We start from the raw sequence: 60,948 nt of genomic DNA, 5'->3' as shown, positions 1-60,948 counted from the left end.
GCACTCACAAGCACTTTCGTTAGTAATCACCACCACCAACTAACCCATATATATATAGAACATAAGATTAATTAGTATTTTATTTGAATTTATATTTGTTAATTTTTAAATAAAGATAAATGATATATCTTCATATGTTTAAAAAACAAACAGTTTTCATCGTTTAGTATTCAGATCTTAAAACACATGTTAATATCAGATGTGTATTCAAATTCAGATTCCTTAATCTTAATACATATCCTGATATTCAGATATGTATTAAGATTTAAACGTTTTAATCTAAAAAAAAACAACAAATGAGGCCATAGACAACTTAACTTATTTCTAACTTATTATAAGAGGTAAAATTTATTTTTCTAGCAAATTAGTATCTCTTTTATTGTTCCTTTCAGTAAGTCTTCGTCCCCTGGTACACGGTGCAATCTTTCAACGTACCCAAAGAAGCTTTACGTGTGATTTCGTCAAACTCGGAATTAAAACTGACGGTGCAATCTTCTCTGCAGAACGTACAATATGTCTATTTGCAATTTACCAAATAATCTCTCTTTATTCACTTTCCTAATACTCCCCGAAATATCAAATTTACACTTACCTAAAAAATCAGTTAAAAAAACCAAACTACAAAATCCTCCATTTCAGTTCAGATATCTGCGGAAAACGCAATACCCATCTCGAGAAAATCTTGCAAAAAAAGATGGCTTCGGCAATGAGAATTGTTTTCGGGCTTCTTACACTTGTCACATGTGGAATGATTCTCGGTAAAACATTTCTTCAATCTTTTTTATCTACCCAATTTTTGTTATATGTATGTATGTGTTGAATTTGTGGCTGTTTTTGTAATTCTTGAATTTTCTCCTCCTGCATTTGCGGTTTTGATCATCATAATTATCATCACTGCTGGTTTTTAGCTTTGGTTTGGCATTTAATTTGGACTAACCAAACACCCTATTTGGAAATAGAAGAAGAAAAAGGAAAAAAAAATGGTGATTTTTATGTAGATATTTTATTTGGAAATGGAGATTTTAAAAAATTGAACTTTTGGGGTTGGAGTGGAGTGGATGCTTGGTTTTGATCCTTGATCGTCATTCTTGATTGTGATATCACCTATGTTGCTCAAAGTTTTCAAAATTGACGGTGAGTGTGTGTCGGATCCTCAAATGTAGCTATTTTATGAGAATCTGACAAGGGTGTGACAACTATTTTGGAGAGTCTGAGCAAAAAACGAAAAAATTATGATGATCTTTTTTCTTTTCTTTTGAAATTAAAACTTTACAGTGGATTGATGGTGAGATAATTGGATTCTTTACTACAGTGTTGATTAATGAGGTGGGTGGGTTTTATACTTGATCGTCATGCTTTTCGTGATCTCGAGGCTTATGGAAAAAGAGAAAAAAGAAAATGGCCAATGTTTATTTAATGGTTGATTTTAATGTGAACTTTTGTGCTGGTGTGGGGGGACGGTTGAGTTCTTTATCACATTGTTGATTGTTGAGTTTGGTTGAGGTTATGGTATTATGAGGATGTTATTGAATGAACTCACTTCACTTAAGCTAGGAAAATCAGTAGTTGTTCTCTAAAGCAAAAAAGGAAAAAAAAAAAGAAAAAAGAAAAAAAAGGTTACGTTCTTATTTTACAAAACTATGAATTTACAGAATTTTTATTGGGTTTTTTTTTTTTTGGGGGGGGGGGTGAGTTTAGTCTTGATTAGCTTTGTTGCTTTCTGATTTGGTTTAGGTTATGGCATAATCGGGATAAGGCAATTAGTATTATTTCCCTTGTGAAGCTAAAATGTCTTACAGTTAGTTCAGGGGATTCGTTTAAGCTTTGATCATCTAAAGTGAAAGTTTCATAATTACACTAAATTAATTCTCTAATATAATCACCAGCACTTGTTGTGTTTATGAACACCCGTCGAGTAATATAATGTTCTTACTAAATAGGGTGAAGTAATGCAAACTAAACCGGTGCTTTTGTGAGATGAATATCATCACTATCTCGTCTAGTACTATTTAGAGATACTTCCGGAGCTTACATGATGATCATAATTTCATTCTTTTCTTTTCTTGGATTAATGACTCAGCATAACAAACTTTTCTATCATTAATCATTAATTTGATACAGAAAATGAGAGTCCTAGACAAAAAAATAAGCGCAACAGAGAAAATTAAAAAGGAAGTACTTTAAGAAACTTGTAGACATGAACCATGAGATATTGGATAGTGTTTGGAAAAGATACCTGCTGTTTTCTTTTGTTTCGTTTTTCGGGTGGACGGACATAAATGTCTCTGATTTGCTGTTCCTCTAAAAATGCTGGAAGAAGTAAAAGTTGTCTTTCTAGATCAGATGACTTTATATTAAAAGACCTAGTGGGACCACACATTTTCTACAGAAGCATCCGAAGTGTTTACTATAAGATCCTGATCCTTGACCATCCCGTCGTAGTCTTATCCTTCAAAAGAATTTGTGTTTTTTCTTAAACTTTGGATTTTCTCTGTTTTCCGTCTTGTATTCTGATCAAAGAATACATATTTTGTAGTGGGTTCGAACCTTGCTGCAGACAAAAACCTAGTATTTAAGTGGAGAAGGGTAGAGGGGTAGGTCCATTATCCACTGAGTTCTATACCGTGTGCCACTGGCCCTCGGGGATTTCTTGGTTATAAAAAAAAATCGAATACATAATTTGAATTTTACTGATATGGACTTTTGGTTTTCCTGGTTGGATTTGTTGCTGAATGGAAACTGATTAGTTTCTGTCGTGTGATGTGCAGGAGCTTTGATTCAACTAGCATTTATTCATAGGATGGAGGACTCACTTGGTAACTTTTCTTGGTTTATAGTAGATATCTTAAAATGATTGTTTTTTCTTTTATCTTATTTGGAGGGCTTAATACTTGCTCCATCATTCTTCTCATTCGTAGTTGCTGTGGTATCAAATAATCAAACCAGTATTCCATGTTCCACTGCATGCAATACCAAATAGTAATTATTATCAATGATCTTATTATATAAGGGTTACTATTGGCGGATCCTTTAACTAACTATTTGAACATTTTTGGCAGTTCAGCTTAGTGAAAGTAGGAAATACTCGCTCTAATTATTCCTTTCTTTTGTAGTTGTGGTTTCTCCTTTTCAATCAGACTCCAGTGGATTCAATATAAAAGAATGTTTACTTAAGGTTCACTTTTGGGGGATTTAGTTCATATAGTAGCTATTTGGAAAATTTTGACATGTCATTTTGTGCTTAAGCGTGGTAAATTAGGGAAGACTTTTATGAATTTGAGAGAAAACAAGTACTTTGTTGTTAATAGAATGAGGAAAAATTGGATTCACATGTTATATAAGATCTTTTTTTGCTTTCATTTTTTCCTTGTAATAAATTCCTTAAAATTATGAACCAAGGTGGTGTCAGAAGCATTTACAATATGTATATGACATATTCTTCTCTTTCTACTGGTCCTACCCAATTATCCATGCACAAAGGTATTTTCTCCCTCACTTGCTGTTCTATGCTACCAATTGATCTTCTGTTCCTCTAATTCCATATTGTGTAAAAGACGCGCAGTGGTGCTAAGCTTATAACTGCTCTCCTTCCCTTCTAATTTTTGGCCTCCTGCCCTCCTCTAGCATCCTACAAACTCACCGAGTGTTCTTGATAGCAATCCAACTAGTATTAACTATTAAATGCTGAGGAGATGAGATCCACTGATGGATAGCCAACGTGCAATGCAACAAGAGAGGGTTATTGACTTAATTGTCCTCTCAGCAATCTTGCACATATACCAACTCACCATAGTCCTTTCTCCTCCTTATATTATCAGCAATGAAATTCTCAACAAGAAATATTTGCAACAAGAAATATTCTCGACGAAGCGGTGTCGCGTGACACTACTTCGCTAAGTGTGAATTCGCCCCTGGCTGTATGAGTTGCGTTTCATGACACACACCATGTGAAGAATGTAACATTTTTGGTGCCTTCATACTCCATAGTGCTTTCTATTCTTCAGTGTTACTGCCCCAACTTTTTTCGGTGAAAATCCTTGTAGCAAACCCTCATCAAACCTTCCTATTGTCCTTCCCCTCTATTTTTACTATAAACTTTGAGAAGGAATTCCTGGGCCTTCTTCCACTTCCAATCCTGGATAACCTTTCTGAATCTTATGTCCCATGAAATTTTCTTTCCTGATCAACTAATGTTGTGCATCTCTCATACGCTATAGCATGCAACAACAACAACAAATTTAGTGAAATCCCACAAGTGGGGTCTGGGGAGGGTAGTGTGTACGCAGACCTTACCCCTACCCTGGGAGGGTAGAAACGCTGTTTCCGATAAACCTTCGGCTCAAGAAAGATTGAAAGATACAGTAGAAACAAACAATATCAACAACAAGGGCCAGAACGATAGTAAAGCAAACTAAGAGCCAGAAAATAGACGGAATGAAGCGGTAGCATCAAGCATTGACCACAACAAGATACTAAGAAACCGACGTAGAAGGTAATTGGAAGAAAACATGTAAAATTAGCAATCTAAGAACAAGAAAAACTACCAAACTAGCCGTAATATAGGACACATGTTTTTTCCATTTCCCAAAAAAAAAGAAGAAAAAGAAACAATACCAGACTAGCCCTAATACCACTGGTACGGATCATAAATACGCTCGACTACCTACTAACCTTCTACACTAGTTCTCGACCTTCACACCCTCCTATCAAGAGCCATGTCCTCGATAAGCTGAAGCCACGCCATGTCCTGCCTAATCACCTTTTCCTAATACTTCCTTGGTCTCCCTCTACCTCTTCTCATACCCACCAAAACCAACAACTCACACCTCTTTATTGGGGCATCTGAGCTTCTCCTCTTCACATGCCTGAACCATCTAAGCCTCGCTTCCCGCATCTTGTCCTCCACGGGGGAGACGCCCACCTTTACCCGTATATCTATACACCATAGCATGCATCTGTTGAAATCATCCGTCTCCCCACACTATACGCCTCCCAAAATGTGCTCTATTGCCATTCTGGATGATGCAACCGATAAACCTTGTGAACTCATTCCTTCTTCATGTTCCCGTTCCATAAACCTTCTAAACTCACGAAAATGCTTTCTTTTGGTTTTATAAATATCAAATTTACCAGATTCAAGGAAATAACCATTCCTTTTTTTACCTTGGATCAGGAGCAGAGGTAGTTGTCTTCTCGCGTCGTTACTGCTTTGCTTGTCCACCTACACTAAGCAGGAATGGTGTTACTTACTTTCTTTGGCTTATTCTGCTTCCATTAAAGCTTCTGATGTTATGTTTTTCTTTGAAAGTACTTTATAAAAAACAATAGCTTTCAACACAGTAAGATCTTTGAGTCTAAGCACTTCATATTCTGCTTCAATCCAGCTGTTAATTGTGATCACTGCTTGAGATGTTGTTAGTATTCCATTGAAACTTTCCTCTTTACCTAATGGAATTTTGTGTAAGTGACTTCCTGTACCGGGCTGCCCTTTTTGACTTCCTGCAGACAGAGAATCGTCTTTTGGTGGAAAGCATGCAAGTTTAGCTGGCAACAAACATCCGTTAGCAAGAGGTTTGTGTTGTTCTTTGACTGTTTTTAGCTCTGCAATATACTTTATGTTGTTCAACATGAGTTGGGCGCTTCGCTCGCGTAGGCGCTGCTTCAGACTAGGCACTGAGAATCTAAGGCATACTTCCCCCAGTCTTTTTCTTGAAGAGCGTGGTACTAAACAATAAGTATAGTTGGCAAAATGATCTAATTAGGAAAATATTATGATTAAATGTGTTTAAAAATTAGAATAGGAGCTTTCCAATTTAATATAAGAAAAGTAGTTACCAAACTTAAATTAGAAACTTAAAACTGCATCGTTGCATCTGAATAAAAAATTTAAAATAATTTTTGAACTTGATTTATACTATTTACTTCTTACATTTCAAATATTTTCTCTTCAATTCCTTTATCGAATTTTTGAGTTAAAATTCTCTCTCTGTGTGTGTTTATGTTAGGATATATGTCTTTTCATTTGCCTTTTCACTAAAAGCTCGCACTCAATTGCACTTTGGGTTAATGCTCCCACAAGCTCAACTTTTTTGCACTTCCGCCTTTGGCAACATTGCGTTTAGATTTTACATTTGACCATGACCTAAGTTTTTGTCTCGCAAACTCATATACATGCCTACATTGGTAGAGTTATATAATTGAGTTCTTTTTTTTTTTTTGATGAAGTAATTTATTTCATTGCTGGCATCAAGAAGATGCATAATAGTTACAAAAGAGTTATAGCAAAAAGGAATAATGTCAGCTCCAATACAGATGTTCATGCTAATACTAAGGAGCTAACAAAATTCAAATAACTATCAGGGGAATCTATGGGGATAAATAAACCCAAGTGAATAAAAACATAATACAATTAGCTTTGAGAGATTGGAAAGTAGTTGATAGTCCATCAAAACATCTGCTATTCCTTTCCTTCCAGATACTCCAAAAGATAGCAGCAGGAACCATCTCCCAGACTTTCTTGATGGTGCTGTCAACTTTCCAAAAGCTCCAACTCTCAAAAGCCTCCCTGATGTTATGTGGCATGACCCATCTGAGTCCAAAAAGAGAAATAAACATATCCCATAGATCTGCTGCAACTGGACAGTGTAGGAAGAGATGGCTATGTGATTCTGCCTCCCTCTGGCACATGTAGCATCTATTGACAATCTGAAAATTTCTTCTGAGTTCTTTATGATGCTGATCTTGCATGCAACTGCTGTGTTTGAGAAGAAAAAGGAAAACAGTTGTCCTTCATTCCACCTGTAACTAAATACCACTTCTACTTTGATACAAAAGTCTTCAGAAGACTTTACACTAACTTATCCTTGATTGGTTGATCCCCCTCAAAAGAGAGAGCGTGACAGAATAGTAATCATGTCAAACATGAGTTAGTTTCTGGATGTCCACATATCTTCTTTTATAGTGTCTGGAGACGTAATAATAGCCTAAGCAGTAGTATAGTGTTGGTTGGCTTGGGTAAGGAGTATGTTGGACTGTTGATTACTTGGGCATTAACAGTAATCAATTGGTAATTTCCAGGAAATCGTCTTGATTTCATTACTTTAGTGATGGTAGGGTCATGTAAGGAGTATGTTGGACTGTTGATTGTCTTAGGCAGTAATACTAACCAATTGGTAATTCAAGGGAGAGTTAGCATCTTAATTTCTTTAATATCTGAACAACTATCATTACAGCAAAATCTTTTTGTCCCATTTTCCTCTGAGATTTAGCATGAGCACATGGTGTACTTCCCTGATATCCTGACTTTTCTGCCCTTTTTTCTCAGGAATCTCTCATTGGGGTTATGACAAAGAAGCTGTAGCACTACGTATAGGATATGTAAGTCCAAAGTTATGTTTCATTTTGAAAAATTAACTTAAATAGCCCCTACCCAAGCGCTTAATCTTAAAATAGCCGGTGGATGTATAATATATGTATAATTCATGTATAATATGTGTATAATCATGTATAATCATTGAATAATCTTTGTGTGCTGGCTAGAAAAAGTAAATAGTGAATTCAACCGGCTATTTGTGTAAAGATCCCTTTCATGTTTTAGAAAAACCTCTCTTTCTCAACTCCAGGCCATCCACTGTATGCTTTATAGTAGAAGGTACTGGTAAATTCGGCTGGTAGACATGTCTTTCCTACCAGTGCGGTTTCCACATACTATACATATAGCAAGAGGAAGAACTACCAGTGCTACTTGTTGAGATAGCTCATAGATGTGAAGTTGAAATCTTAGACTGTAGATATCAATCAGTTGAAAGATCCGAACTTTATAGATGTATGTGGTGAAACTAATATTGTGCTGTATTATATCTAACTTTTCAAGAGTAAACCATATTTCTCTACGCAGTTAGACGATGAAAGTAATATAGTGTTCCAATGAGTTCTCCTTGTGCTAGTAGACAATATACTTGTCTACCTTCCGGTCTTCCTAGTATCCATGCTAGTCAAGCAGGTTCTTATTTTGGCACTGGAGAGGAGTTTTGTGTATGTAAATGTACAAGTAGTAGATCTTATGGTGGAATGTTGATCAGGTAAGCCCTTAGGGAAATGGAAAAAGTGTAGTTTTCTGATCTCCAACAATACCTGTTATCGGAAACGACCAACCCATTTTCTCATGGAACTGATTTCTTATTCTATCTTATGTTCTGACAAATAAAGCCTACTTGGTTCGGAAGTGCCAGACGGGGACCCGCTAGAATCACTTCCGGGCAACGAGAAAGTCATGTTCATTTATATCCGTGGCCCCCTTTTTTTTGAGCAAATGAATGGTTTTCGCTGAAATAAATAAATAAATAAATAAAGAGAGAATCTCTCTTGTTATTCTTGTAGACTTACATAAAAAAGTCAAGTTTTCTTCAGTTGAGAACTAGGAGATCACGCCTTAACCAAAATCCATGCATTTCTGGACTATGTTATCATGTAACTTAAACTGAGCAGCTGCATGAATGCCATTACTGCTAGCTTCTGCTTTGCTATTTTAATTATGTCAATTTCTCATACCGCTCGTGCAGGTGAAGCCTGAAATTATTAGCTGGAAACCAAGAATTATATTATTTCACAACTTCTTAAGTGCAGAGGTATGCCAGTTTTATATTTTTCATCTTCATTTCTACCATTGCATATCTCTGTCTGTTAATTTGGCTTCTTTGTGTAATAGGGCTACTATATCTTTGATGAGATTAAAGTTTTTGTTGGTAATATATTGGATTGTAAAATGTTTAACGGTTCTTCTGTGGTCTCTGCTCCAATTTCACCATGAAATGTACATACATACATACATACATATTGTGTATGTGTATATATATATATACATATTTATACATACGGAGGTCACAGGTTCGAGTTGTGGAAATAGCCTCTTGCAGAAATGCAGGGTAATGCTGCGTACAATAGACTCTTGTGGTTTGGCCCTTCCTCGGACCCCGCGCATAGCGGTAGCTTAGTGCACCGGGCTGCCCTTTTATATATATAAAGAGAGAGAGAGAGAGAGAACTGCTACCGACTTATCTTTTTAAGGAAATTGGTCTTCAAACTAATATTTGCTTGAGGTTTGATCCCCTATTTACTAAATACTGTCAAAGCCATTAATACCTAAAAAGTGAAATTTTTAAAGTCAATTTAGGGTTAGTGTAATGTGTGACAAATTTCGTTATGCTTAAATTGCTCTTGCGCATGATTTTCTTCCTGCTACAGTGTCAAGTTTCATGCTCGAATGCGAAATAAAAGAAAAAATGTGTAAAACGTAAATTAGAGTGCTTGATACGAATTTGAATGGACGCCAGGGAGGGTGGTTGAAGACTGGAAGAGAACAGTAACTCTTAAATCTTGATATTTTGGACATGATCAAATTTACAGATGGTATTAGTAAATCGTTTGCAAAATCGTGTTAGATTTGTTAATTTTAAAAGCATCATGTGTTCGTGATGATAATTTGGGAATTTAATATTCTATTGCCTTCACAGGAATGTGATTATCTTAGATCGGTTGCCATGCCCCGTCTTCATGTTTCAACTGTTGTAGATGCTAAAACTGGAAAGGTATGCACACTATGCAAATGATTATTTGACATTCGGCATTTACTACTATTTTTCTTCTGATGAGTAAATTTTTTCCACACCCTGTTGTGCTCATCTATTGTTGAAATGTGCTTGTGAGTTACCACTAGTTCTTAATAGCAAATTAGTTTTGCCTATACAAGTACTTCTGGTTAAAGTTCAAGTTACAGCTACTGCTTTGAAGTTTGCCTCTAGAAGAGCACTGACTTTCAAATGCCACCTCACCTTTTAGTTCGTCTGACAGTTCTACTCATATTCTTCATTTGACATGGAGAGATCACATACAAAACAGCCTGGAGGTTACAGAGGGTTGTTTCTTATACATTAATCTCATACCAACGAGGACATAATTTCTAGCTAAGCCTCACATTTTAATTTCCAGCTTAATTAAGTTAGTCTTTCTACTGGGAAAGTTGATATATGTGCTAAAATATATGCAAATTTTATCAATTCTGTATGCTTGAGAGGTTTTCGTATAAATCTGGGTATGCGTTATTCTTTCATTAAGCAAATAGCAAAGTCTTACGTAGATTTAGGCCTCATTTGTTTGCACTTAATGAAGGTTTGAATCTTAATCATTCATATCTCAGTCATTAAGTCTGTTTGTTTTTTCAATTTTACAACCACTTAATGGGTCTGAATAGATTAAGATCTATAACAAAGTATTAATATCGTTAAGATGTTATACATTCAAGAATTTATGTAAAGATGATATTTCACTATATCACCACCAATCACCGCTATCAACCACCACTATATATTACTCATCATTGTTATCGGTCACCACCACCATCAACCACCATCGTTAATTACTACTGTCATCCACCATCTACTACCCATAATTACCACTAACCAATATCACCACCAACCACTACCCAGTCAACACCCACAACCATTGTTTTTAGCCATCATCACTACCAACCGCCGTAATTTTTTTATTTTTTTTTTAATATAGTATTAGATTTATTAGTACTCTTTGATTTGAATTTATACTTATTAATTTTTAATAAAGACAAGTTCTACGCATTCAGATGTAAAGAAAATAAACAGTCTTAATTATTCAGTATTCAATCTTAATACAACATCTTAACATTCAGATGTGACGTTTTAATCTTAATACATATATTAATATTCAAATATGTATTCAGATTCAGACATTTTAATCTTAATAAAAACAAATGAGGCCTTAGTCTCACAATGGTCGTTTGGTTACCAGCTTAAGGATACTAATTCAGGGATAGAATATGAGATTGTATTTATTCCATGTTTGGTTATGAGTATTAGCTAATGGTGAGATAAATTTTATGTCAAAAATGGTGGGATTAGCTATCCCATATAGAAGGTGGGATAGCTAATCCCATGGGATATCCCCGCCCATGGGATATCCTTTTCTATCCCACCTTGTAACCAAACAACCCCTAAGTATTAAGATTCATTCTCAAGGTTTCTAATATTATGATGTTGTTTTCTAAAATCTCTTGTGATCTCTAAAGAGTGGAGACAAAAATAAACCCAATTGTTTAGAAAAGAGCCGACAAACATTTAGAAACCTATAAACAAATAACTTGGCATGCATTTGGGTGATATTTGATTTGAACTTGAAAAAAGATTTACTTGAAGCTAAAGTTAAGTGAAAGTTTGTAGAGGATGAAGTTGTTTTTGGACAAGAACTTCACCTGGAAAAAGAGTTTGTGAAAATTGAAGATTTGTGAGTGAAAATTGAAGATTTGTTTGTCAAAATCTTCACTTGAAGATGAAAAGTTATCATGATATTAAAAAAATACACCGGCATACTACTATTTCAAGTGAAGTTATGGCCGCAAATGAGAAATTAATCCTTTTTATACTATTTTTGGCGTTCAAAAAATTGAAGAGCAACATAAACCTAAGTGGAAGTGTGTATGACAGGGAATAAAGTTAAAACATTTTTTATTGGTGAAAGAATAGGGCTCATACGGGACACGTAAGACTATTTCTCAATAAAGGGGCTTGATTAGTGTTTTCTTCTTCTTTTGATTGTTAAGCTTGATTAGTAAACTATGATGGAAAAATTGGGCACCCAAGAGTGTGGTCTAGAGGTCAAGCTGGGTGCATACCTAGGAGACCAAAATTCAAATTCTAGTAGAGACAAAAAACGCTAGGCGATCTCTTTCCATCTATGCTGGTGAGAGGTAGCTGATACCCAGTGAAATAGTAGAGGTGCGTGTAAGTTGGCCTAGAAACAACCATTATATAAAAAGGGAAAAAAAAATGGAGGTATAGTGTGGCTTCATGCTGAGGTATAGTAGTATAATGATGCATACTGGAAGAAGGTAATCAAAGAAAAATATGGTGCATTGGGAGTAAAATGTGGGAGGACTCGAGCTCAAATATGTGGTTCCACAGTAGGGAATGGCGAACACATCATTTTTTCGCATGATAAATGGTTATGAAGCTGCACCTTGAAAGGAATACCTGAATTATTTCAGTTTGTAAGACATCCTCAGGCTACACATGCAATTTAGAGATGCAACTCATGGAACATTGTATTTAGGAGAAGCTGCTAAGACTAGGAAATAAACAGCATGATCGAGTTATTTACTAAGCTGGAGAATGTAAGAATTCATCTCAGGTGAAGGACAGGTTGAAATGGGGCAATAGTGAAAATGGATAGTTCACTGTGAAAGCATGTTATAGCAATCATTATAGGAACAACAAGATTGTTGAACATTGGCTCCATAATTTGGAAAACAAGTCCCAAAAAAGGTAGCTTGTTTCAGTCAGATAGCATTTCTTGAAGCCTGCCTTACAGTGGACAATCTTAAGAAGAGAGGAGTCATCTTGTTCTACAGATGCTATATGTGTAGTGGTGGCAAAATGGATAAAAAATAATAATTATCCAGCCATATTATCCATAAAAAATGGGTTGGATAACGAACGTTTTAAAAATGGTCAAATATGTATAAGAACCATATTATCCACTTAGAAAATGGATAACCAATGGATAACTAATGAGTTTAACTTTTATATTTGAAAACCTCAAATTGGGGGGGTTCCTCAAGTTTGAGAGACTAGGAATTCTCCCAAAAGTGATCATATTCAAGAAGCCATGGATAATATGGATATCTGTTGTTGTTGTTGTTATTTTGTGTTACCTATTTTTGACCCGCCCATATCCGTCCCGCCCCACCCGTTTGCCACCCCTATATATGTGCATGAAAGAAGCTGAAGTAATCACCTCTTTCTTCACTGTTCTCTATAACAAAGAACATGTGGCATATGTTTTTGTGTCTTTTAGGGGTGTGTTGGTTAATGCCCTGAGATGCCTCAATTAGTTGGGGACAATAGATAGTTGGAAATCCATCAATGGTATTTGGCAAATGGTCCCATCCGAGGAATTACACATGTTCTGATGGAGTATCAACTCCCAGCCATTCCTTAAAGGAGTAGTTGTCTGATGGGCCTTTTCTGATTGTGCAAATTGTGCAGTGTAAATAATTGGATCATCTTATGAATTTGGTTAGAGTGTCAGAATCACTGTACAGGGCTATATCTTTTCTGCACTTATTTGCATCCTTTGGATGCTCGTTTTCTTGTTTGTTGAGATGGTAGCATAATCCTCTGGATGCTTGTTAATGAAAGTTTTTACACTTTTTTTTTTGATGACTCTGAAATCCGTCTAGGGCCAATCCTTAGAACCAATCGTAGCCTTTGAAACTCGGGAATAATGGGCCAGCCCGTTTACCCTTCTCCATTTAAATATCTGGCTTAGTTCGCATATCGCAGGGCTCGAACCTGTGACCTAAGTCACAAGTCCCTCAACCTTTGTCACTTGAACTAATCCCTGTGGCATGAAGTCCTATACTTAATCTAAAAAAAAAATTAGTTGATTAGCTCTCTCCTCGTCACAAGGAGAAACCACCTAAGAGGAAAAAAAAGACATGCTTTTAGCTCTTCTAGTTTGAAGGAGCGAGTTGTTGAAGAATACGGGAACAACCATCAACCATTGATGGATAGAAATTTTCTGATGATAGTGTAAGGCAGATTGAGACAGCTACACCAATAACAAAGATATCAAAAGAATTGAAAGGCCTGGACTTTGGGAGCAATTTCAAAAGCAATGGCACCAGAAGCAAGGGGGCTACCACATCAATCAAGATCAATGAAAGTAAATATTGTATCATGCAATGTAAGGGGTCTAAACAGAGCAAGGAAGAGAAGACTGATCAACAATTGCATTAACACTTGGAAAGCAAGATGTTTACTGCTTTCAGGAGACCAAAATTGAAGGAGACATTAAAGGAATTGTGAAAGAACTTTGGGCAAATAGATGGGTGAAATTTGAACAATTGGAGGCTAGTGGCACTAGGGGAGGCATTTTATTAATGTGGGACAGTAGGGTTTATGTAGGGGAGACCAGCAGCTTGGGATCCTACTCTATCACATGTAAATTCACTGGAAAAACCCAAGACTTCACCTGGCACTTAACAAGTATTTATGCTCCAAATTTCAGGGAGGAGAGAGAAGATGCTTGGTGGGAGACCAGCAGCTTGGGATCCTACTCTATCACATGTAAATTCACTGGAAAAACCCAAGACTTCACCTGGCACTTAACAAGTATTTATGCTCCAAATTTCAGGGAGGAGAGAGAAGATGCTTGGTGGGAGACCAGCAGCTTGGGATCCTACTCTATCACATGTAAATTCACTGGAAAAACCCAAGACTTCACCTGGCACTTAACAAGTATTTATGCTTCAAATTTCAGGGATGAGAGAGAAGATGCTTGGTGGGAAGTGGGAGCAGCTAGGGGTTTGTTCTCAGGCCCTTGGGTGGTATGTGGGGACTTCAATACAGTCAGATTCCCGTCAGAAAAGAAAAATTGCAATAGAATCAACAGATCAATGACTGAATTCTTTGATTTCATTCTAGACATAGAGTTGGTGGATTTACAAATGCTAGGAGGAAAATTCACATGGAGGAAAGGAGACAGACATGATATTACAGCTAGGTTGGATAGATTTCTAATCTCTGATGAATGGGATGAGGGCTTCAGAAACATCAAACAATCAACACTTCACAGAATGACTTCTGATCATACTCCTCTATTACTTCAATGTAGTAACTGGGAGCCAACTAAGTCGTACTTTAAATTCGAGAACTGGTGGTTACAGACCGAAGGATTGAAAGATAGAGTTAAAGGACTGGTGGGAATCTTTCATCTGTGAAGGAAGGCCCGACTATTTCCTCGCTTTCAAATTGAAAGCCCTGAAGGATAAACTTAGAGAATGGAGTAAAACTCTTCAAGGGAATTTGGAAATGCTGAAACTTAACATCCTCACTCAACTATAAGAATTATGATACTCAGGACCTTAGAAACTTGAATGAAGATGAAATACTTACAAAAGCTGCATTATTAGTGGAGTTTGAGGAGATTGCAAAACAGGAGGAGGTTGCATGGAGACAAAGATCGAGAGCACTCTGGCTGAAACAAGTAGATAACAACACCAAATATTTCCATAGAACGGCCAATGCACACAGAAGGTACAATAACATCGACATGCTGGAAATTGAAGGTGAACCTGTAAGGAACCATGCTGATATCAAGAAGGTGATCATCACTTTCTACCAAAATCTTTATGCTGAGTCAGAAGTGTGGACGCCCCAAGGAAACCTTAGAGTTTGTCCTATGATCACCTTAGAAGAGAATGAGATGTTGCAGAGTCCCTTTGATGCCCAAGAAATATGGAGCAATGTCCAAGCATGTGCCAGGGACAAAGCTCCTGGCCCTGACGGCTACACTATGGCCTTCTTAATCCACTACTGGGAGGTGGTCAATTCTGATGTCATTGCTGCTGTTCAAAACTTCCATGACAGAGGTGTTTTGAAAAAAACTTCAATGCCTTAGTGTTTTGTGAAGCTGAAAGAGAACAGTAAAGATACGGAGGGTGATTTTCATTCTATTTGAAGCAATATCTGGGCTAGACATTAATTGGCAGAAAAGTTTCAGACCCAGTTAATGAGGTGCCAGAAATCCAAAGCTTGGCCAACATGCTGGGTGGGAAAGTAGGGGAGCTGCCAACTGTATATCTGGGGATGCCTTTGGGTGCAAAAAGTAAGGAAAAGGCATATGGAATAATGTGCCGGGGAAATGTGAGAAGAAACTAGCAAACTGGAAAAATCAATACCTGTCCATGGGGGGAAGATTGACTCTGATCAACTCAGTGCTTGATGCCATGCCTACATACATGATGTCCTTATTTCCAGCTCCAGTGTATGTAGTGAAAAGAATTGATGCTATGAGAAGGAACTTTCTGTGGGAAGGCAACAGTGAGAAAAAGAAGTTTCATCTGGTGAATTGGAATGATCTGACTACCAGCAAAAGGACAGGGGGCCTAGGAATCAAAAATTTGAAAGTGCATAACCAATGTCTAATGATGAAATGGCTATGGAAACTGGCGGTAAAAGACCAAACATTGTGGATAGAGGTCATCAGGGAGAAGTATGGAAGAGAAGGTAAATGGACAACCAAGCCAGTGAGAAGTCTATATGGTGTCACCGTGTCAGCTTATGGAGATCAATTAGAAACCTTTGGCCAAAAGTGATCAACAAATCAAAGTTCAAAGTAGGAAGCGGAAGTAAAGTATCCTTGTGGAATGATAACTGGCTAGGACAAGGAACCTTGAAGAGTCTCTTCCCTGACATTCATGAACTGAATCAGCAACAAGCAGTTTTGGCAGAGGTTTGGACAGCCCAGGGATGGAACCTCACCTTCAGGAGAATGTTAAACGATTGGGAGATTGACAGACTCACTGTGTTCTATAGGGTCTTGGAACAGTTCAATGGAACCAATGCACGCTAAGACCTTATCATGTGGCAAGGGAATGGGCAGGGAAAGTTCTCAGTTAGGAGTGCATACAAAGAATACAACATTTCTAATAATCAAATCGGATGTTGGCCATGGAAGATGATATGGAAGTCAAAATTCCATACAAGGTCGCTTGCTTCACATGGTTATTGGCAAAAAATGCAGTCCTAACACAAGACAACCTAACAAAAAGAGGATTCCAACTGTGCTCTAGGTGTTACTTATGTGGGGATCAGGCAGAGACAATCAACCATCTTTTTTTGCAGTGCAAGTTCACTATTCAGATATGGAGGATTTTCATTAGTCTAAGGGGAATCCCATGGGCAATGCCGGGAAGAATCCTTGATATTCTAGCTAGTTGGAATAAAGAGGGAGCACTTTCGAGAGACAAAGAGAGATGGAGAATTGTCCCAGCTTGTATATGGTGGACAGTATGGGAAGAGAGAAACCAAAGATGCTTTGAAGAAAAGTTCAACAACATTCAGAAGATAATGATGAAATGCGTAGCTCTTTTTTATTTTTGGTGTAAAGGAAATTTTTTGGAGGATCATGAATCTATTTTAGATGCCCTAGATTCATTGTAAGAAGAACAAGGGTGAACAATGTCCTTTTTGTTTAGTTTTGTATGGGCACTCACACTGTAACTATGGGTGACTTCACAATTCCAGTGAAGTCTTTATATTAATATACAAATTGTTACCTTATCAAAAAAAAAAAGAAGCTTCAATGCCGCCTATGTGGCCTTGATTCCAAAAAAGGTGGGTGCCAAGGAATTGAAAGACTTCAGACCTATTAGTTTAATAGGTAGTATCTACAAAATTATCTAAAAGCTGCTAACTGAAAGACTCAAAAAAGTGGTGCACAAATTGGTGGATGCTCAACAGATGGCTTTTATCAAAGGGAGACAAATAGCGGATGCCATACTCATTGCTAACGAGTGTGTTGATGCAAGGATTAAAAGCAAAAAACCAGGGATATTATGCAAGCTAGATATTCAGAAGGCTTTTGACCATCTAAATTGGAGCTTCTTGCTTGGAATATTGGAGAAAATGGGCTTTGGAGATAGATGGCTCAACTCGATTAATTTTGCATTAGCATTGTAAAATTTTCTATCTTGATAAATGGCTCCCCAGCTGGTTTCTTCTCATCTCAGAGAGGATTGAGACACGGTGACCCCCTATCTCCCTTTTTATTCATCATAGCCATGGAAGGTTTAAACGACATGTTGAAAACAACTCAAGTCAACAGTTGGATCAAGGGTTTTAATGTATCTTCTAGGGCAGCTAACAACCTGGAAATCACACATCTCCAATATGCAGATGACACACTTGTATTCTGTGATATTGAAAGAGAGCAATTGACTATTCTAAGGGTGATTTTTATCTTGTTTGAAGCCATCTCTGGGTTGCATATTAACGGGAACAAAAGCTATCTATACCCTGTCAACGAGGTAACTGAAATCCAAAGTCTGACTCACATCCCTGGAGGGAGAATTGGAACACTACCAGCTGTTTATCTTGGAATGCCTCTGGGAGCCAAGAGCAAGTCAAAAAATATATGGAATGGTGTTTTGGAGAAGTGCGAAAAGAAGCTTACTAATTGAAAGAGCCAATACCTATCCCTGGGTGCCAGGCTAATTCTGATTAACAGTGTACTGGATGCTATGCCAACTTACATGATGTCTTTATTTCCTATCCCTGTAAATGTCGTGAAAAGAATAGATGCTTTGCGAAGGAACTTTCTGTGGCAAGGCAACAATGACAACAACAAAATCCATCCGGTCAAATGGATCTCTCTAACAGTTAGTAAGAAGGAAGGGGGCTTGGGAATTAGGAACTTAAGAGTCCAGAATCACAGTTAATGATGAAATGGCTATGGAGATTTGCTTCAAACGAACAATCACTATGGAAAGATGTAATCAAGCTGAAATATGGAATGGAAGGGAAGTGGACAACTAGGCATGTTAATACTCCTTATGGAGTCAGCTTGTGGAAATCTATCAGAAACCTATGGCTGAAGTTCAAAAACAAAGTCAGGTTCAAAGTAGGCAATGGTATGAAAGTATCTTTCTGGGAAGATAGTTGGCTAGGACAATGTCCACTGAAGCAGTTATTCCCTTCCCTGACATCTACAACTTGAATCAGCAGCAAGGAGCAACTATCAGTAAAGTATGGCCTGTTCAAGGTTGGAACCTTAGCTACAGAAGATCTCTCAATGACTGGGAGATTGACAGGTTAACAGATTTGTACAACACCTTAAACCAATTTAAAGGGCCATCAACTTCTGAAGACTGTATGTTGTGGCAAGGGGTTAGGCAAGGCAAATTCTCAGTCAAGTCAGCTTACAAGGAGTTCAATCTTTCTAACAATCAGATGGAAGCTAATATGGAAAGTCAAAATTCCTTACAAAGTCGCTTGCTTCACATGGCTATTGAACAAGAAAGCAATTTTGACCCAGGATAATCTAATCAAGAGGGGCTTCCACCTATGCTCCAGATGTTATTTATGTGGAATTGAAGCAGAGACAATCAACCATCATTTTTTACATTGCAGGATGACGGAACAAATATGGAGGATTTTCATTAATCTGAAAGGAATCATGTCGGTTATGCCAAGGGATACCCATGAAGTTCTAGAATGTTGGAACAAATATAGTAGCTCCTCCAATCAGAAAGAGAGATGGAAGATTGTCCCAACTTGTATTTGGTGGACAATTTGGAAAGAGAGAAACCAAAGATGCCTCGAAGATAAATACAGCTCTATCCAGAAACTGAAAATGCAATGTTTATCCCTTTTCTATTTTTGGTGTAAGCAAGAATACATGGAAGATCTAGAGTCTTTTGTTGATGTTTTAGGATCCTTGTAAAGTTAAGGCTTAATACACTTCTGTTCCACCTTTTGTAACTATGGATGATTGCACTACCTTTGGTGCAGTTAATATATATACAACAAATGTTACCTTCTCAAAAAAAAAATATGCTTTTTCTAAAGTTAAACGACCTCTATTTTTAAGAATGTCCCCCTGAAGACTAGTTCACCTCAAACCTTTGTCAATCAACTAGATAATGAAATCGTCCTCCGTGCTATTGCTTTAGATTCAAACTACATGATTTGCAACTTTAGGAACTCCTTTTTTACTGGTCTGATCTTATATCGCTGTAGTTTTTATAAGTGCTATGCAAGGTATTTGTGATTTTCTGTCCTTGTTGTTATGTGCATGGAAGTCCAATTTGACTGATAATTTTGTTTTGTTCGCTAGGGAATTAAGAGTGATGTCAGAACAAGTTCGGGAATGTTTTTGAGCCCTGATGAGAGGAAGTATCCCATGATACAGGTCTGTACAGCACACGGATCCTTTCAACTCCTCTTGTTCTCTCTTCTTCTTATTCAAAGCTCAACATGATATGCTACTATCTTTGGCAATATCTTACCGAGTTAACAAGGTTCTTTTATCCCACTTGGGTTCCCCTGTCTTGCACTTGCATTTTTTCTTGTGTATAAAATAACGTTCCGATTATGTGGTGATTGGTATTGATAGTAAAAGTTGGTCTTACATTGGTGATTTTCTTTGCATTCCTGTACTTCCAGGCAATTGAAAATCGAATTTCTGTATATTCTCAAATACCAGTTGAAAATGGGGAACTCATTCAAGTGTTAAGGTATGTATTATGAGAATTTGCTTTTTTCTGTTTTTCATAATGAGATGGAAAACTGATATGTTCAAGTATCAAGGCTAACATCTGCAGAAGCACAGGTATGAAAAGAATCAGTTCTATAGAGCCCATCACGACTATTTCTCTGATTCAGTAAGTTCTTACTCCAATTTATTAGTTTGTTATTTCTGCTATTGGCTTGTTTTTCTGTTTTCTATTTGTCATTTGGACAGATCTCTTTTAACATATCAATTTACTGTTGTCAAACTGAGTGATTCACTTACTTTATTTTGCAGTTTAATGTGAAGCGTGGAGGTCAACGAATAGCAACAATGCTCATGTATTTGAGCGACGGCGTTGAGGGGGGAGAGACATACTTTCCTATGGTAATTACTCATGAAACCTTGAAGAAAACTTCTTTTTCTGTATGATTGACACTTTATTGTCTCTGGTAGAGTACTCCACTTGATTGTTTGAAATGTATCTATTATCGGATGCCTTCAATCATATTCAGTCAATTAGATGATTAGCAGAAGATATTTTACAAAAAGAGAAAAATTGCATAACTAGTAGTTTCTGGAGGAATTAGTTTGTTATTCTAATATTTAGTTTCTGGAGGGGTTTTTGCAAGAGCTTTCTGCTGCTATTAGTGTCTTTTTTTTTGTATTTTATGTTCCATGTATGATGCTTCCACCAGGATAATATGTCTTGTGAATGCTCCTTGAACGCTCGTTATAACCTATGTTGTGCGGACTCTTCAAAACAGCTGCCACACCCGTGTTGGATCCTCCAAAAATGCATTACTTTTGGAGGATCCGACACGCACCCATCAACATTTTCGGAGAGTTCGAGCAACATAGGTTATAACTTGCTGTTTGTGTTTGGGATAATGAAATCGCTCTCTAGCAGAATTACCCTAAATGGATGCAACTTTCTTCAGCATATTCTACAGTGAATAAGAATGATAGATTCGCTTATCTTTTTTTATTTTTTTATAAGATAGTTGCTGTTGATCTTATGTTGGAGAGTCAGTAGATGTTCCATCTTTTGTCCAAGTTCTCAAACGTTTGGAAACTTGATTTCCTTTCGTTTCATAGTTGAAAGATGTGACAATTGAAAGTTCAACTACTAGCAATTTCAGCATTACTCTGTATCATGCAAGCAATTTTGTAGTTCTTAGAGAATATGTTGGACTAAAATTATGCCCTTGTGTTATCTCGCCAGAACATCTAACCATTTTTTGTCCGAGCATATGAATTATAATTCTAAAAATCGTCCATGTGAATCAAACCAAAGTTTATAGCCTTTAACCTTCTCCGGCACCCTGTAATCCTATTGCTACCCCCTACAAATTATTGTATTCCACTATTCCTAATAGCTAATGCGGATTATGGTGGTTTTGCAATTCTGAGAAGGTTGTAGGATGTAGGAATAGTTTGCAGGGTCTATAGAGGCAGCATAGAAGGAAAGAAGGGGGTGGAGGTGTAAAAATTCTATTGAGTTAACTTACTGTTTGATTCTAACTTTTTGTTTGATTTTGTTTAGTACATCTCGAAAAGGACTAAATTGGCTTATTTCAGATAAAACTGCGTACAAAATTTGTTAAACACAGTATTTCAGGGAGAAATAACAGAAATTAAACTATAATTTTGGGGTTAAATGCCTAAAAGTGAGTTTGTCTTGTTATGTGTGTTCTCTGAAGACGATGAAGATGATAGGTGATAGGAACAGAGATTTAATAATGGAAAAAGAGATAGAAAATACACTAATATTATTGATAATAGAGAGACACAAGCATCTCGTATCTCACGGATAGTCTGACTGCATATAAAGGATAATTACAACACCTACATATTACTAGATCTATTGTTTATATAGAGGCTGACCATAACTACTCCATAACCAAGTTAGGATAAAGACAGATAACTTCTAGTAACCATAATAAACTGCTAACAGATAACTTCTTCTAATAACTGTAGGAAACTGCTTAATTTTCCATGTCTGAAAGCTCCAGAAATTTGAGAAGCAAATCATTATCTTCTCCTACATTTCTTTGCTTCTTCCTCCTTGAATAAGTATGGAAGATACGTGGCTTGTCAGTACACCCCTCCTGGAAAGACGACTTGCCCTCAAGGCGAAAGTCGGGAAATTGTGCAGCTAACATATCATAGTTTTCCCAACTTGCTTCTTCGAGAGGTCGACCAACCCATTGAATTAATAATTCAAGTTGAGGATTGGTTGTTGGTGGTCCCCAGCGATGATCAAGAACCTGTTCAGGTGAAAGAATGAGCTCGCCTTCATCACTTATTGGTTGTTCCGGTGGCTGAGAAGGCAAATCAGAACCAAGCGCAGGCTTTAAGAGAGAAACATGGAAGATATGATGGATTTTAGAGCTGGCTGGGAGTTCAAGTTTGTAGGCAACAGGACCCACTTTGCGAATGACCTTGTAAGGGCCAAAGAAACGAGGCGACAACTTCTGAAATGGGCGATTGGCTAAGGACTTTTGACGATACGGTTGAAGACGTAAAAGGACAGCATCACCAACATTAAAAGAGAGATCTCTGCGCTTAGAATCTGTATGTGCTTTCATCCTGGATTGGGCCTTCAAAAGGTTATCCTTCGTAAGTTTCAACATAGCATCTCGAGTCAGCATCTGTTCTTCAAGGTCTGCAATATTGGTGTCGCCTGGATGATAGGGATGCAGTACTGGGGGGTCTCGACCATACACAATTTTGAATGGAGAATAACCAGTTGAAGTGTGATACCCAGTATTAAAGGAAAATTCCGCCCAAGCAAGAAACTTACTCCATTGGAGAGGCTGGTCATGGGCAAAGCAACGCAGGTATGCCTCTAAACAACGATTGACGACCTCAGTTTGTCCATCAGACTGAGGATGATAGGAAGTGCCCATGCGAAGACGAGTATTACTGAGGCGGAAAAGTTCCTGCCAGAAAGCACTAAGGAAAATAACGTCACGATCAGACAAAATAGAACGTGGGATGCCATGAAGCCTGACAATTTCTTTGCAAAAAAGGCCAGCAACAGATTTAGCAGTAAATGAATGAGACAAGCCAATGAAATGGCTGTATTTGCTGAAGCGATTCACTACCACCAACACCGTATCGATTCCACCGGATTTTGGAAGACCAACAATGAAATCTAGTGAAATATCTTCCCAAACACGCTCTGGAACAGGAAGAGTTTGTAGAAGGCCAGCTGGAACTAGAGTCTGATACTTATTTTTCTGGCAGATCAAACAATTCTGGACATATTGCTTGACATCCTTCTTCAAATGGGGCCAATAAAAACTCTCTGAAACCCGTCTAAGAGTTTTTAAGAAACCACCATGTCCTCCAACATGAGAATCATGAACCTCAGCCGATATCTTAGCTTTAAGAGAAGCATCGTCAGGAATGACCAGGCGAGACTTGTAATATAGAAGATTAGAAGACACCTGAAAATCCGGAAGAATAGTCGGATCTTCAAGCTTTTGAACAAAAAGCTCTTTTGTGTAAGGGTCTGACTGCAACTTGGCTTGAAAATTTCCAAAGTCCATTGAAACAGGAATAGCTAAAGCCAAAAGACTTGCAGAATGTGGCCTGCGAGAAAGAGCATTTGCTCCTATATTTTCACGCCCAGACTTATAAACAATGGTGAAATCAAAAGGTAGAAGCTTAAGCAAAAGCCGTTGTTGTTCTGCTGTGGTAATTCGTTGATCCAGCAAGTATTTCAAACTATAATGATCAGTCTTTACAAAGAAATGGCGCCCCAATAAATAATGTTTCCATTTCTGCAAAGCCAACACCAAGGCTAAGAGTTCCCTGTCATAGGCAGATTTGATTCTATTAGAAAAGGACAAGCCTTTACTGAAATATGCGATGGGATGTTCCTTCTGCAACAAAATGGCATCAATTCCCGCGGTAGAAGCATCACACTCCACCGTAAAAGGGTGGGTAAAATCTGGAAGACGCAAAACAGGAACTGAAATTACTGTTGGAACGCAGCAGTAGCATGATTGTCCCAATGAAATGCATCTTTTCTAGTCAAGTCAGTCAAAGGGCGAGCCAGCATGCCATAGTTACGCACAAAGCGCCGATAATACCCTGTCAAACCCAAAAAACTATGTAGCTCCTTAACAGATTTAGGCAATGGCCAATCTAAGACAGCAGCAACCTTGTCAGGACCAACCCCCACTCCTGCACGGGAAACAGTGTGACCTAGAAATCCAATTTGAGGTTGGCCGAATAGACACTTTTTTGGATTGGCAAAGTAAGAATTGCTAGACAGAAGGTTAAGGGTCGTTCGAAGGTGCTCATAATGTTGTTGGATGGTAGGACTATAGATTAGAATATCATCAAAAAAGACAAGAATGAATTTACGCAAGTAGGGGTGGAAAAGATCATTCATAGCATCTTGGAATGTAGATGGAGCATTAGTCAAGAACAAAAGGTATGAAAGACTTCTCAGAATTGATCCAAGACATATGTATCATTGACTTGCCACTCCATGGTGCTCAGTATACTTGGTCCAGGGGAGAGAATCACATACAAGCATCAAGGATAGACAGATTTATGATTTCAACAGAATGGAGTGACAGCTTCAAAATTGTTAAGCAGATGGCCTTACCAAAGATTATTTCTGATCATAGACCTATTTTGCTCGAGAGTGGTGACCGGGAGGCAACACCCTCATACTTCAAGTTTGAAAACATGTGGCTTGAGGCTGAGGGTTTTCTTGACAAAGTGAAGGCTTGGTGGAAGAGTTATATAATTAGTGGTAGTCCAGATTTCACACTTGTTCAGAAGCTAAAGAATCTCAAAAAGGACATCACACACTGGAACAAGGTCTTTGGCAAGCTAGAGGCCAGAAAGAACAAAATCTTAGACGAGTATTTCTCTCTTGAACAAATTGCTAACGTAGAACACTTTCCACAACAGAGAAATCACAGATGTTAGCTCTACAACAGGAGTATCAGCAACTGATAAAGGCCGAGGAGATCTCATAGAGGCAAAAATTCAGGTGTTTGTGGTTGAAGGAAGGGGACAGGAACACAAAATATTTTCACAAGATGGCTAACTCTCATAGGAGGAACAACTGTATTGACAAACTCAAAGTAGGACCAGAGATTATTGAGGACAAAGACTCTATCAAAAGGGAAATTCTAGAATTTTATGAGAAACTATACACTGAACAGGAGAGCTGGAGACCTTGTGGTGAATTTGAAGGTCTAACAAGCATTTCAGAAGAGGAGAAAGCAGATCTTGAGCTGGCATTTCAAGAGGAAGAGGTCCTAGCAGTAATTAAGTCATGTGCTCCAGATAAGGCCCCTGGTCCTGATGGCTACACTATGGCATTCTTCCAGAAGGCCTGGGAGTTCATTAAAAATGATGTAATGAATGCACTTGATCACTTCCATCAACACTGCTACATGGTAAGGTGCACAAATGCTTCTTTCATAACTCTAATCCCAAAGAAAAAGGGAGCAATTGGACTAAAGGATTTTAGACCAATTAGTTTAATTGGCAGTGTATACAAGATTGCAGCCAAAGTTCTGGCAGAGAGGCTAAAAAGAGTCATGAGGAAGCTGGTTTCTAATCATCAGAATGCTTTCATAAAAAATAGACAGATTACTGATGCAACCCTAATTGCAAATGAAGTCACAGATTGGAGGATGAAAAGTGGGGAACCAGGCATCCTATGCAAACTAGATTTAGAGAAGGCATTTGATCAACTCAATTGGTCATACCTCGTTACTATGCTAAAGAAGATGGGATTTGGAGACAGGTGCATTAGATGGATCAAATTCAGCATCACAACAGTTAAATACTCAGTGCTGATTAATAGGAGTCCAGTGGGCTTCTTCTCCCCTCAGAAAGGCCTAAGGCAAGAGGATCCATTATCACCCTTTCTCTTCATTCTAGCCATGGAAGGTCTTAGCAAAATGTTAGATAAAGCCAAGGAACTACAATGGATCAATGGTTTTGATGTTGGCAACATGACAGCAAACTCAGTCAATGTCTCGCATCTTTTGTATGCTGATGATACCTTAATATTTTGTGGGGCTGAATCAAGACAAGTGCTTTACCTTAATATTACCCTACTGATCTTTGAAGCTTTATCTGGACTTCATATCAATATGCTCAAGAGTAGGAGTGGCAAACGGGCGGGTCGGATATGGTTCGGGTCGAAAACGGGTAATGAAAAAATGGATAAATTATCCGACCCGACCCATATTTAATACGGATAAAAAACGGGTTAACCGGCGGATAATATGGGTAACCATATTATCCATGACTTCTTGCATATGATCACTTTTGGGAGAATTCTTAGTTTCCCTAACTTGAGGAACCCCCAATTTGAGGTTTTACAAATGTAAAAGTTAGACCCATTGGTTATCCATTGGTTACCCATTGGTTATCCATTTTCTAAATGGATAATATGGTTCTTATCCATATTTGACCCATTTTAAAAAAGTTCATTATCCAACCCATTTTTTAGTGGATAATATGGGTGATTAACTGTTTTCTTTTAACCATTTTGCCACCCCTACTCAAGAGTGTTATATATCTTGTCAATGAGGTTCCAAATGTGGCAGAGTTGGCAGAAATTTTGTGCTGCAACACTGGCTCCTTCCCAACAACATATCTGGGACTTCCATTGGGTGCTAAGTTTAGAGCTACATTCAGTTGGGGCAGTGTGATTGAAAAATTTGAGAAAAGGCTTGCCTCATGGCAGATGCAGTACCTCTCGATGGGTGGTAGACTTACTTTGATTAACAGCACTTTAGACAACATTCCAATATATACTATATCATTATTCCCTATGCCTAGCAAGGTACCGAGACAGCTTGACAAAATCAGGAGGAACTTTTTGTGGGAAGGGAATAATAAGGAACACAAATTCCACCTTGTAAAATGGTCTAACTGCACAATGCCTAAGATACAAGGTGGACTGGGCATTAAAAATTTGGCTACACATAACAAAAGTTTACTAATGAAGTGGTTATGGAGATACCCTCGGGAAAATCAAGCACTTTGGAAAGAGGTAGTCAAAGCTAAGCATGGAGCCCAAAGCCATTGGTGTACACAAATCTCCCGAGCCTCACATGGAATTGGACCTTGGAAATACATTAGCATACTCGGGGATGAATTCTATCAGAATGCCTACTTTTCTACGGGAAGTGGGACGCTCATCAAATTCTGGAAAGATAAATGGCAAGGGATCTGTCTTCTAAAAGATGACTTTCCAAACTTCTATCACATCTCTTGTGATCCTGACTCATCCATTGCTCAATACAGGGAAAACAACAGTTGGAACATTCTTCTTAGAAGGTATATACAAGACTGGGAGTATGAGGAGCTGCTAAATCTACTGTCAAGGGCAGAGAATAATGGAATCAATGTTCATGCAGTGGACAAGCTAAAGTGGGGCAATTCCAAGGAAGGTCTCTATTCTGTCAAGGTTGGATATACATCTTTGACATCACAAAATGAAATGGCAGAAAGCTGGCCATAGAAGCTTATTTGGATAACAAGAGCTCCTTTAAAAGTCACCTGCTTTTGTTGGACTGCACTACAAGATGCATGCTTCACCAAGGAAAAGAAGCTTCCAGATTGCAAATAGATGCTACATGTGTCAGAACAATGAAAAAACCAACAACCATTTGTTTCTACACTGTCCAGTAGCTGCAGACTAAGTTGCTCGGATTCTTCACTTTCAGTGCCGCACCCGTGTCGACACGACGTGGGTATGGGTGTGGGATCCGTGTCGGATCTGGTCAACCGATTTTGGGTACTTTGACCAAAATTAACGGAGAAATTTGGGACATATACAATGATTTTTGAAAACAAATCTAAAGCTAGGATGATATGGAAGAAAATGGAATACCCTGTATATATAAATTTCTATGTCAGTCCTTTTCCTTTTATCTCCTTCTAAAATTCTACTCTTGTTCAATATTTTCTTCATCTCGGAATACCTTGTAAGTTTTCCACATAATGTCTCATAATTTAGCCATATTTTTATAACTTTATTTTTAAATAATTGAATTATTTTTAGCCGAATTCACACACCCGTATCCGTACCCCCGAATCTTTAAATTTAGATCATGAAGGATCTGACGTTAGATCCGCACCCGTATCAGACACCCGCACCCGAGTCCGAGCAACTTAGGCTGCAGATGTGTGGAACATGTTTCTCTCACTTTTTGGACAACTGGGTCATGCCTCAGAGCACCAAGGAAGCCTTTAGAAACTGAAACACATGGAAAGTTGATAAAACCATCAAACAAATCTGGAGAATGATCCCTGCTAGTATTTTTTGGTGTTTATAGATAGAAAGAAATAGGAAATGCTTTGATGGTGTATCAACTCCAATTCACTCTATTAAGGCTAGGTGCTTAATGTTTCTTTTTAGTTGGCACAAATTGTCCCCAGTAGACACCCCTGATAGCTTTCTGAACTTTGTCAGCACCTTGGTCTTAAATTAGCATTTCTTGTATTAGAGCTGACTTAGTTCGTTTTGCTGTATTATCTTTTGTACTACTGCATCTTTTTGATGCCATCAATAAACAAATTACTACATCAAAAAAAAAAAAAGCATGACGATATACTCATAGTGGCCAGAATGAGTGCGAAAAGCAGTTTTAGGAATGTCCGAAGGATTTACACGAATTTGGTGGTAGCCAGAATGTAAATCTATCTTAGAAAATATGATTGACCCATGGAGTTCATCAAGTAGTTCATCGATGTTGGGTATAGGGTATTTATCTGGGATAATGATTTGGTTAAGGCTGCGGTAGTCAACACACATACGCCAACTATCATCTTTTTTTCTTAACTAATAGGACAAGACTGGCAAACGGGCCGGAACTAGGACGAATGAATCCAGATTGCAACAAAATAGAGATTTGATTTTCAATCTCGGATTTTTTGGGAGAAGGGATAACGATATGGACGTAGATTGGGAGGTTTTGAGTTAGGAAGTAAAGGGATAGAATGGGTGAAATTGCGAAAAGGGGGCAGGGAAGTGGGTTCTGAAAACACATTGTTAAACTCACTGAGGAGCTGTTGCATCAATTGTGGAGTAGGGATATCACCTGAATGTTTGGTTATAGCTACCAAAGATTGAAAAGTTGCTGTTGTGTCTGTTTTCTGAGGAACACCTTGCAATCTGTATTTTTTCCCATTTAGTTGGAAAATTAGAAACATCTCGTTCCAATTGGCCTGTATTGTGTTCAGGGATGCTAGCCATTGTATACCCAGCACAATGTCTGCGCTGCCAAAGGAAAAAGGGAAAAAGTCTTGCGTTACGACCAAATCAGAAAGCTCTACTGACAGGCCTTTACAAACTCTGTTGCATTTGACAATTTCACCATTGCCTATCTGAACACCAAAGGTGGGAGGATATTGAACTGCCAACTCAAGTTCTGTGACAATTCCTTCTGCAACAAAATTATGTGTAGAGCCACTGTCCACCAACATCAGCGCTTTACGCCCACAAAGAGTGCCTTGAAGCTTCAAAGTGGTAGCCGATCTTTTGCCCAAAATTGCCTGAAAGGAAATTTCTGCCAAATCAGTAGGAAACATGTTGTCATTTTTGTTGTTGTCTTCCATACTCCGTGTCTCGTTCTCCTCTTGCATTAACTCCAAATGAGCAAAAGTCCCAGGTTTGCAGTGATGACCAGGGGCAAATTTATCTCCACAACGGTAGCATAGACCCTTTTCTCGCCGATTTTGTTGTTCAGGAGTCAATGAACGAGCATTTGGAAGCGATGGCTGTTGAAAAGGACGTGTAACTGGTTGTCGGGATGATTGAGAATGGAAGAACTCTCGAGTGGTTGTTGAGGATGTGCCAGTTGAAGAAGGTCGTGATGCTGAAGGCCAAGTGAGTCCCTTATTGGATCGATTTGTGCCTTGTTTGCCTTCATATTCTAAAGCCAGACTTGTATACAGATCGAGGTTTGTTAATCCTAACGTCCACGCGAAGGTCTTCTTTGAGCCCACTAAGGAAAACTCCAAGCAAACAGTGTTCTGGCCAGTTTTGAACACGTGCTGCTCGCTTTGCAAATTCCTGCCGATACTCGAGCACTATTCCAGTTTGTTGGATATTACACAGATATTCATCAGGGTTTTGAAACTCAGCAGGTCCGTAATTTTCTTGCATAACTTTCACCAATTCGTCCCAATAATAAATGGTTCGCTCGCTATTGATCTAAGCGAAAAGATCCAATGCATCTCCTTCCAAGTACATAGAAGCCACATCAACTTTACAGTCTTCAGGCGTTTGATAGTACTGAAAATACTTCTCTGCTTTCAGAATCCAGCCTCGAGGATCACCTCCCTCATACTTTGGAAATTCCATTTTTGTCTGCGAGCGGCGGGAAGTTTCTCGATGCCACCAAGTGCTGTCAACCTCGCCCTTTTCTGGTGCTTTAGCTTTCTTTTTATTGTTGTGATCTCCACTGTGATCACCTTCACCATGCTGGTTCTGACTGTTTTGTGCCTTTAAGACAGCAACATCAGCGGCCAAAGCATCAATGGCCTCCAGTTTCGCTGCTATAGTCGTCAATTGTTGGGCGATTGGATCAAGGGTCGGAATGATGGGTTCGCTTTGGGAAGTGTTGGTCCGTGTGTTCACCATGGCAGATCTTACTGCTCTGATACCAATGATAGGAACAGAGATTTAATAATGGAAAAAGAGATAGAAAATACACTAATATTATTGATAATAGAGAGACACAAGCATCTCGTATCTCACAGATAGTCTGACTGCATATAAATGAAATTACAACACACCTACATATTACTAGATCTATTGTTTATATAGAGGCTGACCATAACTACTCCATAACCAAGTTAGGATAAAGACAAATAACTTCTAGTAACCATAATAAACTGCTAACAGATAACTTCTTCTAATAACTGTAGGAAACTGCTTAATTTTCCATGTCTGAAAGCTCCAGAAATTTGAGAAGCAAATCATTATCTTCTCCTACATTTTTTTGCTTCTTCCTCCTTGAATAAGTATGGAAGATACGTGGCTTATCAATAGGTCAACTTAAGTTTCTCGCCTCTGTATTTGTTAAAGATAAAACTGCTTGTGATACCTGACTATGCATGCTTCTTATTCCAACTTCGGTGCACCTGGGACCATGCATGTTGATTCTTCCAAATTTTTTTCCTTTTCCATCTCTGTTGCACATTTAACTTTTTCTTTTCGACGTTTCTAATTTCATGCTTGTGTTTCAATTTGGCAATGCTGTCTTCAGGCTGGCACCGGTGAATGTAGCTGTGGTGGCAAAATGATCAAAGGGTTATGTGTAAAACCTACTAAAGGAGATGCTGTTCTTTTTTGGAGCATGGTTAGTGTCTTCACCTACTATAACCTTTTTGCTGGAACTTTTCACAAAGATTTCATCTATAAATTACTCGGCAAATGTTGGCCTAGTTGCTTTTAAGATTTTAATAACTGCATATCCTGTTAGTCGTTTGACTTGGCATCCATAATCTGTCACATGCCCAGTATTTCGAGCAAAAGTCTCTTTACTTGAATCTAGTTCCTTTATGCATCATCTTGACATGAGGGGATGAGACTATTATTTCATTTTTTTGCCGGATACAGACAGGTTACTAATCTTTGATTGAAGGCGACAGGGTTACTAAATCTTTATACATGTATTGAACTAATAAAAGCTTCTGCCATAGGTTACCGTGAGCTATTAAAAATTTAACTGAGAATTTTATTAACATACGTGCTTTTGAGTCCTACAAACTTACAAACACATATTTTTCATGTTTGTATGTAAAATGGTTGACTCCACATAATCACTTAGCCCAATAGCATCTCCCTAGTTCCCAGGAAAAAAAGCACCGGTGTAAGTTTCTTATATCGTGGGGGTTCAATTCTCACTATCTCCTTTCCCCATCCCCCGGCCTTCCTTGATCGCTGATCCCCCAGCGTAAATAGAAAATTCCTTCATCAGAAAAAGGGAAGAAAAGAAGGAATCTCAAAAATGGATATTAGGCGTGTCATCGAGACACTTGTGCATGTCGCTAAATTCAGGACATGAAGTGCTTTAGTTTCTATATTTATGAATTTTTTTTTCCGTCTGAAACCATATGTTCCATTTAGTCATGATTGATTGATGGTATCTGTTTTCTTTTTAATTCAGGGGCTTGATGGACAATCTGACCCTGAGAGTTTACATGGAGGATGTGAAGTACTCTCAGGAGAGAAGTGGTCAGCTACTAAATGGATGAGGCAAAGACTTGTATCCTAAATTGCTGATATATCTTAAAACATTTTTGTTCTATAGTGTATCTTGATAGGAAAAAAAGAAAGAAAGGGGACTTCAAATATCTTTTTGTAAAATTAGCAACAAATGAACTAGGAAATAGTCATATATAGTTTACTCATTGGAGTTATATATGACTAGCAGAATAGGGGAGAGATAGCAAGGGAGATTGCTTCTTTGGCCTAATTTTACTGCATGTGAAAGGAAAAGGTTGCAAAATTTTCCTGTCCTGTCCCTTGTACCATACAAAGAAAGGAAAATTGTTGTTCTTGATTTTTTTCGATTTTCCTTTTATTTTATGTTCCTTCTTCCTTCCTTTCATGTCTAAACACGCTAAAAAACGTTTTAAGATGATATTAAGCGTAGTTAAGATGGGAGTTAGTATTAATCCTTAAGTCGAGTGTCATAAATTTATTTTTTCAAATTGAATGTTTTGCTCTGCTTTAACACAATCACAAATTACAGAAGTTGTAATTGAAAATGTAGTGTTCAATATGGAAAGGATAATTAGAGTATGGTTTGCTCGTTTGCTCACCGCACTCTGTACTTTATGCTTATAGTCCATAAAAATAAAATAAAAAATGATTGTTACAGCAAATGAACCTATGTGCTCTTTTCTTCTATTTGTAGAGTAACTCAATTTTAAGTATTGAGTGATTTCACTTGTCTAGGTTGCACATGACATTAAAGATATATGTGCAAAATTGACAAACTTCTTTAACATAAAGGGCAATAGCCCCTTAAACCTTATAGTTGGCATGATTTGTAAGTTAGATATTCTAACTTAGCTGATAAGAGTGAGTTGTTCTAGTGGTGAACACCCTCCACTTTCAACCAAGAGATTGTGAGTTCGAGTCACCTCAAGAACAAGGTGAGGAGTTCTTGGAGGGAGAGAGCCGAGATTTCTATCGGAAACAGCCTCTCTACCCCAGGGTAAGGTTAAGGTATGCGTACACACTATCCTCCTCAGACCTCACTAGTGGGATTATACTAGGTTGTTGTTGTTGTTGTTGTTGTTGTTGTATATTCTAACTTAGCTAGTGACCACCCCAGGATAGGGGTAAGGTATGTGTATACACTACCCTCCCCAGACCTCACTAGTGGGATTATACTTTTTTTGTTGTTGTTGTTGTTGTTGTTGTTGTTGTAGTAGTAGTAGTATATTCTAGGGAAAAGGCCCAAAAATGACCTTGTGGTATTCGAAATGGATCAATTATAACCCCCGTTTAAATTTGAATCCAAAATGACCCTGCCGTTATAAAATGGGTCTAATAATGCCCTGGATTTTTTTTTTTTTAAAATGCTTTTAAAAACTGAAAAATATATATTCTGTAAAAACTAGAAAAAGAAAGGAATTTGCATTATATATATATTTTTAAGTCTTTTCAATTTTTTAAAGTATTTGTTTTGTAAATACTGAAAAAAAAAAAATTTTAAAAAACTGGAAAAAAAACTCTCCTAAAGCAGTGGACTACATATGCATTAGTTTTAAAAAAAATAAAAATATTTTGTAAAATTTTTTTTTTTCTTCAATTTGACGGTTCAATATTTTTTCGGTTTATTTTTATAAAATAAAAAATCTATCATAATTATCGGTACAGTTATAGATTTATATAAAAATATACGGTTTTATTAAAAAAAATCTAAAAATCGGTTCGGCACGGTACGATTATGTCGGTTTAGTCGGTGTTTAAATATTCATTTACAGTTATATGTCGGTTTTTTTAAAATAAATTTTTAGTTTTTAAATTTTTTTTTTCTTTTTCAGTTTTTACAAAACAAATACTTTAAAAAAACTGAAAAGACTTAAAAATATATATTTTGCAAATTCCTTTCTTTTTCCAGTTTTTACATAATATATATTTTTCAGTTTTTAAAAGTATTTTAAAAAATAAATAAATTTCACCATTATTGATCAATTTTGAATAACATAAGGGCATTATTAGACCCATTTTATAACGGCATGGTCATTTTTGGATTCAAATTTAAACGGGGGTTATAATTGATCCATTTCGAATATCACAAGGTTATTTTTGGGCCTTTTGCCTATATTCTAACTTAGCTAGTGACTAGATAAACACTTCATCTACGGGGAAGTGTGTATCACAAATCTGACATGGCAAAGTGAGTATTTTTCACTCAAATCTGCGAGCGTGAAACATATTATTTTATTATCACTCAAATTCTAACTTAACTAGTGACCAGATAGTGACTTCATCTTCTAACTTACAAATCATATTATAATACCAACTTTAAGGGGTTATTTATGTATTTGGCCTAATATAAAAGGCTAAGTTGTGTTTTTTCTATGCAACATTGAACTAAGAACGTGTCCAATACCTAAATAGAGTGGCCTCAACTGGCTACTTTAACTTAATTTCAGGTCAACATCAATCCTTTTACATACTTTTTCGAGTCGCAAAATATTTAGTGTTGATATAGTTAGTTATACGTTGTTGATGTTGCACTCTTCAATAAAACTAACAACCGTTCAATGAATTATTTTGTATTATTTAAGCCTCAAAACATTCACCTTTTCTTAAATAAAACTAACAACATTTCAATGAATTATTTTGGTGGTAGGTATTAGGCTATTAGCAACCTGACCCAGAATATCTTTTGGAGCATAATTATCGAAAGAACTTTATGTAAAATACATTTTCAAGTTCTGAACTAGTTGCTAGCCCATGCTAGGCATGATAATTCACTTATATAGTAGTAGTTTTTATGTATGGCCTAACTAATATCATACATGATAGAGTGAGTGGCATGTATATACAAACAGATACACACTTTTAATTTATTGGAATTTTTGTTATGTAAAATTTTAAGAGAGTATACAGTGTAGTCGTTGTATCATGTATGATGACATGGTGAAGTAGATAATGAACCAACAAGATTGGTTCTATATGTATTTAGTTGTCTGCATTTGTGAAAGTGTTTGAAAAAAAAAAGCAAGAAAACATCCAATAATCCAAACCAACTTTTGATTAAAAAAAATTGTTTTACACCTAAAGAGTATAGATTGTAAAGTAATAATCCTGAAACTCAAAGCAATGGATGCCAAAATGCCAACAGTCATATAAAACTATAGATAACTGTTTCATTTAAAACTTAATGTTGACGGCTAAAAAGAGAGGAAGGAAAGCATTGAATCGTGTGTCTATGTTCATCCGATTTAAGTGATTACTTGTTCAATGCTATGTCACAGAATTTCTAGGCATTGTGCACAGTATTTTAAAAAGCGTTTTCGGGACAAGCCCCAGAGCGAGGCGCACCAAAAATTCCGAGGCGATGGTGAGGACGAAAGTCTCAAGAGGCGTACGTACGTCTAGCAATTCGGGGCGTATGTCTCGGCGTTGAGGCGCGTGTTTGTAATCAGGCGTAAGCTCCAGAAACTTTTTCAAATTAAAACAAAATTTGTTGAATAAGTCCTTCATATAATCCCCAAATTCTCAAAAGTTAATTATTCAAAAGTTTTAAAAAGGACATTAAATTTAAAATTCAAGACTTTTTTTATTGATAGAAACCCTAATTTATGGTCTTTGCCAATTCTTTATCTTGTCCGCTAGTCTGCTACTATCTCCCAAAAGCAACGAATAGTCATTTTTTTTTTGCAAATACAAAGAGAACTCCATTCTCCTTATTCTCTTTCATAGCAACAAGTTCAAAGTTTAAATTGCAGGTTAGTCATCCTTTTTGTTCCTTAACGTAGAAAACTTTATTCTTTTCAACTCAAGTTACTTGTGCTTGTAAGTAGCGTATAATAGATTATTTGCCTAGTTTTTTGTGGGGATGGAGCACATCTATATATATATTTCACATATTTATAGTTTTCTTCCATTTTTATACAATTTTACCTATTTATAAATATTTACTATAATAATATTATTTTATGAAATATTAAAAATTAAATACACACGGGGCTTACGCCCCGTGCCTCGGGGCTTACTCCTCGTTGAGGTATATGTAAAATGTCTCGCCTTAATTCCACGCGTTTTAAAATACTACCTGTGCATATGGAGATATATTTAATTCGACAAAATCAAAAGTGTTATGTGCTTTATCTGATTCATAATTCATTCACTTTGTGATAGTTGCATTTTGATCATTTGACACGAGGAAAAGAATATCATAATTTTCTGTGCTCAAAATCAGAAGAAGGAGAAAATGCTTTTGGGTTTGAATTATGAAACATTGTTTAAAATTAGTCTGGCCTTATAAAAGAAAACCAAGATTCTTTTTTTTCTTAGCAACATTGAACTAAGAACGTGTATATGCAAGTTCGGAGTTTTTAGTCAAAATTATCCTTTATCTTTGAGAGTAGGTTTAACTTTGTCATTTAACTATTCTCCTCAGCATCTTTAATCCCTTAAGTTTGCTAAAGTAGAGCGCCTTTAGTCCTACTAACAGAATTTGGTTAACTCTTGTAAAAACTAACTCTGATAGTCACCGTCAGTTTTTAACCAAATTAATTTAGTAGAACTAAAGGTGCTCCACTTTAGCAAATTTAAGGGATTAAAATGCTAAGGAAAATAGTTAAAGAACAAAGTTAGACCTATAAGAAACAATTTTAACTAAAAACCGTGCTATGTCTCTCAAAAGTGTGGCCTTAACTGAGTAAAGCGAACGCTTTGCTGGTGCTTTTAACTTCACTTCTGGTCAACATCAATCCTTTTTACATACTTTTTCAAGTTGCGAAATATTTTTTAATGTTCATATAGTTAGTTATACGTTGTTGATTTTGGACTCTTCAATAGAAATAGCGACCGTTCAACGAATTATTTTGTATTATTTAAGTCTCAAAACATCACTTTATTCTTCAATAAAAAGTACTAACAACAAATCAATGAACTATTTTGGTGGTAGGTACTAGTAACTATCCTTAGCTGGGAAATATAAGCCACAATCTACTTTGCTATTTCAACCAACGTTTTCGACTAAAACGTCACCAGAATTATAATTATACGCTTAAGTTTACGGATAAAAGGGTTAAAGTAAACGTAACACTTACCACCCTTAACTTCGCTGATTTGCAATATTGTTTTTCTTTACGTATTTTGTCGCCTGCATTCGTGGAAGTGTTTGATAAATTTTTTAAAAAAACAAAAAAAAGAGCAAGAAAACATCCAATAATCTAAACCAAATTTTGATTAAAAAAAATTGTTTTACACCTAGGTGTTTAGCATGTGCTGCCGTATAGAATACCAGTGGCGGATCTAGAGCACAGACTATGGTATGAGATCACGAGAATTCAATAGTTTTTACCTACACTCTCTATATATGTATTAAGAAATCTACTAAATATGTATAAATATTTGACGATGAATACAATTATTATTGTAAATTAACTTGAGGTTGTTGTAACACCAATATATTTCAAATCCTATATTACTAACCCGGATTTCTCGTGACTATTCAAGAATTTCAATGTTTGAATCGAGGTGTCAAACGGTAAAGCTTATATAATTTTATTTATTTTAGAATTTTTCTCGATCATGAATTTTCTAGGATATTATTAAGGATTAGGGGTGTGCATACATAGGTCGGGTTGGTTCGAATTTTCTCATTATCAAACCAAAATAATTGTGTTGGGTTATTAATTCTAAAGACCAAACCAAACCAAACCAATAAAAGTCGGATTTTTTTAATCTCTCGGATTTTCTCGCGTTTTTCGGGTTTTCGGGTTTTTTTCATATAGTTTTCATAGCACAAAACATAAAATTTTTGCTCCAAATATTTCTTTAATCCTAGTAAGACAACTATATAAGGTATTTCCAAGAAACTAACATAAAATATGAGATGAGTCATGGTAATGTAAATATTCAACAATAAAGATAATAAAATTGCATAAAATAAATATTATTAATAATCCATAATAAAAATAAATAAAATCTTAAACTACTAAGTTTCTAAACTAAGTACGACTAATAAGTACTATTATTTATATGACTAAACACTAAAAAATAAGTTGTGCATTTTATCTAAATCATGAAAAAACTAAAAAAAATAGATATTCAACACTATTGTCATTCCTAGTACAATTGAATTGAGTGTCTTTTGTTAGCATTAATATTGATTTGATTTTGGTTTGGGATTTGTTTGAGTTACTAACATTGATGGACTATAAAACTTATTGGAGCATTCAAATATTATAAGTCCAAGCTTGAAATAATACGTTAAAAGATAAAATTATTAAAAAGTTTAAGAAATATGTCTAAACTACACTAGAATAAATATTTTTATGTATTAAATATATTTAAAACTTCTATACATGTAACATCAGGTTGGTTTAGTTTTTTTTAGTTAAACCAAACCAAACCAATTATGGTCGAATTTTTTTTCCAACACCAAACCAAATCAAACAAAATTATAGTCGGATTTCTTTTTTCTCGGTTTGACTCGGATTATTGATTTGGTGCGATTTGTCAGTTTGGTTTGTAAACCCCTATTAAGAATCTCATCGAAAACTTGCAACAACTTACAAAACAAAGGCCGGAGAGTAGGGGTGTACAAAGAAAACCGATAAATCGCACCAAACCGATAATCTAAGTCAAACCGAAACACAAAATCCGATGTGGTTTGGTACCGAAAAATAAAATCCGACCATAATTGGTTTGGTTTGGTTTTAACTAAAAAAAGTCAAACCGAAACCAAACCAACCCGATAGTATATTTATATAATTTTTAAAAATATTTTATACATATAAATATTTATTGTAATGTAATTTATAAATATTTCTTAATCTTTTTCAAAGTTTTATTTTAATATTTTTGAATGATAAATAAATTTTAAAGCCCATAAATGTAGTAACTCAAATAAAGTTCAAATCAATACTAATGCCAACAAAAGAAATTCAATTCAATACTAGGAATGATGATAGTGTTGGATAATTATTTTAGTTTTACATTGGTTTATAATGAAAATGCGTAACTTAGTTTATCATTTTCTTTAGTACTTAGTTATGTAATTAATATTAGTACTTATTAGCTATACTTATTTTAGCATGACCTATATAGTATTTTAAGATTATGTTAATTTTTATTATGGCTTATTAATTAGCAATATTTGTTTTAAGTAATTTTATTATTTTATCTTTGTTATTGAATATTTTAGTATAATGCTATGGCTTATCTTATATTATTGTGTTAGTTTCTTGAAAAATACATTATATAGTTGTATTTTACTAGGATTTAAAAAATATTTGGAGCACAAGTTACATATTTTATGCTATAAAAACTTTATCGGAAAAAATTCGAAAATCCCGAGAAAAACCAAAATTAAAAAACCTGACTTTGTTGGTTTGGTTTGATTTGGTTTATAAATTTAAAAACCTGACACCATTGATTTGATATGATAATTGAAAAATCCGAACCAACCCACCCTATGTATACCCCTACCAGAGAGTATAGATTATAAAGTGATAATCTTGAAATTCAAAGCAATGGATGGCAAAATGCCAAGTCTTATAAAACTAAAGACAACTGTGTCATTTAATACTTCATGTTAACGGCTAAAAATAGAGGAAGGACAGCACTGAATAGTGTGTATATGTTCATCCGATTTGAGGAGATTACTTGGTCAATTCTATGTCACAGAATTTAATTTCCATGGATTTGTGCAATATGGATATATTTACTTCGACAAAAATCAAAGTGTTATGTGCTTTATCTGATTCATTCACTTTGTCATAGTTGCATTTTGATCATTTTATTTGAGGAAAAGAAAAACATAATTTTCTGTGCTCAAAATCAGGAGAACAGAGAAGATGCTTTCGGGTAATTATCAAGCGTTCGGGTTTGATCATTATCTTTTTCAGGTTATTCGCTGTTTATTATAGAACAAGTCTACGTAATTTATATTATTAAGTATTGTCTAAAATTAGCGTGGTCTTGGGCGAAATTAGTTGCAGTGTTTGCATTTAAATATTGATAGTGTAAAGATCCTCTGTACAGTAACTGTATTAAAATTAATAATAATAATAAAAATAATAATAATAATAAAGTTATGAAATCTAAAAAGAAACACGAAAAGAAAAGTGAAAAATTTATCCACCTCACTACCAGACTCTAATCTTGAAAATAATTATATTCATACTCAATGTCTACACCACAACAACAACAACTACAACGACCAGTTAAATCCCACTAGTGGGATCTGTTTACCTGTAAAATGATACATTTGAATTTATACGTTGTTTCTAGACAAGTGAACTAATTTGATCCTAAAATAATATAATAATCGAAAAAATACGCAGTACTTAGCCTTAAAATGTAGATGAAATAGCAAAGATAGTTATTCCGTGATCAAAAAGCAAAAGAGTAAAATTGTATAAAGTTTTGTATAGAATATAATAAATATTTTTGCCAGAAATTTCGTATCCCTTACAATGATAACTGAACTCGCTATTTATAGCTATGTCTAGGGAAGAAGGTCCTAGGATCGTGCCCTCCTTTAATGTTAATTATGAGGGTCATTGATTGAGATGTAACGTTGAGTATAAATACCAGATTCTTTGTAACGGACTGTCGCTCTTAATGCTGTAGAATATTCCTTAGTAAATGCTACCGGGCACAGAGCTTTTAATACACTTTTATGAACATTATCCGTTCCGGTGATAAGCGTAGTGGCTGCGTTCGGTCCTCAACTATCACATCTTGGATTCCACGTATCCTTCTTTTAGTCAACCACGTGTCATATCATATTTTACCTTATACTGATAGTCCCCCCTGCTTTCCGGTGACATAACTTTGTGTTACCGGAAAGTTGATAGAAACACCTTTTTTGGAGGGAATTACCATAACTCCCTCTGAAGGTCTTTGACAGTTAATTAGACGCACGTCTCTTGACGAGCGCAAAACACACACTTAAATTGTGCTCGTTAGTCAAAGATAGTATAATATAATTATCGTATCCACATGGATTGGATTTAAACAGTATTATCGTAGTTTGTAGCTAGAGTAATATTCAGGAAGATCAACAGTTGAGGTTTATATAATTAATAATCTAAAATCTACAACTATTGACTAATGACAATCTCAACAAAGGTAAACAAGGGTTTTATCAATGGGAGAAAATATGGGTTGATGGGATAGGTGTAAGATAGTTGTTCGGAATCTAACTCTAGATAATTCACTTCTAATGTTCAAGCGAGTCTCTCGAATTCACTTAATTATTAACACAAATATTTAGTAGAAACTTCTCTCTCGATTAAGTCTCAACCTCACAATATGAAGCAATTTAAGCTTGGTGAATATATGCAAGAATTCGTAATGGATTGGTCTTTAGGAGAACCTCTTTCGATTATCCTGCTAACTAGGTTTAATCAAGGATTCAACTACCCTTTTTCGATTACTTAGAAGAATCTATGAACTCAACCAACAATATAGTATAAATATCTCACGAGTTATGCCTCTTTCAATTACAAGAACAAGTAAACATAGATGCAACAGTTAAATCTTCGAAAAATAATTCAAATACATAAACATAGAGTTGTAATCCACAAACAACCATCAATACACCAAATCCATTAAAACCCAAATGGTTCTACTCCATAGACATGGAGGATTTCTTCACAAATGAAACAAAAATAGAGGAAAACATAAATGCAATCCAAACCCGGATTTGAGTGAGGAAGGAATGATGAAATCCTTTTGCTCTTGCTTCTCCTTCTTCTCCTTAGCTTCCCTAGGTCGAAGGTATGTTAAAAGTGTGTCAAAAATGGTATTTTGGAGTATTTAATCTGCTCCCAAAACAAATCCCGAAAGAAACTACCCTTTCTTAGCGAAATAGGGCTTTTCCCGGACAGGACATGCGCGACCGCGCACCTGGTCGCACACTTTGCACACCATTCTGCCCCAAGTGCGCGCCCAGTGCGCGACCGCGTACTCGGTCACACGCCTGGGTTGTATAAGTAGGGAATTTGGGAAAGTGTAAAACATAAAAGTTGTAGACTTTTTAAATAGATTTCCAACTATATATTGGGAATCCCAAACGGAGTTCCGAGCAAAACATTATGTGCATTTTACTGGACACTACGCAATATGCCTGTTCGATTCTTCGTTTCGTTCCACTATCATCCGTTGATCCCCGAACTCGATCCCGACTTAATACTTAGGCTTTTACTCAGTCTTCAAAGCTTCAAAATAACATGAATTCATACCATAATATCTACATAGATGAATCACTCCTACAAGGCATAAAACACACAATAAATGCAAAACATGCCTAATTAAAGCTCAACATAAGTAAAGTGCAGTGAATTAGAGTGCAATAAGCGACTAAAATACAGGAGTATAGCCTACCATAATCTATCTATATTGAATTCCCCGAACACGCATCATCACATGATTCAACACAACTTTTGCCAATTATCGAGGTAATCATGGCCATAAATTTAGCCGCCAGAATTTTACTTATACGCAACTTTCTTTTCCTTTACGCTTCACAATTTCTTGAGTTTTTGATTTGCATCCTTGTTTTTCATCCTTTTCCTAATTTTCTTCAAAAAAAAACTCCTTACCTTCTTCTTTTCCAATGACTTCTTCTTTCCAAACATGGTGGTTCTTTAAAGAATAAGAACAAAATCGAGGACTCCATTCCTCCAACAATGGATTCCATCATCCCAAGGAGGCTTATTACTTCGAAGGATTTTGAAGAGAAATTCCCTATTGCTAACCCTCGTACATGGGCTGTTAGTCGGTACTCTTCTTCCATTCGTCCTTCCAGTATCCCTTCCGTGAAGGAGGACTGCCACTGTAATGAGTTGGAAATCATCGCTCCTGATCTATCGGAGCGAGTGACCATTCCCAAGGAAGGTTTTACATAACTTTTCATGTATCCCTTTTCTTTGGGTGCGTTTTCTTTTAGCGGAGAGCTTGATTCCGTGATTACGGAATTTTGCCTTCACTACCAGGTATGTTTGGCATAGGTAAGTCCTTCAGTGTGGAGCACGATAGCCTGCCTCCGACGGATGTGCCAAGAAACTAGATATGAGCTAACCTTAGCTCATGTGATGAATCTCTATTCCCCCAAAATATTCCGCGGGGGAATGATAAACCTTTGCAAGCGTGGCCATCATGCTTTGTTGTCTAGTATGGATGATGACAACGATCGTGGATGGATGAAGTGGTTCGTTGCAGTTGCACCAATGACATAATTACGACAACGAATTCATCTTTTCCAGTTGCTTGGAACCGCACTCATAAGTTCTTTGTATAATATTCCTCTTACTAGATATTCTTCTATGCCATATCATCTCTTCACCCTTCGTATATTTCAGCAACTCGATGTCTCCCACATGTGGTGGAAGTTTTGAACCAGTGGGTTCAGAAGATTTTGGACGTCACAATGCCCAAAACTTGTTCGTGGAAAGAACTAGCCCTTAAATACGGGTGGAAAGAAAAAAATCATGGTAACTCTAATTTACCTTGCTTCCATTTTTTATATGAGGAACTTGGTCTAACCCTTTTGATTTTTTTTATATGGAGCTTGCTAATTACCTGAAGCATTTGGCTTCAAAAAAAGATTGGAAAAAGATTCAGACACTCTCGGGCGAGTATTTGTTGGACAATGCTATGCTTAACGCCGCGACGGTACGTTCCTTGTTTCCTTTGTTATTTCTTCTACTTTTGAACGAATGTATTCTAAGTTTTTCCTTTTCTTATTTTATAGGCCAACTTTCTTGCCCCTGAGGGCCTTCAAAGGTTGATTCGTGAGAAGGAAGAACTTACTTCTGAACGGGATCAACTTTTGGCGGAGCGGGACCAGAATGATCTCCGCCTCTCGGAACAGGAAACCAGAGCTACTGGGGCCACTGATTTGGATGCTCATTTGCATCAAAGCAAGCAAGAAGTGATAACCCTCAGCCAAGAAATTGGGCCGTTGAGGGTTAATTTTGATGAGGCCAAGGCCAAATGGGCAGAAGTCCAAAATGTCGTTCTTGCTGCAATCGACCGTGAGGCTGCCTCTGCTGAAATAGTGATTAACTTGGAGGCATCCTTGAACTCAAAAAGTGAAGATCTTGCTGCTGTGGAGGCGAAACATGCCCAGCTAGAAGAGAAGTACAGGAAAACTATCGAGCATATTAGGCTCTTTAGTTCAACTGTCCGCGAGCTTGTCGTCAGCCTCAAATATGCTATATCCACCCTTGAAAACCTTTCCGCCAAGGTTATTTAACTACAATAAGAACTTAAGCATCAAGCAACTTCCCTCATTATTGAAAAAACTTATTCCATGTATAACATGAGGATCAAAACCTTGGAAGAGGACAAAGATGGTATCATTGATGTTGATGCCGAAATTGCTAAGGCCTGAGAGCTTGAGTTGGCTGCAAATAAAGGACTCCCGACGCAGTCTGATGCTCCAAGTTCTTCTGATTCCGGTTTCGAGTTTTTGGAAACTGAATAAGGATCGAAATGCGATGAGGTAGAAGACCAAACTGGGGAAAGCGTTGAGCCATCAACGGAACCATCTACTCTTCCTGGCAATGTGGATACTTCTCTTCCTCCTGGTTCCGGAGGCGCTGCAGTTTAGAGTTTTCTTTTCCCATATTTTCTTATTTTTGTTCAAGTGCCGTTTGAATTTTACTTTCGTTTGAATATCCATGCAAGCCTTTAACTTTTGCATTTGCTCAAGTATTCTGCGCATGTTGTTCAATTCGTGCTTTACTATGTGTAGTCTCGGATGCCTTTTCTTCGAAGAATTTTGGTTTCGAGTATTATCCCTTTTACGTAAGGGTTTTCATGAATCTTTGCGCAAGTTTCCCTTTTACGTAAGGGTTTCTATGAATATTTGTGCAAGTTTCCCTTTTACGTGAAGGTTTCTATGAATATTTGCGCAAGTTTGCCTTTTGTATCCTTTTCATATGCGACTTCGGGTGTATTTTTCCCCGATGGCATTTTGGATTTCGGGCATTGATTCTTTTGGAACCAACCCTTTAACGTGAGGGTTTTTATAAGAGAGGGCCCTCTTATGTTTTCGATGCTCTTGAAGAGGACGTCTCATGTTCATTACGATACTAATATTTGAAGTAATTGTTTAACTTTCAAATAACAAACTTAGTTCATCGCTCAGACAAGAAACAAGATAATACTTGTGGCTATATAGTTTAATTTTATTCCTTCTATATCCAGAAAAGTACATAAGAATTATGCTATGCAGAAAAGAAATTGCCATTACTTGTGGCTATCTTGTACAACTTGTTTCTACGGGGCTGACTGCGTAGTCCCTAGTCCCGATGATGCATTTTGTTTTCGAATTTTCGTTCCCGGTTGACGTGGCCGTCATTGTTGTCGTATCCTCATATCATTCCCCCCAGTGTTTGAATGCGAAGAATGTGAATTGGAACACTGGAAGTCTTATATCTTTGAAGGTCCCACCAATGGATTTCTAGGTAATTGTTCACTCGGCAACATATCTTATTTCCCCTTAGGAATCCATGTTATCGAGCAAAAGAATACCTAACAGTCCTCTGGCAATTTGTGCCCGTGAACGGTCGGGTAGCCTCTGTTCGGTAGCAAATTTAACTTCCTGGTGGGAATTTTCTATCAAACCAAATATTACCTAATCGTCCCCGAGTTGAAGCTTGTTCGTTTGCCTTGATATCAAGGTCTTATTTATGCTGTCTTCGTAGTATGCTTTCCATCGCTGTCTCATTAAAAACCTTGCCAGAAAAACCCAATTGGGACAAAAACTGAACGAAGGGAAAAAGAGTGCAGCACATACTTTCAGTTTGAGTGTTGTTCATCAACAATAATATCTTTTGAGGTGTGCCATGTTCCAATTACTGGGCAGCTTGTCCCCTTTTTGGTTTTCCAACTTGTATGAACCTTTCCCAGTGACAGCTGAAATCAGGTAGGGACCTTCCCACGTTGGGCCTAGCTTTCCCCCGTTGAGCTCCCGGGTATTTTGTGTTACTTTTCTTAGAACCAAGTCTCATGCTTTGAAAAAATGTAAATTGGCCCTTCGATTGTAATATCGCTCCATCCTCTGCTTTTGAGCTGCCATTCTTACATGCGCCAAGTCCCTGCATCCCTCGAGCAGTTCCAACTTGACTAGCATTGCTTCGTTATTCGATTCTCCATTTGTATGAGAATATCTCAAAGTGGGTTCACCCACTTCAACAAGGATTAAGGCTTCAGCATCGTATACGAGGGAAAAAGAGTTTCTCCTGTACTTGATTTGGCCGTTGTTCGGTAGGACCATAGGACTCCGGACAATTCTTCAGGCCATTTGCCTTTTGCTGCTTCTAACCTTTCTTGAGGTATTGAATGATCACTTTGTTTGTTGATTCCGCTTGACCGTTTGCGCTCGGATGATAAGGTGAGGATGTGATTCTCTTTATTTTCAGGTCTTCAAAGAACTTTGTAACTTTTGCACCGACAAACTGTGGCCCATTGTCGCATGCTATCTCTTTTGGTATTCCGAACCTGCAAATTATATTTTCCCTCAGGAAATCGACCACTTCGCGTTATCCGATTTTCTGATAAGAACCCGCTTCCACCTATTTAGAAAAATAATCAGTTAAAATTAAATGAAAACTTACCTTTCTGGCAGCCGGTGGCAGCTGTCCGACGATGTCCATCCCCCATTTCATGAATGGCCACTGGGACAGAACCGAGTGTAAGAGTTCTGCCGGTTGATGTACTAGTGATGCGTAAAGTTGGCACTTATCACATTTACATACTAAATATTTGGCATCTTGTTCCATGCCAGTCCAGTAATATCCTGCCCCATACCAATTTCAGCACCAAAGATTCTGTGCTTGAGTGAATGCCGCATATCCCTTTGTGGATTTATCTCATGACATAGTTAGCTTCTGACACTCCTAAACACCGGTCCACGGGCCTTGGAAATACTTTCTATACAATTGGACTTTCCTGAAGCTATATCGTGTATCTTTGGTGCATAACGCCCGTGATGCTTTGGGATCGTCGGGCAACTCTCCGTGCTCGAGGTAGTTGATTATTTTGTTCCTTCCTTCCCAGACCAGACTAGCCAAATTCACCTCGTAGTAACCATCCGTATCAAGGACTGAGCTCATCAGTTGTACCACCATTCCAGACTCCAATCCTTTTATTTCCGTCGATTAACCTAAGTTTGCTAATGCATCCGCTTCTTCATTATCCTCTCTCAGGATATGAGTTATTGACCACTCAAGGAATCGTGCCAAAAGAGCTTGGACCTTTACCACATATTGTTGCATATGTTCTTCTTTGGTATCAAAGATACCATAAACCTGATTTACCACCTTGCAATCGAAGCTTCATACTCTATAACCTCGGAATCAAGTCCCCTAGCCAATTCGAGCCTTGCAATCGAAGCTTCATACTCTGCTTTATTGTTAGTTAAAGGGATCGTGCTGATGGCTTGTCTTAAGGTTTCCCCCTAAGGTGTGATTAAAACTATTCCGATCTCGTACCCTTTTATGTTCTAGACTCCGTTCGTAAATAAGGTCCAAACCCCTGATGCCGATTTCGACACCATTACTATCTCCTTGGTTGCTAGAGGCAGCAGTCCCGAATTAAAATCGGCCACGAAGTCTGCCAAGACTTGTGACTTAATTGCAGTCCTCTATTTATATTCTATGTCGAATTCACTCATTTCGACGACCCATTTGGCCAATCTTCCTGAGAGCTCTGGTTTGTAAAGGATGTTCCGCAAAGGAAAGTACTCACCACAACTATTGGGTGGCATTGCAAATAGGACCTCAGCTTCCGACCGGCGACTACGAGAGCTAAAGCCAGCTTTTCCAAATGTGGGTAGCGAGTTTCTGCTCCCATTAAAATTTTGCTAACGTAATAAATAGGGAACTGCGTACCTTCATCCTCTTGGACTAAAATCGCACTTACCGCAACTTCTGAATCCGCGAGATAGACTAGCAATGTTTTGCCTTCTTTCGGTTTCGAGAGCAATGAAGGGCTTGATAAGTAATTCTTCAGGTCCCTCAAAGCCTACTGGCACTCCGACGTCCATTCAAAATTGTTCTTCTTTTTGAGCAATGTTAAGCGATGACATTTTTCCGACGACCGGGAAATGAACCTGCTCAAAGATGCTAACATTCCTGTGAGTCTTTGGACTTCCTTCACGTTTGATAATTGATCCGGGATATCTTCGACGACCTTGATTTTGTCGGGGTTACTTCAATTCCCTTTTGTGAGACGAGAAACCCTAGGAACTTACCAGAGCTGACCCCGAACGTGCACTTCTCAGGGTTAAGTTTCATGTTATGCTTCCTCAGGATATCGAATGTTTCATGCAAATGCTTAAGGTGGTCACCTGCATTCAAAGACTTAACGAGAATATCGTCTATATAAACTTCCATGGTTTTTCCTATTTGCTTTTCAAACATTTTATTTACGAGCTGTTGATAAGTGACTCCGGCGTTTTTTAACCCGAAAGGCATAACATTGTAATAATATGTACCGAAATTTGTTATTAATGAAGTCTTTTCCTGATCTTCCAGGTTCATCTAAATTTGGTTGTACTCGGAATAATCATCAAGGAAACTCATCAGTTCGTGCCCGGCCATGGCATTAATCATTTGATCGATATATTTGGTAGTGAAAACGAAAATCTTTCGCGCACGCCTTATTAATATCTTTATAGTCTACACACATACAAAATTTATTGTTCTTCTTAGGAACTACTACTACATTGGCTAGCCAGTCTGGATATCTTACCTTTTTGACTGAATCGATTTTAAGCAAACGGGTTACCTTTTCTTTGACGAATTTATTCCTGGCCTAGGCAATAGGGCACTTCTTCTGCCGTATCGGTGGTACGTTGGGATGCAAACTCAGCTTGTGCATGGCTATTTCCGTTGGGATACATGTCATATCCTCGTGCGACCATGCAAAACAATCAACGTTAATTTTAAGGAATTCAGTAAAACCGGACCTGAGATCGGATGTAGTCCTGTTCTCAAGTGAAATGTTCTTTCTAAGAATTCTTCAAACAATGCCACTTGATCTAGTTCCTCTGCCATGGATTTTTTTGCGTCCGTTTCTTTTGGAACTTGGAAATATCTCGATACCTGATTTTGTTCTAACGATTCTGCCCCTGGAATAATCTCTTCTACCTCGGGAGTAGGCGCCGGTTCCTGTAATTGCTATGTTGTGCGCTCCTTCCCATTGCTACTAGAAACTGCATTTGCATTCATCTCCCTCGCTGCTGATTGGTCACCTCTTATCTGCTTGATTCCTTTGGGCATCGGAAACTTCAACAATTGGTGATACGTCGAAGGTACAACTTTCATCTCGTGTAACCATGGCCTTCCTAAGATGATGTTGTATCCCATATCACCATCCACTACTTCGAAGATAGTTGTTTCATTACATCTTCAGCATTCATTAGCAGCAAGATCTCTCCCCGGGTCGTCACGCTCGCAAAGTTGAATCCAGTGAGGAGTTTTGTCGACAGAATAATGCTTCCGGTGAGTTTAGCCTGTTCCAATACTCTCCATTGTATGATGTTGTCCGAACTTCCTAGATCCACTAGAACACGCTTAATTTTAAAATCTAACACATTTAAAGATATTACCAGTGCGTCGTAGTATGGTAACAACAATCCGTTTGCGTCTTCCTCCGTCCGTAAGTGATATCGTCCTCCCGGAGTCTTTTTGTCATGACCCAAAATAACACCTGTCGTGATGGCACCTATCTTAATACTAGTCAAGCCGACAACCTTAATAAATCATGATTTTCTTTTAAGTTTGAAAATATAATATTTAAATACAACACAAAAATATCGCAAATATCGATACAAACACTGCCAAAACCCGGTGTCACTGAGTACATGGGTGTTTGATTTATGGCTTGTTTATGGTTGGGTGTTTATTATTTAGCCTTGTTCTTGCCTTTAATTATAGAATTAATGGTTGCAAACATGAGTTTATGTCTACTTGACTTGGTCTCTACTTGAGAAAGAGAAACTTAGTCTAGGAAAACTTGGCTAACAAGAATTTGGGATAAAATCAAGATATTGATCGTACTAATTAAAGGGTTGAACCTAGAGATAGTAAAACCTGACTCGAGCATTTTATCAACTGTTTTATTCAATACTCATTTGGACTTGAGAAAGCCAAATTGGGCAAAATCACTCTCTTACCGAGAGGTATTGAGTGAGTATTTGAGTGTTGATTGCTATAACACACCCCGACCAACAAAATAAGCTTTAAAGTTTTTAACCCGTTAGGAAAACACCTAGGTGAAGGTCATACCCCTAGGACTTTTTATATATTTGAAAACCATCCAAAAACAATATTCTCTAGTTTTATGTCTTTAGAATTGTAATCCTTAAAGTAATTTTAGAAGTAAAAACAAAACCATATTTGTGGAAGTGCAACCAAGATACTTCACGTGCTTTTTCCAAATATATACCACTAATCCTATCTAAGCTCCCCATGGATTCGATCCCGACTCCTTGTTGGGTATTATTATTGCAATCGACCGTTTCACAACCCCGAATAGAGGTGTGACTTGGACGAGATTAATTTTTGGCGTCGTTGCCGGGGATCGAACCCGGGTCACCCACGTGATAGGCGGGAATAATCACCACTAACACAAGATTTAAAGTTTACAACCCGTTAGGTAAGCACCTAGGTGAAGGTCATACCCCTAGGACTTTTTATATATTTGAAAACCATCCAAAAATAATATTCTCTAGTTTTATATCTTTAGAATTATAATTATTAATGTAATTTTAGAAGTAAAAACAAAACCATATTTGTGGAAATGCAACCAAGATAATTCATGTGCTTTATCCAAATATATACCACTAATCCCATTTAAGCTCCCTATGGATTCGATCCCGACTCCTTGTTGGGTAATATTATTGCAACCGACCGTTTCAAAACCTCGAATATAGGTGTGACTTTGACGAGATCAATTTTTGGCACTGTTGCCGGGGAGTCTCACCAAATGGATACAGACAGCTACTGCAAAGCTGTCTGACCTATCCAGTGTTGTTGCAGCTCAGATGTAACGACCCAGGCAGTCATTTTGAATATTATAATTCCGTTCCCCCATTTACTGCTCCATTTATGCTATACAGTTGTTTTATGACTTATCGGGTTAGTTGGTTTGGGTTCGGAAGGAATTCGGAGTGAAACGAGACTCTTAGTCTCATAGTAGAAACTTTAAGTTAGAAAAGTTGACTGGATGTGGACTTATGTGTAAATGACCTCAGATTCAAATTCTGATAATTCTAATAGCTCTGTATGGTGATTTTGGAATTAGGAGCGTGCCCGAAAAATTATTTGGAGGTCAGTAGAGGATTTAGGCTTAAAATGGCGAAAGTCGATTTTTTGGGAAGTTTGACCGGGGGTTGACTTTTTGATATCGGGATAGGAATCCGATTTTGAAAATTTGAATACCTCTATTATGTCATTTTTGAATACTTCGTCCCATTTTTTATTTTTAACGATTTGGGGTTCGGATTGAGGCGAGTTTTGGGAGATTTTTAGAGGAAACAACGGGGTAAGTGTTCTTAACTCAATATTGGTTAAATTACCCGAATCCATGGTTGTTTTTATCATTTAATTGGTGAATTAAGTTGGAAAAGTTTGAAAACCCTCTTGGATATATTTGAGGATTTGAGGGCCGAATTGTTATCATAATTTAGTAATTTTGGTATGGTTAGACTCGTGGTTGAATGAGCGTTCATATTTTGTAACTTTAGTTGAGTTTCGAGACGTGGGCCCCACGAGCAATTTTTGAGCTAAATATTGGATTTTTATGGAAAATTAGCATTTTCTTATGGAATTAATTCCAATAAATTTTATTGACTGAATCGAATTATTTGTGGCTAGATTCGAGGTATTTGGAGGTCAATTCACGAGGAAAAGACATTGTAGAATAAAGAATTTCACGGTTTGAGGTAAGTAACAATTTTAAATCTGTTCCTGAGGGTATGAAACACCAGATTTTTGTGTCATGTGATTATTTTGGAGGTGAAGCACATGCTAGGTGACGAGCGTGTGAGCGTGCACCGAGGGGATTGTGACTTGGTCTGTCCCGTGGAAAATGTAAAGTTGAATGACTTGTTGATAGCTATGTGCTATCTATGTGTTGTGGAAATGTGACTGTAAACCATGCTAGAAACCATGTTTAGGCCTCATGTTGGTACTGTTGGGACCCACAAAGGTGGTGTACATGTTGAATTATCTGCTTAGTTGTTGTTTTGTACTCAGTTACAGTTTACTTGATTATTTTCTCACAGTCTCTATTGTTCATTATTGATGCATCATATCATTGTTGTTTGGGCTAATTTCATGATTTGTTGAGAGCCCGAGAGACTGGAGAGATTTGTGACTGAGTGAGGCCGAGGGCCTGATTGTTTGATATTATGTTATAGCACATGAGTTTTCCGTGCGGATCCTTATATTATATTATAGAACGTGAGTTGTCCGTGCGGATCCAGATATTTATACTATGGCACGTGAGTTATCCGTGCAACACATGAGTTGTCCATGCAGATTATAGCGCTTGGGCTGTAGGAGCCCCTCCGGAGTCTGTACACCCCTAGTGAGCGCGGGTCCCCATTGAGTGTGATTGCTGAGGGCTGAGGGTTGAGAGATGAATGGTTGTACTGTTGTGACGAGTTGAGTATCTTTTGCCCTAAGAGGCTGTACTTATTTTTTATTTGGTGTTGCACTTAGTTGCTATCTGTCATTATTGTGAAATACTCTGAAAGATTTTATATCCGGATTACATGAACTTGAACTGTATAAAACTTGTTTGACTTAAACTGCTGGATTTGAAAGCATGTCTATTCTTTGTTGAAATTACTGAAAGTGAAGTATAACTGTATAGCTCGTTAATATCTTCAGTTCCTTATTTATTATTGTTACTTGCTGAGTTGGTTGTATTCATACTACACCCTGCACTTGGTGTGCAGATCCAAATATTTTCGGACATAGCGGGTGTTGATTCTTTGGCACAGTTAATTTTTCGGAGATTCACAGGTAACTGTCATTTTTTGTAGGCCTTGTCTCTACTTCCCTATCTCCTTATTTACTGTATCTGGTCTCAGACTATTATGGATCATATTTTCCAGACTTGTATTCATATTAGATTCTCATGTCCTCAGTGACACCGAGTTTTGGGATTATTTATATTTATACATGTGAGATTTCTTTCGCTAAATTAAATCATTATGTTTTCAAATTTAAAATATATGTGGTTTATTGAGATTTTCAGCTTGTCTAATATTGAGATAGGTTCCATCACGACGGGTGAGATTTTGGGTCATGACATTTACCCCAGCACCCCAGATTCCTCCGTCAGTGGAGGTAACTTTGAAGAAAATATTGGAGAATCAGAAGACCATCATGGACACCTTGGTGGCACATGGGGGAGCAATTGAGGAGATTGGTAAGAGGTGAAGAAGATGAGGAAATCTCAGGCTTCGAAGAAATCAGTTGACAAATTGAGACGAGAGGTGACCAAGATAGCAGCCGTTAGAGATATTCCATTTGACCTACTGGTGGAGACAGATCCATCAGTACCAGCAAACCCAACAACACTAGTTGGCCAGTCTAAGGAGCCATACCTCGCTGCCCACACTGTTGAGACGGTGCTACAGATGTTCACCAACCCAGCTACTCCCAGAGAAGGTGATGATGAGATCTAGTTGGAGGAACCCGAGTGAGGTGATACTGCTACAGACACTGAGACCACATAGGGAGTCCTCTATACTCTTTCCCTTCCTTGTTTTTATTATGCTAAGAATTGAGGATAATGTTTATTTTTTTCAGGGGGTGGAGTCTATTTTGATTTGACATTTGACATTGGCCTGTAATAACTAATAACATTCTCCTTTTATTTTTACTTTCATTATGTACATATTCTTCTCTCTCTATTGATGTATATATTCTCTTTCCCTTTCTGAGTTTGTATATTCATTTATGGTTTCAACAGTTTACTTCATAGCTTCTTTATTTTGTTTTCTCAGTAGTCAATGTTTAGTCTAATAACTTTTTATTTACTTTAATAGAATCGTTTTAATTTAGTAGTTTCTTTTCATCTTTAAGTGATCAATAAACCTTTGGTTTTATTAATGCCACGATTCTTTCCAAAGGTGGTTTTTGTGTGAACCGGGTGACTATTCCCAACGATGGATGGCGTGACAACCTTGTTAAGGGATTAAGTCCGTTTTTTATGTTTAGGTAAGAACAATAGCAATAATGAATAAGAGAACCTAATTGAGTCAAACTAGAAGAGTCAAGCATTCTTCACTTGGTACCAACACACTTAACTACATGCTTACGATTAAAAACAAGTTCTTGGAAAGAAATAGCTCTAGTTAGTGACCTTTTGACTCTTGTGTTGACTTAAACAATCATCGAGTGGTTTAGTTGAACCATTAGTGATTTTCAATCTTGAATATAGTTGTTGTGGGCCCTCGACTCTATCCTCTTGAATAATCCAGCTGTGTGAGAGGTGAGATATTTTATTGCAAGTCCAAGTACCCGTGCGAATGGTCTAGAATTTACCCCGTATGTGTGTCTAGGCAAAATTCTCAGTGTTGCTTGGCTTGAGAAATGACTGTAGGCTCACCTTGACCCGTTCTAAAATTTTCCATGACCCACCAATGTTGTTATCCCTAGTCGACCCTTTTGAGCCTAAAACCTTTCTCATTTGATAATCGTATTACAAGCCTTTACTCATTTTGTAGTGATCCTCTCTTGGCACCCGAGATTTCCTTAACACTCTTGAGATATAATTGGCTAAAACATAAGTTTGGGGGAGAGATGAGAAATTTGAAAGTGGTATCAAGGTACAAAGAAAAAGAAAGAAAGAACAAAAAATGTTTTTTGCAAAAACAAAGTGAATAAGTTGAAGTGTTGAAGGGATTCAAAGAAAAGCAAAAATGCAAAGCATGGAGAAAACAAAGAAGGAGAAAACGAATATCATGACCAAGGAAGAGTGATGTTAAGTCTCTTTAGTTCTCCTAAGAAAAAAGAAAATGACTCAAAGAGTTGGCAAAGCATGAGGCAAAAAGGGAAAATGGAGTGCTTAAGGAAAGAAAAACCCGTTCTATTCCAACATTTCCTACCTTAGTACAAAAGCCTTCATTACATTCCGAAAAAACCCTATTTGATTACAAGCCGAGTGAACATACATTAGTGATGATTTACATGAGGGGCAAGCATATGGTACATAGAGCCATACTTGTGACATTCTTTTGAGTGAGATGAGCGAACTTTTCACAAATCCTTGAAGTAAGTGCTACATTCTTAAGTGATATATGCTAACAGAGAGTAGATGAGGAGGAGTTTGGGATCCACAATGACCTGCATGAAAGAGCGAACTTCCTTGATGAGTAACGTCAACTTTTGATGCTCTAGTGTCACATTAGAACCATTTATGCTTAAAACTTCAAATCATTGCCTTGTTGATAATTCATAGGTGTTGGGGGTAATTGTTGGTCCCAATTGATGTGTGTTTTATTCACCTTAGATTAGTTGGAATAGCTCTTATCTTGTGGAGGTAGGAATTACCTTATTTGCTCGAGGACAAGCAAAAGTTTAAGTTTGGGGGAGTTGATAAGTGGGAATTTTGACCACTTATTAGCGCCTTTTAACTTTTATTTTAGTCCAAAAGTGTCTAATTGTATTACCGAAAACTGATGAAATATGCTTACCTGCAGGAGTATTGGAAAATGAGCTACCATGATTAAATCCAACTCAAGGAGGAGTGATATGAACAAGGACAAAAATTAGGCACAGAATCTCAAGTGCGGACCGTAGATTTTTATTTGCGGCTACAGAATGTGAAGGAAAATCAACAGAGCCCTAGTGCAAAGTGCGGACGGCACATATAATTGTGCGGCCGTAGAAACAGCTATGCGACCGCACTCAGGAAATGTGCAGTCCGTAAAAGAGCCCAGTGTGGCCGCACCTAGAATTATGCAGACCGTGGAACATGAGAAATACGTCCGCAATCCAGAATTGTGCGGCCGCAGAGTCAACTCCTGTCAAGATCTGTAGAGAAGTGCGGACAACACATATAATTGTGTGGCCGCAGAAGCTCCGAAAGGGTAATTTTGTTCGAAAATTCCACTTTTGTATAAATAGACTACTATCATGAAATTAGGTCGAGCTTACTTTGGTGATTTAACATTGGATTTTTATCTTTTAATCTTACAAGATGAGTTTTATCATCTTTTCTTCTTTATTTTCTTCTATATCCATTATGAGTAGCTAGATTTTTAGCAAGAGTTGTGACCCAACCCTAGCGTATGAACCTAATGGGTGTTTGACTTATGGCTTGTTTATGATTGGGTGTTTATTTTTTAGCCTCGTTCCTGCCTTTAATTGTAGAATTAATAGTTGCAAACATTAGTTTATGCCTTTTTGACTTGGTCTCTTCTTGAGAAAGAGAGAATTAGTCTAGGAAACCTTGGCTAACAAGAATTTGGGATAAAATCAAGAGATTGATAGTCCCAATTAAAGGGTTGAACCTAGAGATAGTGAAACACGAGTTGAGTATTTTATCAACTATTTTGTTCAATACCCATTTGGACTAGAGAAAGCCAAATTGGGTAAAACCACTCTCTTACCGAGAGGTATTGAGTGGGTACTTGAGTGTTGATAGCTATAATACACCCAGACTAACAAAACAAGCTTTAAAGTTTACAACCCGTTAGGCAAACACCTAGGTGAAGGTCATACCCCTAGGATTTTCTATATATTTGAAAACTATCCAAAAATAATATTCTCTAGTTTTATATCTTTAGAATTATAATCCTTAACTTTATTTTAGAAGTAAAAACAAAACCATATTTGTGGAAGTGCAACCAAGATACTTCATGTGCTTTATCCAAATATAGACCACTAATACCATATAAGCTCCATGTGGATTCAATCACGAATCATTGTTGGGTATTATTATTACAATAGACCGTTTCACAACCCCGAATAAAGGTGTGACTTGGACGAGATCAAACTTTTGGCGCGGTTGCCGGGGAGCATAAAAATGGATTTAGCTATAAAGTTGGTTTGTGTGTGAATTATGTTCTTTTTTGTGTGTGAATTATCTTCTTTTCTATACGTGTTACTAATCTTTTTGGTGAAACAATTGTAGGTGAAAAAATGGCTCTCAACAACAATGATCCTCTCAGAAACCTGCCTTTGGGGGATGTGGATGTGGAAGATTACCAAGTTGAAGAGGTTCCTCCTAGACCTCAAGCAAATAGACGAGGCCGACCGCCTCAAGACAATGTTCCCGTTCCACCCCCACCTCCACCAAGAGCGGCACCATACCGGGTGTTGCCAAATTAAGGTTATGCAAGTGCCATAGTCCCGCGCCGCATTAGGACGGGCAACTTTCAAATCACAATGTTATGCTCATATTTCTAAAGCAATGGGGATTCTTCATCGGGGCTCCGAATCAAAATGCGTACAAACAGTTGAAAGGATATGTGGACACTTGCTGGGGGAGTAAACAGAAAAACGTCTCAGAGGATGCTTTAATGTTGAGGCTATTTCCTTTCTCTCTACGGGGGAAAGCATTGGATTGGTTAGAAAGGTTGCCAAACCATTCCATCCATACATGGGATGAACTGGCGGAGAAATTTATTTCTAAGTTCTTTTCTCCCGGTCATATGGCTACTCTTAGATATGAGATTCTAGCATTCAAACAAGAACCCATTGAGTCATTGCATAAAATATGGTAGAGAAACCGAACTATGGTGAAAGAGAGCCCAAACAATAACATGACGGAGGGTATGATTCAACAAACTTTCTACAGGGGGATCAATACTACCAATCAATACGTGGTCAACCAACTTGCTGGTGGAAATTTCATGACCACGCCATATGAGGAAGCTTGTGACATTTAAGATGAAATGGCGTATACTTCATCGGCATGGCAAAGTAGAGAAAATGTTTCTCCAGGTGATCCAAACGTGATTCACCTACATAAAGAATTGTATGATCATGGGCAAACAGTTGCTGAGTTGACCACCACAATGAATCAATTAGCCAAGGCTCAACTTCAACAAGTGTAAGGTCCTAAGCAAGTCAATGCAATGGATGGGGTTATTATGATGGTAAACAAGAGAAGGCAAAAGGGTCCTCAAGTGCAAAACCGTGCGGAACATTATGTGCAAGAAGATATTGGGTTTGATCAAGATAAATCTTACAATGAACAAGAGGAGGAAGTATAATATGTGAACAACTTCCAAGGGCAAAGAAATAACTCTCAAGGCCTTAATCAACAACAATGGCGACCTCATGGTAATCAAGGGAATTGGAACAATCAAAACAACCAAGGGAATTGGAACAATCAAAACAATCAAGGAAATTGGAATGGTCAAAATAACCAAGGCAATTGGAGTGGCAATAGTCAAGGATATTGGAGAGGCAACAACCAGGGGGGGTGGGGTGGGGTGGTACAATAACCAAGAAAATCGGGGGTCGGGCTTTGAAAGGCCCCCGATGTATCAACAATCGAGCAACCAACCTCCTTATCCTTCCAGTGGTCCAAGATCTTCCAACAGTGAGATGGGACGAATTGAGAACATGTTCAAACAACTGATGGAGAAGAATGCCGACTCTGATGCTCAACTAGCCTCTCACAACACTTCAATTCACAACTTGGAAGTTTAATTGGGGCAAATCTCGCAAGCTTTAAACACTCGTCCTAAGGGGGCACTACCAAGTGACACGGTGGTGAACCCAAAGGTTGGGAACAACACAGGACATGACATGGCCGTGATTACAAGGAGTGGAAAAGGTAGAGATGCACCCACCTCAAGTCAAAAGATAATTGTGGATGATGAGCAAGTGGTACAAGAAGATGAGGTCCTGTACAATGTGGTGCAAGCAAATGATGAAGTGAGAATTGATATTGATGACAATGTGTAGGAGACTCAAGAGGAAATGAACCCGTCTAGGGACCACATTGTTGATATACAGGAACCAGTAGAGACAAAGGCTAAGGCACCAATGCCAAGGCCTCCTCCTCAATATCTTCAAAGTCTTGCCAAGAAAAATGGCGAGAATCAATTCAAAAAGTTCATTGACATTATGAAGAGTCTATCTATTAATGTTCCATTAGTTGAGGCTTTGGAGTAAATGCCCGGTTATACAAAGTTCATGAAGGATTTGGTGACAAAGAAGCGGTCGATGAATTGTGAAACTATCAATTAGAAGATCCCGACGCTTTCACAATCCCTTGTACCATTGGAAGTGCCGACTTTGCTAAAGCTCTTTGTGATCTTTGGGCAAGTATCAATTTGATTCCTTATTCAGTTTTCAAGACTTTGGGAATTGCGCAACCAAGACCCACATCTATGAGATTACAAATGGCGGATCGTACCATGAAGAGACCGTTGGGTATAATTGATGATGTGTTAGTTCATGTTGATAAATTCATTCTCCCGACGGATTTTATGATTCTTGATTGTGAAGTGGACTATGAGGTGCCAATTATTCTGGGTAGACCTTTTCTTGCTATGGGGAAGACTCTTGTTGATGTGGAAGCCGGTGAAATCACTTTCCGGGTAGCTGATGAAAATGTGGTTTTCCATGTGTGCAAATCTATGAGGCAACCGAATAGTAATGAAATGTGTTTGTTTGTGGATTTTGTGACCGATGTGATTATTGATGATACTAGTGCCAGATGAATGTTGATGTTACTTTGGAGGCCGTTTTGCTTAACCTTGATGATGACGAGACGAATGGCTATGTGGAATGCGTGAACTCATTGCAAGGAATGGGGTCGTACACTTATGGACCCCGCAAATTGTCCTTGGATCTTGAATAACGGAGGACTCATTCCAACTAAGCCCTCAATCGAGGAGCCTCCCACTTTGGAGTTAAAGCCATTGCCTCCGCATCTCAGGTATGAATTCCTTGGCCCTTGTTCTACTTTACCGGTTATTCTTTCCTCTTGTTTGACTAACGTGCAGGTAGACTCCACATTGGCAGTGCTACAAAAGAGGAAGAAATCTATTGGATGGACATTGCCAGATATTCGGGGAATAAGCCCCGCATTTTTCATGCACAAGATTAATTTTGAGGAAGATTCCAAACCCTCCATTGAACTTCCAAGGAGGCTAAATGAAGAAATACAAGATGTGGTAAAAAAGAAGATCATCAAGTGGCTAGATGCATGGGTTGTTTACCTTATTTCCGATAGTTCGTAAACCTCTTCGGTGCAATGTTTCCCAAAGAAAGGGGGTATGACGGTGTTACCAGTGACAAGAATTAGTTGATTCCTACAAGAACGGTGACCGGGCGGAGAATGTGTATGGACTATCGCAAGCTCAACAAAGTCACAAGGAAGGATCATTTCCCACTTCCCTTCCTAGATCAAATGCTTGATAGGTTGGCCGGCCGTGCTTTCTATTGTTTCCTTTATGGGTATTCCGGCTACAATCACATTCTTATTACTCGGGAGGAGCAAACGAAAACTACTTTCACATGTCCTTATGGTACTTTCGCATTCTTGCAGATGTCATTTGGATTATACAATGCACTGACGACTTTTCAAAAGTGTATGATGGAAATCTTCACGGACATGGTGGAGAATTTCCTTGAAGT

General features: G+C 37.5%; 1 protein-coding gene across 3 annotated transcripts; it reads left to right on the top strand.

Annotated features, from left to right (window-relative positions):
- The first annotated feature begins 511 nt into the window (after positions 1-511).
- LOC104085845 (prolyl 4-hydroxylase 1) lies at positions 512-32,671 on the top strand. 3 transcript variants are annotated; one of them, XM_009589960.4, is made up of 12 exons: positions 512-758; positions 2,769-2,816; positions 5,506-5,571; positions 7,325-7,377; positions 8,562-8,627; positions 9,513-9,587; positions 19,708-19,782; positions 20,037-20,107; positions 20,203-20,254; positions 20,398-20,487; positions 31,371-31,463; positions 32,274-32,671. In XM_009589960.4, the coding sequence occupies exons 1-12, from the start codon at positions 695-697 to the stop codon at positions 32,379-32,381; spliced, it is 861 nt and encodes a 286-aa protein (XP_009588255.1). In that variant the 5' UTR covers positions 512-694; the 3' UTR covers positions 32,382-32,671. The 3 variants fall into 3 exon arrangements, with proteins under 3 accessions (XP_009588255.1, XP_009588256.1, XP_070031326.1); XM_009589961.4 differs by lacking the exon at positions 512-758 and adding an exon at positions 842-1,134; XM_070175225.1 differs by lacking the exon at positions 512-758 and adding an exon at positions 1,168-1,326.
- Positions 32,672-60,948: the final 28,277 nt, after the last annotated feature.

The sequence above is a fragment of the Nicotiana tomentosiformis genome, chromosome 5 (genome assembly GCF_000390325.3).
Source record: "Nicotiana tomentosiformis chromosome 5, ASM39032v3, whole genome shotgun sequence".
Lineage (NCBI taxonomy): Eukaryota > Viridiplantae > Streptophyta > Magnoliopsida > Solanales > Solanaceae > Nicotiana > Nicotiana tomentosiformis.
Note: the sequence above shows the minus strand (reverse complement) of the source record. Positions and strands in the feature narration are given on the sequence as shown.

Coding starts and splice junctions, on each gene's coding strand:
- LOC104085845 (XM_009589960.4), top strand. CDS start 695: ATGGCTTCGGCAATGAGAATTGTTTTCGGGCTTCTTACACTTGTCACA. Junction 5,572..7,324: donor CAAACATCCGTTAGCAAGAG/GTTTGTGTTGTT, acceptor CTTTTTTCTCAG/GAATCTCTCATTGGGGTTAT. Junction 7,378..8,561: donor TAGCACTACGTATAGGATAT/GTAAGTCCAAAG, acceptor CCGCTCGTGCAG/GTGAAGCCTGAAATTATTAG.